This window comes from Terrapene carolina, unplaced genomic scaffold (assembly GCF_002925995.2).
Source record: "Terrapene carolina triunguis isolate 2854851 unplaced genomic scaffold, T_m_triunguis-2.0 Scaffold51, whole genome shotgun sequence".
Classification (NCBI taxonomy): domain Eukaryota; kingdom Metazoa; phylum Chordata; order Testudines; family Emydidae; genus Terrapene; species Terrapene triunguis.
Genome location: NW_020664402.1, coordinates 1461960 through 1530687, shown reverse-complemented (window position 1 = coordinate 1530687; position 68728 = coordinate 1461960). Strand labels below are relative to the sequence as shown.

At 55.3% G+C, this 68728-nt stretch overlaps 4 protein-coding genes across 4 annotated transcripts; 2 read left to right on the top strand and 2 right to left on the bottom strand.

The window, feature by feature from the left end:
* The first annotated feature begins 12900 nt into the window (after nt 1-12900).
* On the top strand, nt 12901-31787 carry LOC113407669 (histone H2A.V). Its single transcript, XM_026656970.2, has 5 exons — nt 12901-13122; nt 26061-26138; nt 27231-27344; nt 29924-30053; nt 31455-31787. The coding sequence occupies exons 1-5, from the start codon at nt 13120-13122 to the stop codon at nt 31514-31516; spliced, it is 387 nt and encodes a 128-aa protein (XP_026512755.1). The 5' UTR covers nt 12901-13119; the 3' UTR covers nt 31517-31787.
* Nucleotides 31788-35778: 3991 nt separating this feature from the next.
* On the bottom strand, nt 35779-36693 carry LOC113407686 (heparan sulfate glucosamine 3-O-sulfotransferase 1-like). The gene has a single exon (XM_026657072.1). The coding sequence runs from the start codon at nt 36691-36693 to the stop codon at nt 35779-35781; it is 915 nt and encodes a 304-aa protein (XP_026512857.1).
* An 8349-nt stretch (nt 36694-45042) lies between these two features.
* On the bottom strand, nt 45043-52891 carry LOC112123763 (DNA-directed DNA/RNA polymerase mu). The gene is made up of 11 exons (XM_026656969.1): nt 52710-52891; nt 51797-51977; nt 50763-50852; nt 50356-50526; nt 49858-49929; nt 48568-48688; nt 47990-48122; nt 47594-47696; nt 47101-47334; nt 46586-46669; nt 45043-45129 (listed from the first exon to the last, which is right to left on the bottom strand). The coding sequence occupies exons 1-11, from the start codon at nt 52889-52891 to the stop codon at nt 45043-45045; spliced, it is 1458 nt and encodes a 485-aa protein (XP_026512754.1).
* Nucleotides 52892-53547: 656 nt separating this feature from the next.
* LOC113407652 (N-acetylglucosamine-6-sulfatase-like) lies at nt 53548-67319 on the top strand. The gene is made up of 13 exons (XM_026656869.1): nt 53548-53719; nt 59416-59475; nt 60077-60280; nt 61442-61507; nt 62094-62192; nt 63187-63351; nt 63731-63813; nt 64342-64460; nt 64752-64855; nt 65184-65285; nt 65684-65794; nt 66362-66469; nt 66813-67319. Exons 1-13 carry the CDS (start codon nt 53570-53572, stop codon nt 66954-66956), a joined length of 1515 nt encoding a protein of 504 aa, XP_026512654.1. The 5' UTR covers nt 53548-53569; the 3' UTR covers nt 66957-67319.
* The last annotated feature ends 1409 nt before the right edge of the window (nt 67320-68728 follow it).

The following is a 68728-nucleotide window of genomic DNA, read 5'->3' as shown; positions in this document are numbered from 1 at the left end:
CTCTTCTCTTCTGCAGACTAAACAATCCCAGTTCCCTCAGCCTCTCCACTTAAGTCATGTGCCCCAGCCCCCTGATCATTTTCGTTGCCCTCCGCTGGACTCTCTCCAATTTGTCCACATCCTTCTTGTGGTGTGGGGCCCAAAACTGGATGCAATACTCCAGGTGTGTCCTCACCAGTGCCAAATAGAGGGGAATGATCACGTCCCTCGATCTGCTGGCAATGCTCCTACTAATGCAGCCCAATATGCCGTTAGCCTTCTTGGCAACAAGGGCACACTGCTGACTCATATGCAGCTTCTCGTCCACTTTTCTGCAGAACTGCCGCTTAGCCAGTTGGTCCCCAGCCTGTAGCAGTGCATGGGATTCTTCCGTCCTAAGTGCAGGACTCTGCACTTGTCCTTGTTGAACCTCATAAGATTTCTTTTGGCCCAATCCTCCAATTTGTTTAGGTCACTCTAGACCCTATTCCTACCCTCCAGCATATCTACCTCTCCCCCCAGTTTAGTGTCATCCGTGAACTTGCTGAGAGTGTAATCCATCCCATCATCCAGATCATTAATGAAGATGTTGAACAAAACTGGCCCCAGGACCAACCCCTGGGGCACTCCGCTTGATACCAGCTGCCAACTAGACAGCCTCAATCTGAAATTTTTGAAACATTTCAACAAAACTGTTCAGCCATTTCAGAGAACAAGATTAAAGAAGAATACATTGTTTTGTCCACGTTAAAAAAAATCATCTTACAGCTGTTTTTGTTGAGAAGCTCCAGCACCTTCATGTTTTGTAGCAAGGACTTTGAAATTTGGCAAAGAGGGCACCCTGGTGTTAAGGTGTGTCTTTTGCTGTTCCTATAAAACAAACCAACAAAAAATGTCCAAATTTGGCCAAGTTATAAGCCTCTAAAAAAATCTCAGTTCACACAAGCTCAGTAAAGATGTGTTAGAATCTAGCAACCCCATGAAGTTGTGAGGCCTCCTCCTGGCCCTGGCCAAAATCACCATCTATAATACCAGGAGGAGGATGCTGGATGGGGGGATGCTCTGCAACTGTGGGGCCTATTTCCAGTCCTCCCTGGTCTCATGCCTCTGGGCAGAGTTCCTCTGGGCAATGGCCGCTGGCTCCCTAAACAACTTTGAGGAGCAGTGGGCACTGTCCGGGGTTCTCTGCTTGGTGTCTCCCTCTGGATCCCTAGTTTTGAACCTGTGACCTTCACTCCTGACCTTGTTTTTCATTAGTTGTCCCCTGTCTTCATTTGGTTCCCGGGTCCAGTGGTCCCTCCTGCTAGGCTGGGGGAAGAAAAAAACAAACAAACCTAAATTCTCTGAATATTTTGTCTGTACTGGGTGTGCTCCAGCCTAGGGCTGCAGGAATTCAGGACCTTCCCTGCAACTGCTCCTTCCAGCAACTGTGGGCCATTGTAGAGCTAGGAACCAAAACTTAGAGCAGGGAGACTGTCTATCCTATGCTCTCCGTGCCCCTCCTATTGGTGTCCAGACAGCCAGAAGAAAGAGCAGCAGCCTTGGGACAAGAACCAAACTGGGAGAGGGCAAGAGAGGGAACAGATTGGGACAATAAGCCTTGCGGGGGTGGGAAGAGACTGGCGCTGGTGTGGAGCAGGGACTGAGACTAGCTAGGCAAGGAAACTAGGACTGGGAGCCAGGAATGGGTGAAGGCTGAGATTGGATGGACAGAGGACAAGAGGGGCTGGGTGAGGAAGGGGTCTGGGATGAGAAAGCAGGAACCAAGAACAAGGTGTGGAAACAGGACCAGGAACCAGGCCAGGCGGCAGGAACTTGCTCTCTGGGGTCTGGTCAGCACAGCAGGCCTAGCAACTAGGTGCTTAGATAAAGGGTGTGGTAGGAACAGGAAGCTTTATGCTGGGCTGGCCAGTCAAGAGTCTGTTGCTAGTCCAATAATCCCACTTCAGTTTCCTGGTCTGGCCTTGCTGTATGGTGGCATAGCGGTTAAGGTTCTTATGCAGCAACCTCCAGGCCTGGGTTTGAGACCTACAGCAATTGACATAGGGCAGGTGCAAAAGAGATCAGGCATGGGGGAAGGAACAGAATGTCAGGGTTGGAAGGGACCTCAGGAGGTCATCTAGTCCAACCCCCTGCTCTAAGGGGGACCAATCCCCAGACAGAGTTTTGCCCCAGATCCCTAAATGGTCCCCTTAAGGATTGAACTCACAACCTTGGGTTTAGCAGGCCAATACTCAAACCACTGAGCTATCCCTCCCCCACAAAAGGTCTGTTCCCCCCCTGGAGAAACTCCCTTGTAGAACCCATGAGTCTGAACATTCCTCTGCTGTTAGCAAATACCTGGGAAACTCACAGGCAAGGTGTGTGTCTTGCTCCCTTTAATCAGTGGCTCCTCCACAGAGGGGATGACAACTCACACTACAGCTGTCAGTTATTCCCTTGCTTCAAGTGGCAGAGGTCTGTGCTGTGGATCTAAAGGCTCCAACCCTGCTGATGATCCATGGGGGTCTCAGTTTGGTTTTTGTGCTGGTATTTGCAGCAACACAGGGACTTAGCCACTAAAAACTGGGTTAAAAGGCCGTTTAGGTTACAAACTCAAGCATTCAAAAACTAGGAGATGCCAGAATTAAGGTTGCCAGTGCAACTTCATTCAGCTCCCTTGTGTATATGCTTTAGGGGTGTCTTTAATCACCTGACCACCCACTACTTTTTCCAGAGGACCCCTGCCTCGTACTCTGCACAGGATGGATTGTGTTCCAGCAATGAATCGAGGCTGTGTAGTGAAGAGGCTGTTATCTCTAGGACCCCTGCCTCGTTTGTTGCAGGAGGTGGAAATTGTGTACCTATATATGAGCCTGGGAGGTGGTGGGAACTAAGCTCACTGAGCGGAAGGGGCCAATGGACCCCAGACAACAAATGAAAACACAGGGATGGCAGTGAGGGTCATAGGGTAAAAATAAGGCAACTGGAAGAGGACATTGAGGTGGGAAGTGTGTAGTAAATGAGGCAGGGGGTTGCAAGAAGAGAAAGTATGGTCTCATGCTACCCTAGAGAACTGGCTTCTATCCCTGCCTCTGCCACAGCATTCCTACGTGATGCTGGGCAAATCATATAAACCAGACTTTTCACATATGGTCCCTAATTGTATACCTAATTTCTAGGCACCCAACTTGAGACCCTGGGGTCTGATTAGCAGAAGTGTTGAGCATTCACACTACAACTGGAGTCTCTGGGAGTTGTCCTCTGAGCATATAAAGTGCTATAAAAAGCTAAATATTCTGAAAACTCCGGCATCTAAAATTAGGCACCCTAAATCAGTGGATACTTGTGACCTCTATCACTCTCTGCCTCCGTTCTCCGTGTGTAAAATGGGGATAATACCACCCCTCACCTCACGGGGCATTGTACAAACGAATGAATTAATGTTTGTAAAGCCCTCAGATATTATAGTGACAAGCACCACAGAAATGCCCAGGAGGAAATTAATAATTCTGTGTTCAGAGCAGGGTGTGAATTGTCTGCAGCAAATAAGGCCAATGGAAACATATTGAACAAAACAAAATATGATCTAGCTGCTCATTCAGTGAGCACCGTCTGTCCTGTGCACTGACTAAAGCGAGGGTCTATGAAAGAACAAGTATTTGATCATATAATTAAAGACTGTATCAGAATGCATATGCAGGGTGCATGGGGGGGAGGCAAATGAAGGTTGCACGGGCAACCTTAGCTCTGGCACTTCCTAATTTTTGACTTTACACACACAAACTAACGATAGGTTATAATTAGACAGTACATTATTGGGGATGGGACTTAGCAAACAGCAGAATGGGGAAGACATAACTTAATGAGTAATGACAACAAAGAGTGAGGGAGGCAACCTTGTCATATAATCCCATTCATACATTTATCAAGCTCCCTCTTAAAATTAGTTAGGTTGCTGGCCCCCATTACTTTTATTGGGAGGCTGTATCGGAACTTCCCTCCTCTGCTGATTAGAAACCTTCTTCTCATTTCCAACCTGAATGTATTCATGGGCAGAGGAGGTTGCAATAATTTGCCAGGTGTAAATATTCAGGAAGGAGTAGAGTTCTTCAGTGTGATGCAGTCAAGAAACATAAACCTTAGGCTGAACTATCAGGAAACTTTCCTATCATTGGCTGTGGAATAATTGCTCCGTAGGGATGTGGTGGTCTAAAACAAGCCTGGATAAAACACTAAAAGTATTGGGACTGATGCTGCATTTGCAGGGTAACGGACTAGATGATTTAACAGACCTTTCCCAGTCCTAACTTCCATGATTATTTGCGATTTGTCTGGATCGAATCTACCTCTCCATTCCTGACCCAGTTTATCTGTCACTTTTAAGACTGCAGTGCTGCCAAAAATACTGACACTTTTGTGACAGGCCTGAGAGCCTGAGAATGCCACTCTTTCACACAAAAAGGCCCTGTAGGGGTATGTCTACACTACGAAATTAGGTCGAATTTATAGAAGCCGGTTTTATAGATATCGGTTTTATACAGTCGATTGTGTGTGTCCCCACATAAAATGCTCTAAGTGCATGTAGCTGGCGGACCGCGTCCACAGTACCGAGGCTCGTGTCGACTTCCGGAGCGTTGCACTGTGGGTAGCTATCCCACAGTTCCCGCAGTCTCCGCCGCCCATTGGAATTCTGGGTTGAGATCCCAATGCCTGATGATGCAAAACAGTGTCGCGGGGGATTCTGGGTACATGCCGTCAGGCCCCTCCCCCTCCATCAGAGCAACGGCAGACAATCGATTCGCGCCTTTTTACCTGGGTTACCTGTGCAGACAACATACCATGGCAAGCATGGAGCCCGCTCAGCTCAGCTCACCGTCACCATATGTCATCTGGGTGCCGGCAGACATGGTACTGCATTGCTACACGGCAGCAGCTAATTGCCTTTTGGCAGTAGATGGTGCAGTATGACTGGTAGCCTTCATCAGCTATCTGGGTGCTGGCAGACGTGGGGCTGCATTGCTACACAGCAGCAGCCCCTTGCCTTTTGGCAGTAGATGGTGTATTATGACTGGTATCCGTTGTTGTCGTACTCCAGTTCAATCAGAGGCACCTGGGCAGACATGCTTTGTCTCCTGGAGACTCAGTCCTGCCGGCAGTCCTATTGAACCGTCTTGACGATGATGGCTAGCAGTCATAGTACAGTATCTTCTGCCAAGCACCCAGAAGATGCCAAGGGCTATCAGTCATGCTGCACCGTCTGCTGCCAGCTTAAGATGTAAAAAATAGATGTATTCATTTGCTTCCCCCTCCCTCTGTGAAATCAACGGCCTGCTAAACCCAGGGTTTTGAGTTCAATCTTTGGGGGGGCCATTCTGTGTGACAGTTGTTTGTGTTTCTCCCTGATGCACAGCCACCTTTGTTGATTTTAATTCCCTGTACCTGTACGCCATGTCGTCAGTCGCCCCCCCCCCCCCGTCATTTTCACGCCTTTTTTCAGACCAGACGCCATAGCACTGGGATCATGGAGCCCGCTCAGATCACCGCGGCAATTATGAGCACTATGAACACCACACGCATTGTCCTGGAGTATATGCAGAGCCAGGACATGCCAAAGCAAAACCAGGACCAGCCGATGAGGCGATTGCAGCGCGGCGACGAGAGTGATGAGGAAATTGACATGGACACAGCCCTCACACAAGGTACGGGCCCCAGCAATGTGCAAATCATGGTGTTACTGGGGCAGGTTCATGCCGTGGAACACCGATTCTGGGCCCGGGAAACAACCACAGACTGGTGGGACCGCATCGTGTTGCAGGTCTGAGACGATTCCCAGTGGCTGCGAAACTTTCGCATGCGTAAGGGCACTTTCATGGAACTTTGTGACTTGCTTTCCCCTGCCCTGAAGCGCCAGAATACCAGGATGAGAGCAGCCCTCACAGTTGAGAAGCGAGTGGCGACAGCCCTGTGGAAGCTTGCAACGCCAGACAGCTACCGGTCAGTCGGGAATCAATTTGGAGTGGGCAGATCTACTGTGGGGGCTGCTGTGATCCAAGTTGCCAGGTCAATCAAAGACCTGGTGATATCAAGGGTAGTGACTCTGGGAAACGTGCAGGCCATAGTGGATGGCTTTGCTGCAATGGGATTCCCAAACTGTGGTGGGGCGATAGACGGAACCCATATCCCTATCTTGGCACCGGAGCACCAAGCCACCGAGTACATAAACCGCAAGGGGTACTTTTCAATGCTGCTGCAAGCCCTGGTGGATCACAAGGGACGTTTCACCAACATCAACGTGGGATGGCCGGGAAAGGTACATGATGCTCGCGTCTTCAGGCACTCTGGTCTGTTTCGAAAGCTGGAGGAAGGGACTTTCTTCCCAAACCAGAAAATAACCGTTGGGGATGTTGAAATGCCTATCGTGATCCTTGGGGACCCAGTCTACCCCTTAATGCCATGGCTCATGAAGTCGTACACAGGAAGCCTGGACAGTAGTCAGGACCTGTTCAACTACAGGCTGAGCAAGTGCCGAATGGTGGTGGAATGTGCATTTGGACGTTTAAAAGCGCGCTGGTGCAGCTTACTGACTCGCTCAGACCTCAGCGAAAAGAATATCCCCATTGTTATTGCTGCTTGCTGTGCGCTCCACAATATCTGTGAGAGTAAGGGGGAGACATTTATGGCAGGGTGGGAGGTTGAGGCAAATCGCCTGGCCGCTGATTACGCGCAGCCAGACACCAGGGCAGTTAGAAGAGCACAGCAGGGCGCGGTGCACATCAGAGAAGCTTTGAAAACCAGTTTTGTGACTGACCAGGCTACGGTGTGAAACTTCTGTTTGTTTCTCCTCGATGAACCCTCCGCCCCCCCCCCCCACCCGGTTCACTCTACTTCCCTGTAAACCAACCACCCCACCCTCCCCTCCCCCCTTCGAGCACCACTTGCAGAGGCAATAAAGTCATTGTTACTTCACATTCATGCATTCTTTATTAATTCATCACACAACTAGGGGGATAATTGCCAAGGTAGCCCAGGATGGGTGGGGGAGGAGGGAAGGAAAAGGACACACTGCAGTTTAAAACTTTAAAACTTTAACACTTATTGAAGGCCAGCCTTCCGATGCTCGGGCAAACATCTGGGGTGGAGTGACTGGGTGGCCGGAGGCCCCCCCACCGTGTTCTTGGGCGTCTGGGTGAGGAGGCAATGGGACTTGGGGAGGAGGGCTGTTGGTTACACAGGGGCTGTAGCGGCGATCTCTGCTCCTGCTGCCTTTCCTGCAGCTCAACCATACGCTGGAGCATATCAGTTTGATGCTCCAGCAGCCGGAGCATCGACTCTTGCCTGCTGTCTGCAAGCTGACGCCACCTATCATCTTCAGCCCGCCACTTGCTCTGTTCATCCCGCGATTCAGCCTGCCACCTCTCCTCTCGTTCATATTGTGCTTTTCTGTAGTCTGACATTGACTGCCTCCATGCATTCTGCTGTGCTCTTTCAGCGTGGGAGGACATCTGGAGCTCCGTGAACATATCATCCCGAGTCCGCCATTTTCTCCTTCTAATCTTTGCTAGCCTCTGCGAAGGAGAAACATTTGCAGCTGGTGGAGGACAAGGGAGAGGTGGTTAAAAAAGACACATTTTAGAGAACAATGGGTACACTCTTTCATGTTAAATTTTGCTGTTCACATTACACAGCACATGTGCTTTCGTTACAAGGTCACATTTTTCCTCTTATATTGAGGGCCTGCTGGTTTGGTGTGAGATCACTCACGCGGTGCTAGGCAACAGAATTCGGCTTGCAGGCAGCCATGGTAAGCCACAGTCTTTTGGCTTTTTTAACCCTCATAACATGTGGGAATGGTTTCAAACAGTAGCGCCCTCATTTCCCATACCAAGGACCCGTTGGGTTGGCCATTTAAAATGGGTTTGCAATGTAAAAGGAGGGGCTGGGGTTTCCGGGTTAACATGCAGCACAAACCCAACTACCCCCCCCACACACACACACCCCCAATTCTCTGGGATGATCCCTTCACCCCTCCCCCCACACCGCGTGGCTAACAGCGGGGAACATTTCTGTTCAGCCGAGCAGGAATGGGCACCTCTGAATGCCCCCTTAATAAAATCACCCCATTTCAACCAGGTGACCGTGAATGAATCACTCTCCTGAGGATAACAAAGAGAGATAAGGAATGGATGTTGTCTGCATGCCAGCAAACACCAGGACCATACGCTGCCATGCTTTGTTATGCAATGATTCCAGACTACATGCTACTGGCCTGGCGTGGTAAAGTGTCCTACCATGGCGGACGGGATAAGGCAGCCCTCCCCAGAAACCTTTTGCAAAGGCTTTGGGAGTACATGAAGGAGAGCTTTCTGGAGATGTCCCTGGAGGATTTCCGCTCCATCCCCATACACGTTAACAGACTTTTCCAGTAGCTGTACTGGCCGCGATTGCCAGGGCAAATTAATCATTAATCATTAAACACGCTTGATTTTAAACCATGTGTAATATTTACAAAGGTACACTCACCAGAGGTTCCTTGTGTGCCCTCAGGGTCTGGGAGCACGCCTTGGATGAGTTCGGGGGTTACTGGTTCCAGGTCCAGGGTGATAAACATATCCTGGCTGTTGGGGAAACCGGTTTCTCCGCTTCCTTGCTGTGAGCTATCTTCATTGTCTTCATCATCATCTTCCGCGTACCCCGAACCCGCTTCCCTGTTGCGTGTTTCTCCATTGACGGAGTCAAAGCACACGGTTGGGGTAGTGGTGGCTGCACCCCCTAGAATGGCATGCAGCTCCGCGTAGAAGCGGCATGTTTGTGGCTCTGCCCCAGACCTTCTGTTTGCCTCTCTGGCTTTGTGGTAGGCTTGCCTTAGCTCCTTAATTTTCACGTGGCACTGCTGTGCGTCCCTGTTATGGCCTCTGTCCTTCATGGCCTTTGAGACTTTTTCTAATATTTTGCCATTTCGTTTACTGCTACGGAGTTCAGCTAGCACTGATTCGTCTCCCCATATGGCGAGCAGATCCCGTACCTCCCGTTCTGTCCATGCTGGAGCTCTTTTGCGATCCTGGGACTCCATCATGGTTACCTGTGCTGATGAGCTCTGCATGATCACCTGTGCTCTCCACGCTGGGCAAACAGGAAATGAAATTCAAAAGTTCGCGGGGCTTTTCCTGTCTACCTGGTCAGTGCATCTGAGTTGAGAGTGCTGTCCAGAGCGGTTACGATGAAGCACTGTGGGATAGCTCCCGGAGGCCAATAACGTCGAATTCCGTCCACACTACCCCAAATCTGACCCGCAAAGGCCGATTTTAGCGCTAATCCCCTCGTCGGAGGTGGAGTAAAGAAACCGGTTTAAAGGGCCCTTTAAGTCGAAAGAAAGGGCTTCGTTGTGTGGACGTGTCCAGGCTTAATTTGATTTAACCCTGCTAAAGTCGACCTAAACTCGTAGTGTAGACCAGGCCTAAGAGAGGCAAAATGGGAAGTTAGGCCCTGGCGTCAGTTGTGTGGGGTTTTTGTTTGCAACTGACTAGAGCTTTTTTAAAAAAAAAATACTATCTTTCCGCACATTCTAGTGTATTTCAGTGGCTGGACTGATCTGATACCACATGGGAATCCTGGCCAACATCCACAAGGGTGGGGAAAGTACACACTTGAACGCTTACTTACTGAGGTGCCAGCTAGAAAGGTGTTCTCATATAAAAGGTTCTCATCAACAGAAGTTAAAAACAAATTCTTCCCTCCGCCAAGCCCCAGTTACAAAGGGGGTGGCTGTAATTAGCTCCAGTCGATATAAATTAGGTGTGGCCTGTTAGCACAAGTGCAATTCTAAACTTTGCCCAGCCAAGGTGCTGTGTTGGCAACTTTCCTAGACCCTGCAGGACAGAGGTGGGGGAACCAGAACCACACCTACCTGCCGCCAGCCACCGTCATCGCTAGTACCGAAGGCGTGGCCCTAGTGCTACGAGCCCCAACATGCAGCACTCCTTTTTGAGCAGTGTGGTTTGGCTCATGGAGTTTTAGCATTTGCCATATACCACGTCTACCTCCATGATACCCGATAGCCACATAGAATTACATGCAGTTATCATCTTAACACTAATAATAGTTAATGCCTAAAGATCCCAGTCAGTGACCAATGTTCCATTGAGCTAGTCATGTAGAGATACTAATTCCCTGCCCCAATGAGTTACAAGCTAAGTTGCAATAGAACATAGCAGGTAGACAAAGAAAACAAAGTGGCGGGGAGAGTTTGATGGGCAAAGTAATGGTACAACAACCTTACCTCAGCACAGCTAAACAGTCATGATGATTCAACACCTCTAGCTGTTGTCAGCTGGGTACATTGTGGGCATCATGGCAGAAGTGAATTTACTAGATGACCTTTGGTTCTATCTTCCCCAGATCGGAGGAGAGGGTGCACAGCGCAGATAGGAATTTATTATTGTGGGGAAAGCCCTGCCTTACATTTTGTTCTGAAAGGGGTGAGATTTGCAGTCATGCTGATTTCTTGTAATAGAGAAGTTGGGCCATTTGCTGAGAAAGTCCCATCACCTGTTCTCACAAAGGTCACCCTTGGCATTAACAGCTCCGGGTGTTACAAGCTTGCCAAGGACCAGACTGTGCAGACTACGTGTTCCAGGGCAGATCACTTTGCAGTAGGACTTTAGCCTTTGTGGGTCGCACTTGTGTATCCAAGTTAGGTGGGACTTCGTAACAGACCCCTATGAGTCAGGCAAATTGGAACATTGCACACTCGGACCTATAATCTCTTTGCAGAGCTTTGTCTACACTAGCACTTTTGTTGTAAGACTTTTGTTGGTCAGGGGTATGAAAAAAACACTGCATGAGGCTGAAGCCTCTTTATTGGTGGTTCATGAGTGGCTGGGAGATCATTCATGTAACTCAGTTGGGTGTGGCCCTGCCTGTGGATGGTAAGTGCAGTGCCTATCAGAGGTTGTAGCTTGACATCAGCATCACAGTGTGAGGGACAGCCCAGGCTGGTGGGTTTGGAGGGCACAGCAGTCTCCCAGTCCAGGTTTCACCCCGGGGACCCCCAGCACAGAGGGGTTCAGGGAAGAGGCACATAGTGGTAAGCCTTCCAATTTAAGGTGACCAGGTGTCCGATTTTCAACCGGAACACCCGGTCGAAAAGGAACCCTGGCAGCTCCGGGCAGCACCACCAACCAGGCAGTTAAACGTCTGGTCGGCAGTGGTGAGGAGCTAAGGCAGACTAGTCCAGCTCCTAGGTGGGGGGTCACAGGGCTCCGCGTGCTGCCCCTGCCCCAAACACTGGCTCCACACTCCCATTGGCTGTGGCCGCCCCGCCTAGGAGCTGGACCTGCTGACCACTTCCAGGGTGCAGTGCAGAGCCAGGACAGGCGGGGAGCCTGCCTTAGCCCTGCTGTGTCATTGACTGGGAGCCGCCAGAGGTAAGCCCGTGCCCCAACCCCGAGCCCCCTCCTGCACCCCAACCCCCTGCCCCAGCCCAGAGCCCCCTCCCACACGCTGAACCCCTCATTTCTGGCCCCACCCAGAGCCCACACTCTCAGTTAGAGCCCTCACCCGCTCCTGCATCCCTGCCCCAGCCCAGTGAAAGTGAGTGAGGGTGTGGGAGAAGTGAGCGGAGGGCATGGCCTCGGGGAAAGGGCGGACCTAAGGTGTTCGGTTTTGTGCAGTTAGAAAGTTGGCAATCCTATTTCATTTATGTGTGTGACGGAGGGACACATATTGGGCAGACCTACCTTTGTGTGAGTTTGGGCACCCTCCATCAAGAGTGGGTCATATTAGGGGAGAGGATACATACTAGAAGATGGGAGCCCCCTTCTGGGTGAGGGTGGCACATCTAATAAAAAGAAACTTGGAGGCAGTGTGATCCAGTGAGTAGAGCAGAGCAACAAACTAGATACCAGGAGATCCGTGTTCTACTCCCGACTTGACCATTGACCTTGGACAAGTCCCCTCTCCTCCCACACAGTCTTATTTATTTATTGTCAGATCCCTAGGTCAGAAACTGTCTCTTCCCATGTTTGTACAGCACCTGGCATAGTGGGGGCCTGATTCCAGCTGAGGCCTCTAGATGATGTTACCATAATGTAAATAATAATAGTAAACAGAAATGTGCAAATGTCATTGTATTGCTCTGCCCCCACCCTTCGAATGGCATTTGTCTTTCCCGAGAAGCTCAGTGAGGGCATGGACTAGGTGTGTCTTCTTCAGACATGTACAGTGCCCAGCACTATGGACCCAGCACCTGAGAGAGGCCTCTGTGTGCTCAGGTAATGCAACTATGTAATAATTGTGTCGGGGTGGGGCACCTACCTGTGTAGGTGGGAAGGCATCTTGGGGGCCCCCGCATACATGAGGTGATAGGTGTGGGGCCTCTATATGGGGGTGGGTAGGGCACATATCAGGGGGTGGGGCCTCTGTATGGGGGAGGAAGGTCACACCCATTGAGGCTGCAAGTTCCCCACCATGTAGACTATGGGGCAGCTGCGGGTGTATATGGGGGATGGGTGTACGCCCCACTGAATGGGGGAGGGGTGTAGATGGGGGCTTGGGAGTTGCCCCATCCCGTTGCAGCGGAGGAAGGAGATGGGGGCTCAGTCCCCGTTGCGGGAGGGAGGGGTGTATATGGGGGGTGCACTGTTGCTCCCCTACGTGGGCAGCCGGAGAGACGACTCCGCCCGGAACCGCCGTCTCCATTTTTTCTGAGCGCAAACAAACAAGTGGGGGGAAGGGGAGAGAATGGGCGGGAAACTTTCTGTTCTTTCCATTGGCAGTGAGAGCAATCATTCGTGTAGCCCCGCCTTCCGAGGACGGTTTTGCTGCTACTATTGGCCACTGGCCACGTCACTCTCCCATTCCTTCCTCCCACGCCGAGCCCCCTCGGCCTCACTTCCCTCGCCCCTGCGTGCCGTGTGCAAAGGAAAAACAGCCGTTAAACGGGCCGCGGGGCGGGGCCAGCCAGCCGAGGAGGCAAGAAGCGATGGCGGGATTGGTCGGGGCGGGAGGTTCAAACTAGCATGGGGCGGCCTGATTGGCTTGGAGCGGCCGCGGCAGGCCAGGCTCCCTCCTCGCGCTCAGGCGGTTTATTGTCTCGCGGCTCCTGAGGCGGCTCTAGCGCGGCGGAATCGGGACCGGACCTCGCACGGCAGCGGCGAAACCATGGTGAGGGGCGGGAGGGACGGGGCCGGCGGCCGACCCGGCCGGCCTCCTGTTGGCGGGAAGCGCCGGGTGCCTGCGGCCTCTTCCAAAGCGGCAGCGCTGAGAGAGGGCACCTGGCTCCCGGGGGTCCCTCAGGCGGGGGGCGCCCCTGCCCTAGCTCCCGGGGCGGGGTGGCGCGGGGCCCCCTGCCCGCAGTGGGGAGCGGGGCCGCCGAGCTGCCTGGGGCCGCGATCGCGCCGGGCGCCTCGGGACTCCTAAGCGGGCGAGTGGGGCCCGCGTCCCGCGGAAGCGTCTCTAAAGCAGCTGGGCCGGGCGCTGCCTGCGGCGAGCGGGTGAAAGTCCGGCCGGCGGGGTGCGAGCGCGCTCCTGGCGCCGGCCCGGGACGGCGGGTTAGTGACTCCCCAGGCAGCGGCCCGGTCCTCGGCTGTCAGACCGCGCGCCGGGCTGCGCTACCCTCGGTGACCGTCCGTGCCTCCCATCCAGCCCTGCAGCCGTCACTCGCGTTTCCGCGGCGGGGGGCCGGACTCGGAGGTGCCGGTCCTAAGTTCGCCAGTGCCCGCTGTGACCGCTCGGTTTCCCCGCTGGCGAAGTGGTAGCTGCCCCCCTCCGTGCTCCAAGGGGGTGTAAGAAGTAATCTGAAGATTTTCAAAACTGCACGTGATACGCAGGGAATTGAAGGTAGAAAAGAACCTTCGGCCAAGCTTAGTTTTGTCTCATCCTCTCCCTTGAGAGTGTAGCGATGTCTGCGCTCTTCGAAAGCTGGGGCTGCAAAGTGTAGGTAAACGCGCATTAATAATTGCACATCTGGAAGCCGGATCAGAGAGGGAGTCAACTCAAGAGGGAGACTGCATTAAAAAGTTTACTTGAGTCTCATATACATGTTATGCTTTTTCAAAAAGTTTGCTTTCTACCACAGAAGGCTGTGGTAGTAAATAGTTTGGTTGTAAATAGTCTTAAGGTAACTTCTTTGAAACTTTTTCTGGGTTGAGGTTCTTGGAGGTGTCTTCTGCAGTTAAGAATTGTCTTCCTTTACAGGAGTAGGTAATGCTAGAAAAGTCAGTTATTTTTGTCTAAGGTAGTAAAACCCGTGGGTCAGGGACCATGTTTCCACTTAATGGATAGCGCAAGCAGGATGTCATTGCTCAAAGTTATTAGACCACAGTATTCAAGTTTAATCTCTAGACATGAGTTAAGATCTACTCTGTACTCCACTGAGGCTCTTCTCACTGTCAAATTACAGTTCAGTGAGGGCTCTTAAAGACAGCTGTAACCCCATTAAGCAGTACAGAATCTGGAGGAATGAGTACAGGATGGTGAGGGAAGGCTCTTCTGTTGAGAACTTGTGACCTTGAATTTCAAACTCACAGAAACTACATCCATAAAATGGGGATAGTATTTCCAGCTTCACAGGAGTATTAACATTAATGCTTATACGGGGTTTTGCACACTTATGGCAGGAATACCCAAACTTTGAACAAGATCACATTGGAAATTTGCAGAAGCTCGAGAACTGCACCTAGATTGTATAGATGTATTTAAATTTAAAAAATGCACATAGCCATATTTGCTTCTGTCTTGAGAACTGAATTCATTTTTTAATTCATTGCAGATTTAATCATCAATCAAAATAGTCACAAGGAGCTCTCTACAGGCTGAATTTTATGGGCATTTTCCCTTTTGTACATATGGTCTTTCCTGACCCAAAGCAAAGGGATGTAATTGTAAGGGTTAAAGTAGGAGTGCTTTGCAAGATTTAAGAAATTATCCTTGAATAACTGTCTATGATAAGCTCATCTACTTCTTGGCAACTGATTAACAAATTGTATTATTAAATGCTGTCTCAAATTAAGTGAAGCACTGCTACTATATCATAAATAAGCAATATTATAAACACAACATCAGGTTAAATGTAGCAGCATATTCTAGGAATATCTTCTAGTAGCATAATCATGATGGTAAATAGAATACAGGGATTTACCTGACTTAAATGCTTCTTTCCTTGGGTGGCCAATGATCTCTGGGAACCAGTGAATCTTTCCAGAAGTTCTGATATTTATTTGCCTAGTCCTTTATCGTGGACTTAATCCATATCATCAATAGGGTAAGAGAGCCCCATAGTGTCACAAGACACAAATATTTATTGCACATCAAACTTCACCCATGGCAGTACCTAAATAACAAAAGGAAGTTTAGCATGGTGGTTAGAAAAGACTGAACATCTAGATCTATTGCTTAAGAAAACAACACTTAGTACTGAGACTCTTCCACTTCTTCAAAATGTATAAAAGCAGAAATAAAACACTCAAATGACTCACTCTGAGACTTAAAGTAGTTATCATAAGATTAGGGCTAAAGTTTGATTGCTTCCCCCCCCCCCCCCTTAAATGCTAGAATATGGCTGTGCAGGTAAAATGTGGAATCTACTAAGACAACACATAATAGTTGAAAATTCTTTTAAACCAAACTTTCTTGAGCTGAAAGGGGCGGTGGGGGGGAGGAAGGAGAGAAAGAGAGGTGACACAACACCATACTGTTCTGTCTCTGCTGGAACATCAGCTTCAGTCAGCAAACATTTCTAGAGTTGTGCTGAACAGTGATCCTGCACAGGAGATGTTTAATTTAAACAATAAAACATATTACAACTATTAAGATTGCAAGAAAAATGTAAATTTCTAAATCCAAAAGAGTCTTTTCGCTCTCCTGAATAGGAAAATATCATTAGTCCTCTTGAATTCCACCATCTAAGGGTACGTCTACACTTACCTCCGGGTCCGACTGCAGACAATCGATGTTCTGGGATTGATTTATCGCGTCTTGTCTAGACACGATGGATCGATCCCGGATCGATCCCGGAAGTGCTCGCCGTCGACGCTGGTACTCCAGCTCGGCGAGAGGAGTACGCGGCATCAACGGGGGAGCCTGCCTGCAGCGTCTGGACCCGCGGTAAGTTCGGACTAAGGTACTTCGAATTCAGCTACGTTATTAACGTAGCTGAATTTGCGTACCTTAGTCTGAAGTGGGGGGGTAGTGTGGACCAGGCCTAAGTACTTTAAATTAGTCTAATGGTAGTAATAGTCACTTATGCTTAGTACCCAGGTTACTTTCCAAGTCATTGCTCCTGGGCTGTGGGTATGGTAACAGCAAGCTTGGCTTGCAACCTATACTAAAGGAAAATGCCAGTATAAAGAACTGTTTTAATTACAAAGTGTAAATTACTAAGGTAGGCCAAGTCCTGCTCAAGCATTTGCTTACCTGTGGCATATAGTGAGATTTCCCTTGAGAGAAATGTTGCTTCTGTAGAAATTACTTTTTTAAAATCTAAAGTCTCACTATGATCGTGAAGAAAACTTGGACCAATGTTGTAGTTACCTTGATTCTGCAGGCAACCTTGAGTGATGGAGGTGTGACTTAACTGCCTAAGATTCAAATCCTCGTGAACAACCTCAGCAACCATGTGGTGTACTCATCCTGATAGAACAGCTCTATAGTTATTATATAATATCTGCCACTAAATATAGAGGTGGAACTATCAGCTATGCTCCTGAATCCTTGCTGTGCATTGGCACTCAGAGACCCAGCAGAGCAGAGACAGTTTGCTTGCCCCTTGGTTGGGCTCCTTAAATGCAGCTTCACTGATGAAGCAAGAGACTTTTTAGACAAATTATTGTTGTTCTGCTCAGAAACTGCAAGACCTGAGTGGAAGTACTATATCTGAAACCTTGCTATATTCTATCTTAGTCTTATTCCTCAAAGCTATTGTACGTCTTGAACTTCTGCAAAGTTTCAACCCTCTCTGGCCAACCCATGTCCATTCCAAATCGTGTGTGCCATTTGAGCACCTATGGTGAGTAGGATAAATCTTGTAGCTAAAGGAGCCGACTGAAAGAATCCCTCTGGATGCTACCAGAGAGGGAAGGCTTATGGGACTTAACATAGTGGTCATGCAAAGTGTAGCCCAAGATAGATGGGTGATGGAGTCTTATTTGTGCCCTAAACCAGTGGTCTCCAAAGTGGGGTGCACAAGAGGATCCTTTGGGGTGCATGACAGTTTGGGCAGCTTTTTTTGTGTGCTCAGCAGTTCGGGCAGGAGTCCGAGCGCTTTTTTTTTTTTGCGCACTTGGGGTGGCAATGGTAGAGCGTTTTTTTTTTTTTTTTTTTTACACTGATGGGGTGCACGATCAAAAAGTTTGGAGACCACTGCCCTAAACAATGTCAGATGGCAGGGGATGTATTCAGGATGACATAGTGGATTTTTTTGACAAGTTGGTTTCACCTGTCAAATATAGTACTGTAGCAAAGTGAGACTCACCGGTGCAGCACCTCCTGCTGGTTATCTCGAGAATTAGCTCTCCAACATACAGAGCACCTCCTACTGGCTAGTGTCTCGCATGCCGCTGGCCCTCCATGTCCCTCCTGGACCCCCGTGCCCTTTACCTTGGGGTGCTGCCCCAGCAGTACCCCACCACAGTCTAGGTCTCCCCTCCCAGGGGAACCCCCAACCCTCTCACCCACCTTGCCTCAGTGGCTTCTGCCAGTCATCATCTAGCCCCCCCCACTCACTGGGGCAAACTGCAGTCTGTCATGGCTACTCATCATTGGCAAGGAGGTTGGACCCTCTGCCTATCTCTGGGCTGCACCTCCCAGCCCAAATACCTGCATAGGCCTTTACCAAGGCCTCAGCCCAGGGAGTTGCCAGGCTGGAGCTCCCCAGCTCCTCTGGCCTTTCCCCAGCCCTGCTCCACTCCAGGTACCCTTTTCTCCCCAACAGCTAGGTCCTTCCCTTTCCACAGCTAGAGAGAGACTGACCCAGCTTATCCCTGAGCCCTTATAACAGGGCCAGGTGTGGCCTGGTTGGGGCTGCTTCCTCAGTCAGCCTAGCCTTTTCTCTCAGGAGCAGGGTAACTGCCCCGCTATAAGCTCACACTAATGAGCAGACAAGAACCCGCCATCTTGACAATTTTATGAAAACTAGGGGAGAGGTTGAGCTTCTCTACTAGAAAGCAGCAGAAATTGGTTTCAAAAGATTAAGAAGTCTTGCAACAAACTTTGAAATTTTGATTTCTAATGGTAAAGCTGACTCAGTACTACTTGATATTGAACCAAAAACAGCCCCCTTCACAGGCATGTAAATGCCAAATCTGTGACAGGTAAACTGTTTTGAAAATGTTGTAATTTGGATAGCTAATTTAGACAATTTATAATCAGTGGCCTTTTTCTTTAAGGGATAGAACTGACTGTTTTGGAACAAAGCCTCATTTAGTCATTCTTTGCCAGAAGAATGTTTAGTGGTCAGGATTAGAGAGCAGTGACCCTCTGAAAACCTTACTGATTTTTATATACATTTGTCCTCTTCTATAGTAAAGTAGGTCAGGACTATACTACACACTTGCTGGCACAGCTATGTTGGTCAGGGGTATGAAGAGTTGTGATCTCTCACTGATATAGTGTGCTGGCAAAATTGCGCCTTTGCTGGTATAATTTTTTTGCTCTTGTGGGTGGGGCCTGGAATAAGTTGTAGAGGCAAAAGCAGTCTTTTCAGTATAAGCTGAAGGAGCACTCAAGGAAGACAAGGCCGTTGCGGAGAAGCTAAATAAATTCTTTGCACCAGTCTTCACAACAGAGGATGTTCTGGAGATTCCCACATCTGAGCCATTCTTTTTAGGTGACAGTTCTGAGGAAATGTCCCAGACTGAGCTGTCAGTAGAAGTAGTTTTGGAAGAAATTGATAAATTAAACAATAATATGTCACCAGGATTAGATGGTATTCACCCTAAGAGTTCTGAAAGATCTTGATATAAAATTGCAGGACTACTACTTTGTGTTGTGCAACCTATCGCTTAAATCAGCCTCTGTAGCAGGAGACTGGAGGATAGCTGCTGTAATGCGGATTTTTCTTTTTTAAAGAGGCTCCAGAGGTGGTCCTGACAATTACAGGCCGGTAAGCCTAACTTCAGTACCAGGCTAATTGGCTGAAACTGTATTAAAGAACGGAATGATCAGACACATAGATGAACATGGTATGTTGGGGAAGAGTCAACATGGTTTTTGTCTAGGGAAATCATACCTCACTAATCGGTTACAATTGTTTGAGGCTGTCAGCAAATATATGGATGTGAGTGATCCAGCAGATATAGTGTACTTGGACTTTCAGAAAGCCTTTGACAAGGTTTCTCACCAAAGGCTCTTAAACAAAGTAAGCAGTCATGGGCTAAGAGGGAAGGTCCTCTCATGGATCTGGTTAAAACAAAGGATAGGAATAAATAGTCTGTTTTCACAGTGGAGAGGTAAATAGCAGGGTCCCCCCAAGATCTGTACTGGGACAAATGCTGTTCGGCTTATTCATACATTATCTGAAAAAAGGGGTTGGAAAAGCTTGCAGATGATACAAAATCACTCAAGATAGTTAAGTCCAAAGCTGACTGCAGAGACTTACAAAAGGATCTCACAAAACTGGGCGACTGGGAAACAAAATGGCAATGACATTTTTATGTTGATAAATGCAAAATGATGTACATTGGAAAACATCCCGACTGTACATACAAAGTGATGGGGTCTAAATTAGCTGTTACCATTCAAGAAAGGGATCTTGGACTCATCGTGGATAGTTCTCTGAAAACACCTGCTCAGTGTGCAGTGGCAGTCAAAAAAGCTAACAATATTAGCAACCATTAGGAAAGGGATAGGAAAATATTATAATGCCACCATATAAATCCATGGTCCATTCATACTTGAATACTGTGTGCATATTTGGGCCCCCATCTCAAAAAAGTTGTATTAGAATTGGAAAAGGTACAGAGAAGGTCAACAAAAATGATTAGGGATATGGAACAGCATCCATATGAGGAGAGTTAAGAAAAACTGGGACCTTTCAGCTTAGAAAATAAATAACTAAGGGGGGAGGGGATACAATAGAGGTCTATAAAATCATGAATGGTGTGGAGAAAGTGAATAGGGAAGTGTTATTTACCCCTTCACATAACACAGGAACCAGGTGTCACCCAATGAAATTAATAGGCAACAGGTTTACAACAAACATAAGGAAGTACTTCACACAATGCACAACTTGTGGAACTCTTTGCCAGAGAATGTTTTGAAGACCCAAATATAACTTGGGTTCAAAAAAGAATTAGATAAGTTCAAGGAGGGTAGGTCCATCAGTGACTATTAGCCAAGATAGGACGCAACCCCATGCTCTGTGTCTCTAAACCCGTGATGGCCAGAAGCTGGGAGTGGATGACAGGATGGATTACTCGATAATTGTCCTCTGAAGCACTGGCACTGAGCACTATCGGAAGACTGGATACCGGGCTTGATGGACCATTGGTCTGACCCAGAATAGTCATTCTTATGTTCTTAAGCAGCATACATGTTAGGAGTGCTTTGGTGGTATAGCTATATCACCAAAGCACTGGTAGCATAGACCTGGCCTAACATACAATGCATGTGTGTGGCAACAATGGCTCAAATGAGTTTCCAAAAACAGCTTCTCTTCTTAAGCTTTTCAGTCTTTAAACTAGCTTAACTGGAGTAACACTGTAACATCTGGAGCAGGTACAGTATTTAAATGTTAAACTACCAAATTACTATACACAGGTGTGAAGACTTTGCACTTGCTTAAACAGTGGTGCTTTTCACATGTTAATCACTAAAATAGTATGCATGTTTAATGTAAGCCATTGTTGTGTTGATGATGTTTTGTCTCCAAGAGATCTCTGCTTGAGCAGGATACAATTCTTTAAAGGGTAGAGACAGATTAGCCCACTAGTTAGGACACTAGCTTAGGTCTCTAGAGACCATGGTTCAGTTCCCAGCTCTACCAGAGACTTCCTGTGTGACCTCTGACAGTCACTTAGTCTCTCTGTGCCATCATTCCCAATCTGTAAAATGGGGAGAATAGTACTTTGCTACCTCATAAATACATTAACAATTGTGAGGTCACAGAGATAATTGGGCCATAGAAGTACCCAAGATATCTAGATAACATCAGGTTAAAAAATAAAAAAAAATAAAACCACCACATTTGTCTGAGTTTTGTGCTCTAGTCACTTTTACTATTTTCCTTTTTCCTTGTTTATGTAGGGTTTTTTGTCTTTCCTGATGCTGTGTGTGTAAAAAAAAAATATATTTTTAAGTATCAAAAATTAGTGGCGGGGACTTCTAACAATTTTTTAAATAGGCTAGATTTCAAGTTGGTAATGACCCTTTAATATAGACATTAGCTTTTTAATCTTTAAGCTCTATCTTGGTCAGGGAGCTCTCTTTCCCTCTGTGGATGTGGAATGTTTAATGGAAAATGTCATCCAATTTTTTAACTCCATCTGTATTCCTTAGTCCTCTTTGAGAAGTAGCCTAATCAGAACCTTCAAGCCGTACTGTGAAGTGGAGGGTGCTCTGACCTGGGTGCCACTTTCAGATAGCTACTATTACACCCAGTACAATAATATGTTTCATAATGTCCCTGTTCTCTTCTTTAATTCATTGTGAAGCTGTTTCCCCACTGTGGTAATATGGTACAGTGCCAGTGGAAATTCTGGGCCAGCTGCAATCTTCCCAATTTTAGTGGAACTTAATATTTCTGAATGGTTTAGTTTTTTGGCTGGTTGGTCCTTAGCAATTCCTAGTCAGGAAACATTCTATCCAGTCCTATCTTCAGTTATTAACTGACTCCGCAATTACTTCCATTGTCACTTGAGTCCGTGGAAGTCTTAATTTAGTTTTCTTTAGGAGTTTGTGGGAAAACTCGTAAATCCCCTCCTTGTTCATTTCTTAATAGCCCCAAAATGTTGTGCAGCTCACAGAAAAGTAGAGTTCAGATTTTTTATATGTAATGACAAATGTAATGTGTATGTATATGAAGAGATGAAATCAAAGGGAAATTACACTAATTATGGGGCAGTGGTATTCATTGCATGGTAAAGTTTCAGGGGTGTTTCTATTAAAAGCCTGGTTTAGGGGGATTCCCCAGTTTCCCTAACCCTAACTTTACTACGTTAGGGTGGCAAAGGGTAATCCTTGAAATCAGTAGTCCCAAATAGCAAATTCAGTCGTACCTTTCCTATAAATCTCTCTGAAAGAACTTTCTGTTCTGTTACTCATTTTTCTGATAGTAGCAATTGGGACTCGAGGATTAATACATCAATATACAAAGTCATCTGAGTGATTTTTTTTTCCCCCCTTCCCCCACCTTGAGTAGATAAAGCTGATGTAGTCTTCTAAACTGCCACTGTGCAAATAGTTTATTATGCACAAACCCTGCCCTGCATTTTTTAAATGTTTCCACCTTCTGAAAAATAATGGAACTGTTGGGTGGCAACAGGAAATAAAAACTTATCAAGCATTTTATAAGGAAATAAAAGTAGGAGGACTAGTCTTAAAGGGACACAACTTAAAAATCATACTTCTGTTTGAAATCTTTTTACCTACTAATGTTACAAGTAGTATTGGAGATTGTAGCTGAAAAACAGGGGGAGAGGACACGCAAGGGAAAGAGACCCTTTTTCCATCTATTTACTTGTATGCATTTGACAACACTTTGTGAAGACTGTGAACAGTAGGGGAAATTATGATTTTTATTTTTATTAATGTAAATTGGTAAGGAAAGTTGGGGCAGATATAGGGTTCAGATACTTACAGCTTGCTTAGATTTCTGGTTAGTGATGTCTCATTGAAATAAATTGCTAAACTGCCCAAATATATTAAAGGGAAGGAAATGTTGCACCCTGTACCTCATAATTGGGTCTGGGAGAGGTGGGACTATGTCAAGACAGTAGTTTTCCCTGGCAGGTAATAAGTACTATTGTATTTTGTAATTCAGTGTTGGGAGCAAAAAAAGTGGCTGAAATTTTAGACAGTTATCAGGCAGTCTGCCAGGCATGTGCAAGTTGATGGGATGACACTTTACACTAATAGGCCAGTCTGTTTTTGGGAGGATTACACTAAATTTGAGGATTTACATTGTTTAACGCCTTCATTTATCTTAGCTGCTGTTGAAAGCTAAAGATGGTTAGGTAATGGGTTTCCTTAGTGTGGAGGTTGATATTTTTCTTTAAGTGGAAACAATGTTCCTGTTTTGAAAACTGGCTTAATTGAGAAGTAGGGAAATACGTGAATTGAAAGCTGCATGTTCATTGCTTTCCAAAAGATCCAGGAGTATCAAAACTACTCTTTCAACACAATAATACATTATCTTTATCAGTTGATCTCAAAGCACTTTATAAAAGAGGTAAACATCATTATCTCCATTTTACAGATGGCGAAACTCAGGCATAGAGGTGAAGTGACTTGCCCATAGTCACCCACTAGGCTAGTGGCAGAGCAGAAATAGAACCTTGTCTCCTGTCTGGAGTCCCAGTCCAGTTCTCTATCCAGTAGGCGGCACTGCATCCTCACTACAAGTGAATCTAGTTCACAGCATTAGCAGAAGAAAGCATTATTTTAATGGGGTTGGATGACTTTGCTAAAAAGAACAAGGAGTCCGGTGGCATCTTAAAGACTAACAGATTTATTTGGGCATAAGCTTTTGTGGGTAAAAAACCTCACTTCAGATGCATGGAGTGAAAATTATAGATGCAGGCATTATATAGTGACACATGAAGAGAAGGGAGTTACCTCACAAGTGGAGAACCAGTGTTGACAGGGCCAAAGCTTAACATCTGGCCATATGTGGTGTGTGCAGGGGTGGGAGATGCACTTTCTCTCAAATGGGTATTCATCACTGAACAGGTGTTTCTAGTGCAGGGGTTCTCAAACTGGGGGTCAGGACCCCTCAGGGGGTCGTTAGGTTATTATGTGCGGGGTCGCGAGCTGTCATCCTCCACCCCAAACCCCGCTTTGCCTCCAGCATTTATAATGGTGTTAAATATATTTAAAAGTGTTTTTAATTTATAAGGGGGATTGCACTCAGAGGCTCCCTATGTGAAAGGGGTCACCAGTACAAAAGTTTGAGAATCACTGTTCTAGTAGGATCCTGCAGGTATCCATTCTTGGCCCTATGCTATTAACGTTTTTTATTAATGACATGGAAGAAAACATAAAATCATCATCCCTGATAAAGCTTTCAGATTACACAGTTTGGGAGAGTGGTAAACAATGAAGATACCAAGCGATCTAGATAATTCTGTAAGATGGGCACAAGCAAACAATGGGCGTTTTAATATCTAAATGTAAATGTATACATCTAGGAACAAAAGATACAGGCCATACTTATAAGTAGGGGGACTCTACCATAGGAAGTAGTATCTGTGAAAAAGATTTAGGGTTTGTGGTGAATAATCCGCTTCCTGTGCTGTGACCAAAAGGGCTAATCCAGGGAATCTCAAGTAGGAGTAGAGAGGTTATACTGCTGGTATACTTTATTCAGCTTTGATGTGCACAATTCAAGGAGATAAATTGGAGAGCGGTCAGAGAAGAGCCATGAGAATGATTAAAGGATTAGAAAACATGCTTCATAGTGATACTCAAGGAGCTCAATCTACTTAGCTTACAAAGAGAAGGTTAAGGTGTGACATGATTAGTCTGTAAGTATCTACATGGGGAAACAAATATTTGATGACAGGCTCTTCAGTGTAGCAGAGAACGGTCTAACATGATCCCATGGCTGGAAGTTGAAGCTAGACAAATACAGATTGGAAATAAGGCGTAAATTTTTAACTGAGAGCAATTAATCATTGGAACAACTTATCAAGGGTCGTGATGGATTGTCCATCACAGACTATTTTAAAATCAAGATACAGAAGCTCCCCGACTTACGCAAGCATTCCGTTCCGGAATGCCTTGCATAAGTCGGGAACGTATCTCTGACAATTACTGGTGGTGTGGGGGGGGAGCTTACGGAACTTTTTCCATAAGTCCGGATTTCCATAAGTCGGGTTTGCGTAACCCATGGAGCGTCTCTATGCTCTAGGAATTTTGAGGAAGTTCTACGACCTGTTAATAGGAGCTCAGACTAAATGATCACAGTGGTCCCTTGTGGCCTTGGAATCTATGAATTTTCACCCTCCCCCCCCAGCTTCTACACCTTAGGTAATTTATCAACATAATTGCATGGTGAGCCTTGCAGTTTGGTATAACAAAAATCGGCGGGGGTGGGGTTAGTGTCTAGATTTCTTGGGATTGTCAGATAAATTTACCTATTCAGCCGAATAAAATAGTTCAGGTAAGAATATCCATTAGGTGATCAGCTAATTCATGAAAATTCATTGTGGAAAATTACAACTGAAATAGAATAGAATTGAAATAGAATTGCTTAAGATTCTGGTCTGCTAACAAACTGTTATATCAGCACAAGTACTGACTTTTGAAATAGCATGGCTGTGTTCTCAAATTTTTCTGGCTCTAGCATGAAGCAGTCATGAGATCTTAAGAAAACTGGCGAGAAAGGAATATATGTATGGGGTGGGTTTGGTTACAGCGTCTTATGTAAACATTTTTAAGCAGCTGCAGACCTGAAAAGTTAGGTGCAACTAAATAGTCAAGCCTTCATGCTCATGTATTTTTAATATAGAGAACTCTTGATGCTTGAGGAAAGTTTGCAGTGAAGCATATTTGGGAGTTTCTCTCGAGACATTGCATATCCAACTGTTGTATACAAAAGTGACTTGTTTTAAAGAATCCTAGAATATCCGGGTTGGAAGGAACCTCAGGAGGTCATCTAGTCCAACCCCCTGCTCAAAGCAGGACCAATCCCTAGACAGATTTTTGTCCCAGATCCCTAAATGGCCCCCTCAAGGATTGAACTCTCAACCCTGGGTTTAGCAGGCCAATGCTCAAACCACTGAGAGATGTTCTTTACTCGTTTTTGGGATAAATTTTCCAAGTTTAAGCAGAAGAGGTAAGACTCCTGGATTCTTAAGTGTGGTGGTGGAGGTAAGGTGAAGCAGTGCAGATTTTTCTTCTCTGCATGGGCTTGCTTTCTTAATTCTTAATATTGTTCTCTTATTCAGGCTGGTGGCAAGGCTGGAAAGGACAGTGGAAAGGCCAAGGCGAAGGCAGTTTCTCGCTCACAAAGAGCAGGACTGCAGGTAAAGTGGTGCTAAATCATGTATTGCTTTAGTGTTTACAATTTGAATGCAATAATTAATCTTGTTAAGTAAAACTTTCATTTTTGTGGAGCAGGTTCAAGGGAGGGGAGGTGGAAGGAAAATGGAAATGTACTTCTAGCTTTATTGTGAAATTTTGCATGACTACTTATAACTACAAAATCAAATGCTAAGGTTTCTTCTGGCTCCTATAGACATGCTTTTTCCTGCTACTCTGACCCTCTAACGTGAATTAAATTTTACAATTCCTATTACTTTGAATTTTTTGGTATTTATCACAATTTGTAACTAAATGCAATGATTGATTGGACTTCTTTAAAAGCTTTGAATGTGTTATTTGCCCCCAAATAGTACTTGTGTCAATTCTTGTCTATCGTATTAATGTTTGTTACTTACCAGCCTTTCAGGGTTGTGGGGATTAACTTGGATACTTCCAGAGTGCTTTGGAAACACAGCACTATATATAAGTCCAAACAGTCTGCTGTGCCCATTCAATAAGTTCCTATGCCCGCATATGACCGTTTAAAGTCCACTCCCACCATGTGACCAAAAACTTAGTTGTAAAATGTAACTTTCTGTATTGGAACTTCCTTGGTTGTAGAGTGAATTCAGGCAGTTCTGGTAGTAGTCAATGAACACTCTCCTGTTGCATGGTTTATGTAAATTATTCTGCTGATTTGACAGTACACAGTGTAATCTCTTTAGTAGTACAGATCTGTTTCTTAAAAAGTTTGTGTTTTTTTACAACACAAACCCTGTATGTGATTTGACACTTGACTGACTAGTATGTAAAGGCCGTGTAACTTAATCCTGACTTTAAACTAACATACTTTTCAGAGGTGTCCCTGTTGAGGAAAATTTAGAGATGTAAAACTCGCCAGCCCCATTGAAAATAAGCTCGCCATTTATTTGTATTCACTGTGGGGGTTAATCCAGTATTCTACTTCAGTAAGTTTTTACTCCATTTACATTTCTTACACCAGATTATTATAGACATTAATCAACATTAGGCAAGAATTTAGTGCTTCAGCATAGACTTTGATCTCAAGTGCCTAACAAATGTTTCTACTTCAGTTCCCAGTGGGTCGTATCCACAGACACTTGAAGACTCGCACTACGAGTCATGGGCGAGTTGGTGCTACGGCTGCAGTGTACAGTGCTGCAATTCTTGAGTATCTCACTGCTGAGGTAGGTTTTCAAGTAACCACTGTCAAAACCACATTGTACGTAACAGAATAGAGAGATAGGTAAGTGGATATATTTCTGTTTGTCTATAGTCCTCCTTATTTCGCATGCTCGTGTTTCCAAACCTATGGAGAACAAACGTCCAGTCAGCTGGGCAGAAAGATCGGAGAAGTGTCTGCAATTAAATTTGCCTGATATTACAAGAAACTAAATATATTCTTGGTAGCTCTGAATAGCTACCCAAATAAATATGTTGAAGACAAGTGGGATGTAAGTATTGGAAGCTGCTGACACCGAACTGCAGCATTGTTTGGATACCGAAAGAAAGATGTTTGTAATTCCGTTTGTTGCAAATGTGATATGAATGATTATCCCAGCTTTTGTTTTGCAGAGCACATAGTGATTAGACCAGGGGTCTCAAACACACGGCCCGCGGGGCTATTTCCTGCGGCCCGCCAAGCGGCCTGCGCCCGTCCCCCCCTCCAGGCCAGGGGTGACTACAGCCGCAGAATTGCCCCCCTCGAGCCCTGCGCCGCTCCCTGAAGTGGCTGGCATCAGGTCCCTGCGGCCAGGGGGGGTGTTGCCCTGGCTTCCAGGCACCCCCCCACCCCCCAGCTCCCATTGGCCGGGAACGGGGAACCGTGGCCAATGGGAGCTTCGGGGGAGGTACCTGGAGGCGCGGCAAGCAGCGTGCGGAGCCCTGCGTCTCCCCCTCCCCCAGGGGCCGCAGGGACATGGTTCCAGCTTCTTCCCGGAGTGGGGCCGGGGCTGGCAGCCTGCCCTGGTGTGTGCCGCTGCCACCCCGGAGCCCTCCTGCACCCTGCCCCCCAACTCCCTGCCTTGAACCCCCTGCTGCACCCCAACCCCCTGCCCTGAGCCCCCACCACACCCCTCATGCACCCTCTGGGGGCAGGGAGGGGGGTGGAGTTGGGGTGGGGACTTCAGGGAAGGGGTTGGAATGGGGGCAGGGACGGGGTGGGAAGAGGCGGGGCCTCATGGAAGGGGTGGAGTGGAGGCAGGGGCGGGGGGGCGGGGGGGGGGTCAGTGATGTGGCCCTTGGGCCAATGAACTAGCCCTCATGTGGCCCTCGTGGTCATTTGAGTTTGAGACCCCTGGTTTAGACCTTCATTGCATTCAGTTTTCCTCTCTGTTAAACTTTAACTTGATTTATCCTAATAAATTAAACAAATAGCAGCAAGTAGTTTCTCTCTAAAATATTCTTCCAAATGTATGTGGTAGAAACCAAGCAGCATGGCAATATTAAAATCTAAATGACAATAGTTGGTTTTTTTTTCCCTCCAGTTGGTTAAGCTGGGTGATAGATGCAAAGAGTTGATTAAACTATTGGAAAATCTGTTTAGGCTCACAAACTTCAGCTTCTTATTTTGTAAAAACCTAATAAACTTCATTTCAACACACAGGATTTTTGAACTTGCATCCCCCTGTTTGTGCAGCTTTGTGATGCTGTATAAGAGCTCAAAAGTGAAACTGATTAAGCAGATCAGTCTGATTCTCCATAAGCTATGTCAACTGCAAAAAATACACTGGATAACTGGTTAAAAGACAAGTGGACCTTTACATCTATAACTAATGGATGAAGGCCACTTATATTAAAGGCAAGCCATCCTAGGTATACCTTGTTTGTCCAGAATAGACTTTTGATTGTAACTAAACAGTGAGTGGGTGCCATGAACAAAGAATGTAGGCCATATTTGCAAGATGGGGGACTCTATCCTGGGAAGAAGTGACGCTGGAAAAAGATTTGGGGGTCACGGTGGACTTGAATATGAGCTCCCAGTGTAACGCTGTGGCCAAAAGGGCTAAAACAATCCATAAACGAGGGAATCTCAAGTAGGAGTAGAGGTTCTTTTACCTCTATACTTGGCACTGGTGCTACTGCAGCTGGAATACTGTGTCCAGGAGTATGTTGATAAATAAGAGAGGGTTCAGATAAGACCTATGAGAATGATTGAAGGATTAGAAAACATGCTTTATAGTGACACACTTGAGCTCAAACTATTTAGTTTAACAAAGAAGGTTAAGGGTTGAATTGATTGCAGCCTGTAAGTACCTACATGGGAAACAAATATTTCATAATGGGCTCCTCAGTCTAGCAGACAACACAGTCCAATGGCTGGAAGTTGAAGCTAGACAAATTCAGACTGGAAATAAGGTGTAAAATTTTAAGTAATCACATTGGTCCCTTTTGGCCTTGGAATCAATGAATGGTTAGAGGAAGGAAGGTCCAGTGGCTACGGTGCTAGCTTAGGTCTTGGGAGACCTGGATTCGATTCCCTGCTCTACCACAAACTCCCTTTGTGACCGTGGTCAAATTGGTTAGTGTCTCTGTGCCTCATTTTCCCATCTGTAAAATGAGGACAGTAGCACTGCCTTACTGCACAGGAGTGTTATGAAGATAAATACATTAGATATTGAGGCACTTGCATACTGCAGTAATGCGCATCATGTAAGTACCTAATTGAGAGTTGTTCATGATTTCATGTTCCAGCTGACACCACATTTTGCTTTCTGTAAACTTTAACAGGTCTAACTCTTACTAAAATAGCCTCCTAATTTGTCAGGTGCTGGAGTTGGCAGGTAATGCCTCCAAGGATCTCAAAGTAAAGCGTATCACTCCTCGTCACTTGCAACTTGCTATTCGTGGGGATGAAGAGTTGGATTCCCTTATTAAAGCTACCATTGCTGGTGGAGGTATGTATAGCTGGGCTTCATAACTGACTGGGTTGATACAAAAGTGCACAGCCAGTTGCAAGGAAGGTGACAGACAATAAGTTAACGTCACTTTAATTTCTTCTGTCACACTACTTCACATAGATCAATAATGGCAGACATTCTGGCCAGATTTGTATCGGTTTCCATCTAAAACATCATAGCAATTGAAATTTGGCAGCCTCAGAGAAAGAGGACTGGATGGGCCACTGAATTACTCTTCTCCTTGTAGTGCATATTCTATGGATAATCCACTCAGCACCTTCCATGAGCATTAAACTTAAAGTAACTGTAAATTGAGGGAAATCTGGATTTGTTTCACTTTTATTAAAGATCCTAGGATTGCAGCTTCTCTGTCCACCCTCCCTCTTTATAACCCTTACTTCTTTACTGCAACTTTCCTTACAGATAGAACTGGGCTGTATGAGGTAGTTTAGGTAGGAAGAAGACTAAGCTTCACAGAAGTGCTCTTCATATATCGTGTAATAACGATGTTGAGTTTGTTGTAATTCTATACTGTAAAAAATAGCCTGCAGTAATTTGAGAGACTTAAATGAATGGTCCTACTTAACTCTTCTGTTGCTGCATCCATGCCTTTGTGCTTTCCTTTGTGGATGTTCTGTTGAGATACATGGAATATTGGGATATGCCAGATGGCATGCAGGGTACATGTAGCTACGTGCTGCAGTGAAAAGCAGGCTGCGTCCACTCTGCACCATGTAACTACCCACAGCAGTAAAAGGCTCTGCTTGGGGGGCTGCCAGAGCCTTTCCTTGCTACTTGAACTTTTCACTGCGATGGGGAAAGGCTCTGGCAGCAGGACAGTATGCTGCAGAAGAATAGCAGTGTAGATGTGGGAGGCACTACTTGGGCATGTAGAGAGCTGTGTTGGGTACGTACTCTCGGGTTCTGGCATATCTGTATTCCACTTGCCTAAGCAGTGCCTCCCTATCTACACTGCCATTATGCCTGTGCTAGCTGAGCGTGCAGTGTCTGTGCTCTACAGCCTGCTCTACCTGCAGACATCGCCATAATCAACTTTAGGAGTAAGTATAGGGCAACTTAATTATGTCTGTTTTATGTACCCTTACAACTTCCATTTTAGCTTTACAGCTTAGAAATGGGCTGTTGGATCAACAAACCTATGATTGAAATGATAAGATGGGATCCATTGGGGTGGGATGAAATTACAGCTGGAGAATGTGCATTATTATCGGGGAATTCTAGGATAGTCAAAGAACAAGAAGAGGTGAAAACTTAGAGAACAGAACACTGAAAGCTTTCTAGCTATTCAGGCAATGAACAAACCTTTGAACTAACAGAACTTACTCTGTTGACAAATGTCGTGTGCACCACTATTCTAATCCATTGTTCTCTCTGCAGGTGTAATCCCTCACATCCATAAGTCTCTGATTGGAAAGAAGGGACAGCAGAAAACTGCATAGAGAGGAGTTTTAACCAACCCTCTTCCTCCCTGTCATTGTACTGTAACTGGGACAGAAGAAATATGGGGATATGTGGAATTTTTTAAGAAATAGTTAAATGGAAGAGCATAGACAATTGACTGTAGACATGAGAAAACATTTGTATGTTCTTTAGATTCAAAGTTTGACAAAAAGTATCTTGTCATGTGGCAGCAATTCGTGTGTTGATTGGCTAGGTTTCTCCCGTGTGTTTTATACAAAAATGGAACTGATAAAACCATTTTTTACAAAATTTGCTCTCATGTGGTGTTCAGGTGCAAAAATCATGTAGTAGAGACTTCACATCTTCTCTGTGAAGCTGGCTCCCTCAAACTCCACTGGACTAGGTATACAGGCAAAAGCTCTTTCCCTCTTTAGATCAGCCACGTCCATGACTACTTCACTTGGATGGTTTGTAATATAACCTGTTGAATGGCATGGGCAATCTTGGTAGCAAATGAGTAAACTTTTAATGGTGCAAAAAAAATTGAATTGGCCTATAGTATAGGAATCTATTTAAAGGTAAATGCTATCACTGTTAAAGTAATGACAAAATTGATTTGCTACTTACAATTTAACTTACTAAATGTTGCTGGAAAATCATTCTCTCACTTATCTGCCAAGATCTGAATTCAGGGTTCCAGTTGCATTGCAAGAGCTGAGGACACCACAGGTATCTAAAGGAAGAAACTATTTGACTTGTGTTTCTGATAGCAGCTCTGCTATCACTGCTGCTGACAGGTCAATGGAGGGGCTGACCACAACGGTTAGAATGCATTTTCCATTGTTAAGTATACCTGTTGTCACTAGTAAGGATCACAGATACATTTTCTATTCATTTAAAATGTGCAGTATGTGTGTGGATTAACACACTGCCCTAGAGACTTGTGATAACTCTTTTTACAAAAACGTACTTATTTTCTTAGCCACGAAGAACAGCTCATCGTGGTAGTGGGGATTGTGCCCTGACCCACAAGTGATTTCAGCTGTCAGAATAGAAAGAATAGAATGGCAGCATCGCAAGTTACTTTCCAGTGTGCTGTGGATAAATCAAATGGGTGTCTGCATCAGTTCCCTTCCAAGCCTTAAAGCCGTTCCCGAGTAAAATCTTCTTCAGTTTGGAATTTGGGTACCCAAAGTTAAACAAATGTAGATTTAGAAATTGAAACACAATGCCTTGATTTTTCACAGGTGTTATCTAGAGCTCCCATTTGCTTTAGCCAAAAGTTCAGGTTGATCAGACCTTATTCAGAAGGGGTGAGAGGTGGGAGAGAATGTGGCCAGATTCTCTCCTCCCCTTCCCCTCCCCCCCCCCCCCCCCCCCCCCCCCCCAAAAAAAAAAGAAAAGGTGTTGATCACCTGTAGTTCTCATGCAAGGCAATGGGAGTGAGATGTGCTCAGCACCTTTGAAATAAGTGACATAGTTCAAGTGCTCAACTCTTGGTGCTCAACTTGTTTCAAGCTAGGTCTTCTGAGCATCATTTAAGACACTTCACCTGCAATCATTAGTTCTGGTAAGAGTACTGTAGTTCAGGAGACGCTTGCTGTTAACAAAAGCTTCTGGTTAGGGAGACTGTTTTAAGATGCTGTTCAAACAGCAAGTACGATCTTTCCTTAAAACACTTTCTGAGCAAATGCTGAGGTGAAAATGGGGCTGAAATCTATTGCTTCTGCCTACTGCTTCAGAGATTAAATGAGCAAATTTTTTTGACAGTGTAAACTGTCATTTAACCAGTTTCTGATTTCCATCCCCTTATGGCTGCTTGAAAGCATCTGATTCTGTCTTTCAGATTTTTTTTTTTTAATAGCACAAGTCCAACCTGGTGGATGTTGTTAATGTTGGCACAATTCTGAGTCCATCACTTTTTGTAACAACAGCAAAAATATTACGGATCTGTGCATTCATAAATAAGTCTCAATTCAGATAGAGGTTTTATTTTATTTTTTTTACCCACCAACTTATCTACCAGTCATTCCCCATGAGTTTCACTTATGAGAACTATCACTGCACCAAACACTGTCAGATCTGAGGAGAGACTTTTTTGTGTTTGAATATGAAAGCAGCAAGGACTGTGGCAAAATAGCTTGGTGTGGTGAAATGTGCAGACTAGCGTATCTTGTAATGCTGATCAGACTGGTTTAAATATTTTCAGCCTGCTCTAGAATTGGCCTTTTTTCAAAGCTTTGAATCTGAAGAACTCTAAAGGTCCTTTGTCTGCCATGCTTGTATAAACAGTAAATGCTACATACCAGTACTTAGAGGAGGGGAGGGAACTATCTATATGGTTTGGCTTTCTAAACCTCTGAAACAGTGCTGCTGAGATCAGAACAGTGAAAATGGGGCTCTTGCATCAAACAGCTAAACTGTGAAAGTATTTGGCACTGGTGTTGCTTCTGGAATACTGTGTCCAGCTCCGGTGTCCACAATTAACAAAAGGTGCTGAAAAATTGGAGAGGGTTGAGAAGAGAGACATGAGAACCGTTAAAGTGTTGGAAAACATGCCTTATAGTGAGGGACTCCAGGAGACTGAGCTATGTAACTCTTCAAAGAGAAGGTTAAGGAGTGACTTGAACATAATCTAAAATATGTACATAGGGAACAGAGACTTGATAGAGGGCTCTTTATGGCTGCCTCCAAGGGGCCCATCCTCTTAGCCCTCAGTGTGTGGAGCTCTTACAGGTTCCTGGGGAAGGTGCTCAGCATGGTAATGTCCATTCAGGTCAGACCTGGAAATTGACATTGGAAGTGGTCAATCTGGGAATAACCATCTCCATTCTCATGTCCGGTCTGGCAGTTACATAACAGGATGTTTGGGGCAGTGGGCAGGGTGGTAAATCAATCCTCACACTCCTGCCAGTGGCATGTATTGGATCTAATCCCATCAGTGGAAGAATTTTAACTACATTTTCCATTCAAATATATATATTTTTAGAGGGAAATTTTTCTTATTTCAAAGCTTTGGGTGGAGGGGAAGAACTTTCCTCTTGTATCTATTACAGAGCAAAGACCTAAATTGGAATTTGACCCTGGGATTTTTGCTCAGGACTCAATTCTGTGCCTCATTACCATGCACTGAGTGAACTGGTTGGGGGAACAAACCACCCCAACAATGTAGACACCATTTCCCTAGTGTTTGTTGTACCCAATTAAAAAAATCTCAGCAAATGTAATCCATGTTCAGCTGGCAGCAGCCATCCTCAGTGCCAGCACTGCCACTGCCTCCGCTCAGCTGGATCTCCCTAACATGTGCTGAAGACCCATGGCAAAGTTTTTGTCAGACAAAGAGTTAGAGCACTGACATTCAGTGGGATACAAGAACGAAAAGACAGTCACCTTTGTTACCCCGTGGGAGGGGACCCCAGGAGCTGAACTAAGGTACAGGCTGGGTGTGAGGTTGTGTGCATAGCCATGTGACCCCCCCCCCCATGGGCTGTTCTGGGGCTTCTCTGTGTGCTCCTACCTAGTGCTATAGCTGAGGGAGTTCATCCCTATTTCCTTGGCTGCAAGGCCCAGGCAGTTGGGGCTTTGATGGCTCAAACCCCATGCAGGACAGGGGGCTGGCACTGTTAACACTCATGCTAGGTGTGCTGGCAGGGGCATACTTCAGTACTAGAGTTATGAGGCTGTGTTCTGAGTTTATGTAACAGGGTGGGGGTGTGTGAAATGTGTCTACCCCTGGGCTCTGAGTGACTCCAGCACCAGAACCACACCCCACTGCCATTTCTAATGATGCAACTGGGCTACAGTGGTAGCAGGTACCTGTAGTTCCCAGAGCCAGACACTAGAGGGCAATAACCACCTTGCACTAAGCTGCTGTTACACCTGTGCAGGCAAAGTTGCAAGGCCTGGGTGTTCTGCCTGAGGGAGGAGCTGGCTGTTCCACAGGCACCAACCTGCAATGGCCATGGGTGACCAGGGGGCAGCAGAGATGGAGCAGCTGGGCTAGGTGTTGGCTGGGCTTCCGGCCCAGTGCGGGGGGGGGGCAGCCACCCACTCCTGCCCTGTTTGGTTTCTCCCACCCCGTTTCCCATCTACCCTCACGTGTCCAGGCGATACAGCCCCAGCAGGAGCCCCCTCACAGCCTGCTCTGAGCACCTAAGTCCTCTGAGCTGGGGGGGGCAGGGAGAGCTACCCAGCCTGTTGTGGTACCAACTCCTCCCCCCCCCATTTCACAGCCTCTGCCCCAGGGGGGGCTCTGTCCCTGCAGGGCTCGGCACGCTGGGGGGGTCTGGCCCTGCCCAGCTCAGCACCAGTTGAACGTGCGCCCCACCAGGCTGAAGAAGTGCTCGTTGTGGGCGCTGAAGTAGGTGCAGAGCTGCTCCAGCAGCTGCTCGGCGATGGGCGGGTGGGGCCGCCCCTTGGACTCGTCCAGGCAGCGCTGGCGGGCCCCGGCCCGCAGGCAGTAGAAGCCCTTGGTCTGGTTGAAGTAGAAGTTGTTGGGGCCCAGGCTGGGTACCAGGCCCAGGAACTGCTCCACGCGGCGCAGCTCGGGCAGGGGCTCGCGGATCAGGCCGCCCCCATCCACCACGTGGATGTGGGCCGAGGGGAAGACGGCCAGCCAGCGGGCCAGTTGCAGGGCATAGAGGCTGCGCTGGATAGCCTTGAAGCGGGTGTTGAGGCCCTGGTCCCCCCGCAGCAGGAGCCGCTCCAGGGGTGGGTAGGGCTTGCGCCGTGCCCGGCGGTTGTGCAGGATCTGCGTGTAGTCTGACACCAGCCGCTCCACCGGGTCCCGCACAATGAGCAGCAGCCGCACGGCAGGGTCCATGGCGCGGATGCGCTCGGGGGCCCCCGGGGAGGAGAAGTAGCCTGGGGTCTTCTCCATGGTGAGCTGGCCGGGGCGCGAGAGGGGCATCTGCTGGCGGTACCAGCCCAGCCCCCGGCGGTAGTTCTCCTCCCGGTTGAAGAAGTGCACCTCGGCGCGGGCAGCGGCCACCTGGGGGTGCAGCGCCAGCATCTCCAACAGGGCCCGTGTGCCCCCCTTACGCACCCCAATGATGATCCCCTGAGGCAGGCGGCGCTGCAGGCCGCTGGCCTGGAACGCGGATGTGTTTCCCAGCCCCGCAGCCTCCTGGGCCCAGGGCTCCAGCATCCCCTGCGCCAGGTGGGCCCTCCAAGCCTCCACCAGCAGGAGCAGCCAGCCGGCCCACCAACAGGCCATGGCTGCCCTTGCCCGGGATAGATGGGCACAAGTAGACTGGGCCCGTGGTAGGAGCTGGGGGTCTGCTGCGTAGACTAAAGGCTGCTCAGCTCACACCCAACCCCCTTCCATGACCAGGGTTAACTCCAGGGGCTCCCCTCTCTTGCCCCCAGTGGGGTCCCACCCTGATCCTGGCTGGCAGAGCCCCTTCCCTGGCACCGTCTCTGCTCAGAGGGGCAGCGGAGCACTACGGCCCCAGTCGGCTTCCTGCCGCAGCTCTCTCTTGGGCCCCTCGTTCGAGTATCCGGCTCCTCAATGCCTGGCGCAGCCACCGCAGCCCGGGGCTGATGGCCACCTGCGGGAGGAAGGGGAGAAACGGGGCGTCAGCTGGAGCAGCTCGGACCAGTGGGGCCAGTGCGATGGGGCGGGCTCCCTCTCTCATGGTCCCCAGGTGCCCATCCTGGGCGGGGGAGTGAGAAGGAGCTGAGCTGCGGGATTTCCGTTCCGCTACTGGGCCCGGCTCCCCAGCCCCTCCTGATCAGCTGGGCTGGGGCCCAGGCCAGAGCCCCAAACCCAGCTGCTCCTCGCCCCATGAAGGACACTGTGGGCCAATGTCTGCCCTCTAGTGGCCACTGCTGGCATTGCAGTGCCAATCATTCATGGGAGGGGGGGGGCTGTGAAGGAAGGGCCCCACTCCTGAGCTCAGGGGACTTTCACTCCAGCCCTGGAAAGTTGCTGCTGTGCAGACGGGTTCCCAGGCTCCGGAAACCACCTGCTGTTTGCTCTGGGATTCGGCAGCCCTCACCCCCAGGTTGTTTCCCCATCCCTGGCTGGAAGGCACAGGCCTTGGGCCCTTGTCCACAGGCAGGGCAGGTAGGAGATGTCACAAACTGTGACTGCATGGGGGGGGCTGGGCTGCACTGGCTGAGCAGAGGCAGGGGTGGGCAGACACGGACACAGACGTGTGGGTATGAAGAATTGCACCCTCCTGTTCCCGGCCCAGGGAGCAGCAGAGACCAGTCCCGCTGGGTTCTGGACAAGCTGAGCCCAGAGCTAGGAGATTAGGTGGCACAGGCCTCAAGGGACCTGGGTTCTGTTCTCACCTCTGCCACTGACTCACACTGCAACCCCGGGCAGGTCCCGTTCCCTCTCTGCCTCCCTTTCCCCACCCCAGCGGAGGGACTAACCTCAGGGCAGCGGGCTGGCAGTGGGGGCAGAGCTTTGAGCCGCATCGCTGCTGTCCCGGTGCAGGAGGGCACCAGCCTGCCGGCTGAGCAAGGGGAGAGCCTTGATCCCATGGACAATCTTCCCTGGGTCGGGACCCCACTGGGATCTCCCCCAGGGGCTTCGGAAAACATGTCCCAGCGCCCAGCCCCGGCACAAAAACAATGGCACAGGAGTCTGGTCGCACTTTAACGACTAACCGATTTCTTTGGGTATCAGCTTTTGTGGGCTAAAACCCACTTCATCAGCTGCATGGAGTGAAAATTACAGGTGCAGGCACAGACATACTGACACATGGAGAGGAGGGAGAACCAGTGTTGACAAGGCCAATGCAGCCAGGGTGGATGTGGGCCACTCCCAGTAATTGAGGAGGCATCAATACCAGGAGAGGAAATTTAACACCATCACTACAAAAGCAATTTCCCCCAGGTGCCCAGCCAGCCCCGCCCCACAGGAGCTGCTGCTGCGGGCCACGAGGGATCCCCGGCGACGCACTTCCCCCACCCGCCTGACGCCCTAACCGAGCCCCGGGGAGCCCGGCTGGCGTCACCGAGCGTCGAGCCCCGTGTCCCAGCCCCCCGGGGGGGGCAGCTGTGTCGCCATGGACACCGCGCGGGGGAGCGGGGGCTGCTGAGACCCAGCAAACTCCGCTCCCCAGGCCGAGGGGAAACCGAGGCTGGCGGTGCCGCTCTCAGCGCCCTGTGCTGCGGGGGAGGCCCCCAGCTGCCGGCCGGGAGGGGGGCGCGTTCCCCGGCTCGGGGAGCCTGGCTGGGCCGGGGGTCAGAGGGGGCAGCGGGTACCGCGCCGGGAACCCTGCTGGGAACAGCCCAGTCCCTGTCACAGCCGGGCCCTGACAGACCGACCCGGCATCCGCCGCGGGCACAGACCGAGCCACTGTGATCGCCCCGGCTCGGGGAGGGGAATGGGGGTGGGGGGAGAAGCTGGGAGCCAGGACTCCTCGGTTCCATCCCGGCTCTGGGAGGGGAGTGGTGGTTAGAGGGGGGGCTGGGAGCCAGGACTCCTGGGTTCTCTCCCCGGCTCTGCAGTTAAGGAACTGCGCGGCCTTGGCTGGGGCTCCCCCTCTCAGCTCCCCCTGGGGCTAGTGACGCCCGCCCGGGAGGGGCTGGGGCAGGGCTGGGGGCTGGGCCTGCCCGTCTCTCGGGGGGACGCTGTTTGGCTCGGTGACGTGTCTTGCTCTAATGAGGCGGGCCCCGCGGGACGATCCCCACTTCCTGGCGGATGCTAATTAGGGGGAAGGGGGGGGGGCAGCGCAGACTGTCACTGCGGTCGCGGAGGGCTTTTAAAGGGACAAACGCCTCACTATGGGGATGGGGGAGATTGAGCCCCAGCCCGCCGGGCCCCACGTAGCTGCAGCGCCCCAGGGACCCAGCCAGGGGCCCAACTGCCCGCCGAGGAGGGGGGAGGGGGCACCAGGGCTCAATTTGTGCCCTGGCGTGTCTGGGCCGAGCCTGGCACCCCGGGCCTGGCAGTTCCTAGCCCGGGCACCCCAGGCCCGGCTCGAGCCCCAGCGCCTCTTTCCTGGGGGGGCACCCAGTGCCAATGACCCCGACTGGCGTCATACCAGGGACCCAGCCCGGGACAGCCCCGTACCAAGGACCCGGCCCCCATCTGCCTCCCCCCCCCAGATGGCATCTGGACCGGAGCCTGCCCTCCCCCTCGTTCCTGCTCCGGGCCCCCCAGCCTGGCGCCGCTCTCCCGAGTACCCCCCGTGGGGGGTGAGCAGGGGGCGAGGTGCCAGCCAGGGACCCGGCAGGTCTCTCACCTGGGGGGGCGGAGTTCCCGGCCGGGCTGGGAGCCAGGGGCAGAAATCCCCCATGGCGCTGGTGAAACAACACGGCCCCGGCGTGTGCTGGGAGTGGGGTCGGGTCTATGGGTCTAGGCCCCTCGTTGGTTTAAAGAGACGCGGCGATCGGCCCCAGCAGCACCAGCCCCCCACTACCCGGACCCCCCCCCCTCCTCTGAGCCCGCCCGGCGAGGCGAGGGTTAAAAGCACCCGCCCAGGCACGGGGCGATCCCGGCCACAGGGAGGGGTCAAGGGACGGGGGGGAGGTGACCTAACACCGCCTGCCCCGGTCAGCCTGAGCCAGACCCCCCCGGAGCAAGTGCAAATGGGTTACAGCCCCCCCCATATCCGTCCCTCCCTGCCCCACGGCCCCCCCAGTTCCCGAGCGGGTTGTCACACGGGGGCTCCCCCCGGGATGTCCCGGCGCTGTCCTGGGGACACGCCACCTGCGAACACGTGTTCGGGTCCAGCCGCCCGGGTCGCTCATACTGCGGCGCCCCCGCTTCCAGCTGCCCCTGCCTCAGTTTCCCCAGCTGCCCTAGGTATCTTTCGCTCAGTCCGAGGAGGATCCCAGCCCAGGGGAGGCGGCAGCTTGGAACTGGACGGGGGGTTCCCCTCTGAGCCGGGGCGGGATCCGGCCGGCCGGGGGCTGCAACTCACGAGCTGGTCCGGGCGCGAAGAGACACCGCCGAGCCACCCCCGGGAGGGACCCGCCGCTAGGACCCCGTCCCGTCCGCGGGGCGGCTCCTGCAGCCCGGGAGTCCGCGCTGCTCTGGGGTGCCGGGGCCAGCGTCTTTGTAACCCGCCAGCCCCGCCCCAGAACCGCCCCGCCCCCGCCTCCGCCCCCCATGCTGCATCGGGAGCCGAGCGCGGCGGGGCGGGGGAGGGTTACCGACCCAGCCCCACCCCCGGAGCTCCCCCTTTTCCCAGCCCAGGGTACCCTCGCCTAGCATGGGCCATGCCCAGCCCCGCCCTTGCCACACACAGAGCCCCATGTCCCCGACTACCCATCATGTGCCCCCTCGCCAGCAGGAATAGCTGCTTACCTGCGTACCCCAAAGCACACAGCAAGTCAGAGCTAGGGATAGAACCCAGGTGTCCTGGCTCCCAGCCCCCCCCAACCACTAGCACCCACTCCTCTTCCGGTGCTGGGGATGGAACCCAGGCATCCCGGCTCCCAGTTCTGTGCTGTAACCACCAGACTTTAATGCAGGGATGCAAAGTGCAGGCCAAGGGTCAGAGGGTGCCAGGCCCAGTGCCCAGGTGTGGTCCATCCTCTGGTGAGTGTGTGGGGCGGGGAGGGAGCTGAGTTCACCCTTGGCCCCTCTCCTGAGCCTCAGGGGCCCTAGACGTGCCCCCCCACCCATGAAGAGTGGCCTGAGCATTGCACATGGGCCCAAACACACACCCCCCGCCAGCCCATCCTACCCGCCTGCCAAAGCGGGACACTTTCCCTTTAAATGTGCCAGCTCTTTCCCCCCTCCCCCATGGGTGTGTGTGACACAATTACACAGATTCAGTAGCTCAGGTTCACCCAGAGTTCACAACCCACTGACCTCCCCCTCGCCCTCCCCGGGGGCAGCCGGCGCTAAATAATTAAGGGAGGCTTCAAAAATTTGTGTCAGGCTGAGAGAATCTCTGCAGTGCCCCGCCCTTCATTCCCTCTCCCGCTTTCCCCCCCCCCTCTGCCGTCTGGCCCCCCCCCCCCCCCCCCCCCCCCCCTTCCCCCCCCCCCCCCCCCCGAGTTCCAGCTCAGCCCCTTGGCCTGGTGCAGTAGCGGCTCTGAATGAGGTGCTCCCCCCACCCCTCCCAGTGCTGGGCACTGCCCCGAGAAGCTCACCCAGCCAGCTCAGCTCTCCTGACGCCCGCCCTGGACCCATAAGCCTTCTGCCCCCAAGCCCACCTTCTGCCCCACCTGCCCCTTTCCCTGTTGCTCTCCTCAAGCAGGCCTCGGGCCCAGCTCTCCTGCAGCAGCGCCCACTATCAGCCCCTCACACGTCCGCCCTGCCCTGCACCCATGGGTCCATTTCCTGGGAGCAGCCGCGACGGGAACCCCAGCCCCCTGCATGGATACACTCCGAGAGCACGGCCCCCTCCATGTTGGCAGCTGCCCTGACAAGCGGGTAGAGAATTGTCCACAGCCCCTGAAGCCCCCCAGAAACTGTCATCCATTGGACCTGTTTTCACTCCCCCCGGCGCCATCCAGTGCTGAATGTGGGCAGCAGGGAGCTGTCGGTCCCCCCGGGGCACAGGCAGGCAGGGGACAGCAGGCACAGCCCCCCACCTGCTGAGCTCTGTCCCATCTCCCCATCCCAGCACTGCCCTCTTGCTCGTGCGAGTTGGGAAGCAGCCAGTCGGAGCCCAGCCCAGCTGCAGGAGACCCCCGGGGGGCAGGCGGGCCGGGTGGGATGTCAGGCTCCAGGCCTGCTCGTGGCTCTTTGCCCCCCTCTAGGGCCAGAACCGCCAGCGCTTCCCAGCCGCTCAGTTATGCGGAGAGCTTGGGCTGAATGCCCCCAGAGCCATCCAGGGGCCTTACTCCGGGGGTTACTGACCCCAGGGCCAAGGCAGTGCAAGCTGGTTTGTCTGCCCCCCCCGCAGCTCTGATCCCCAGTGTCCCCACAGCCCCTCCCGCAGGGGTCATGCCGGGAGGGGACAGGAGCTGGGCTTGGCGACAGACCAGGGCCACGCCAGGGGCCTGTTTGGAGCAGGATGTGACCAAGGCCTGCCAAGCTGCAGCTAGTGGCATCTCCCCTCTGGGGGGCAGGGACAGGCCCGCAACAGTGCCAAGGGGCATCCGCCATCGGCACTGACAACCCCCTGCCCAGCTGGCACCTCTCCACTGGCCGGCATGTGCAAAGGAGCCTGAGTTCTAGGGCTGCCCCACAGCCAACGAGCTGCTAGGAGCCCAGGCACCCCCGAGGTGGGGCTCTCACAGAAGGTGCTCCCCACCCAGTGCCCACCCCCATAGGCTTGCCTAGGAGCACGCCTCAGCCCTGCGACCTGTTCCCACACCCACGGGAGCATGGTCCTGTGCCGAGTGCAGACACGGCCTGGGAACCCTCCCAGCCTGGCCCAGCTACCAGCTGATTATTTATACAAAGCGGAACGGTGCCAGCAGGAGCAGCTGAGCTCCCCAGCACCGCAGAGCCCACGGCCCGGGAATCGGGCACTCATGGGGCACGTGGGATCAAGTCCTTGCCCCTGATCGGGGCCACGAACCCAGCTGACGTCCCAGGAGATGCCCTGGCTGCAACATGGCGCATCGCTCGCTCTGGCTGAGAACTCTGGGCAGAGACGGGCACCGCCCTCAGCCTGGCAGCTGCCTGGAGGCCCTGACCAGCAAGAGCTAAAAACCTCTGAGGGGCAGGGCCTAGGTCCCCCGTCCCCCTGCGTTTCACTCCTGGCTGGCAGAGGCAGCTGGTTTTCTGGCCCACGTGCCAGCTCTCCCCACACATGGGGGGCTGCCTGGGCACACAGCTCAGGGGTCCCCTGGGTGCCAGCACTTCTAGGGGTTAGGCACAGCACTGCCTGAGTCTGGGTGTGAGTGCCCAGCCCAGCTGCCAGCCCTTGCCTAAGGACTTGGGGCCCACGCCCATAAATAGCAGGATCCTGGGGGGGGCGGGGTTCCATTCATTCAGCCTATGGGGCAGGAAGGGGGCTGAGGCTGCCCATGGAGGGGGGGGGGCTGGGTGTACAGGGTACCAGCCCCTCCAAGAACTGGGTTCCTGAGCCCCCTCCCCCACCTAGGAAACTCCCAGATGTGGCCCTGCTCTGACAATCCCTGACTGAGCGGGGAAGGCCGGCCTGGCACAGCCGGGGTGGGCCCGGCACGGACAGGAGTGAGCCAGGTGCCCCCCCCCCATTGCTGATCGCCCCCGCTGCACAAATTGCCTTCCCCAGCAAGCCCAGCCCCCACCCTGCAATTACCCCCAGGCCCCGCTACGTACCAGCTGCCCTCGGATTGCGCCCGACCTGGCAGCCGCAGCTCGCTGCCGCTCTGCTGAGCTCCTGCTGCTGCCTGGGCCCTGTACCCCGCTAATGGAAACGTCCCAGGAGCCGGCTGGGACCCTCCAACCTCGTCAGTCATGCAGGCGAGCAGCTTCCAGGCCGGCTGGCAGGTGATGCTTTTCACACTTCGTTATCTGCCATTTCTGCCACAGAGGGGGGCAGAGAGGCAGCCAGCCGCTTACCCAGCCACATGGGGCTGAGCACCTCCCCCACCTCAGCAGTGTCAGGCAGGGAAACTGAGGCATGGATGGATAGCGCTGATCGCCTGGCTCACTCCCCTGCACAGCTGGGAGCTGAGGCCCAGTGGCCCATGGGCCTATCAGAGGCCCCCAGGGGGCGCAGGGCAGTGGAGGGACGTGCAATCCCACCCCTGGACCCCACTCCCCCCAGGGGTGGGGACAGAAGCCCCCCTCCGCACGCCCAGCCTATACCATCTCCCAGGGCTGGAACCCAGGAGTCCTGACTCCCACCCGGCTCCTCACACCCTGAAGACATGGGTGGGGACTGTGTGGTTGCGCCCTCACCCCCAGCGGGGTGAAGGCCCCAGGGACCCGCCAACACCCCCCGCCCCCCGCAGAGTGGCGCTGGCAAGAGGCGCTGAACCCTGGCTCACCCCAGCGGAGACCCTGGGGGGCAGACACAGCCCCCCAGGAGAAAGGCTTGTGTGTGATGGAAGGGCAGTTTGTGGTGAGGTCATGGCGGGAACCACCATGAAATATTCATAGCCCCACTGCATGCCTGGCACGGAGCCCAGACAGCTGGGCCCCGGCAGGAGACACCGAGATGCCAGCGTAGCTTCCCGGGCCTTGGCACGCAACATGGCACACCCCGCCTGTCCGACTCCTCAGCAAGGGGGCCTGGGCACCCCCATAGCACCACTGCGGGTCCTCGTCCTGCACCGTGGGAGCCAGCTGTGTGCTGTGCCCCGGCTGTACGCACCCCCTGGACTCAACCCCCCATCCCCCCAGACTGCCCCCTGGACTCCCCTCTCACCCGGGCACCCAGCCGCCTGGCCCTACCCTCACCCCCAGGGGACCCCATCCCTCTGCTGCTGCCACGGAGGGAGACAGAGCCCTGCTGGCGGGGGTGGGTGGGGGGCAGATAGGAACCACAACCTGCAGAGCTGCTGGCGCCCTCCTCCCCCAAACCAAGCAACCAGCCAGCCAGGAGAGCGGGGAACGCGGGGCCGGGGGTTTATTGATCAGCCCTTGGGTCACTCAGGGAACACACGAGTCAGCCAGCACGGGTGGCAGTAGGGGCGTTTCCGGGGCTGGAGAGGGGATTCCTGTGCAGTGAAGGGTCTCTGGGGGGGGCACGTACCCCAGGCCCCGGGCTCAGGCGTTTCTCTGCGTGGGTGGCACGTACTCCAGGCCCAGGTGCTGGAAGATTTCTTCTTCGGATGCAGCAGGTAGAAAGAGGTTCTGGAAGGAAAGAAACCAGTGCCCGAGCTGAGAGCAGCTCCCCGGGGCGATCCCAGCTCGCAGGGCAGGCGGGGGGGTTCTTTACGCAGCAGCTGGAGCTGGGCTAATGCAGACCCTGCTACCGCACTGCTCAGCCCCCCACACCAATGTCCCACCCCGGAACCACCATGTGCCGCCGGCTCCCGGTGCCTCATTGCCGCTGGGGCTGTGCCAGGGGAGTTCAGCACTGTGCAGGGAAAGCCACTCTGATTGGCTGCCTTCCCCACTGCCCCACCTCCTGGGGAAGGGCAGCCAATCAGGATGGTTACAGGAGGCAGGCAGAGCTCTGCCCCACCACCCTTTGCGAGCTATAGGAGTATTTTGGCAGGGGGAGGGGAACAGCTGGCATCATTCTGCGGGGGAGGGGAAGAAGGAGGGGGCAGAAAGACCAGCAGCTTTGGGTGGCTCCACCCCCTCTTCCCTCTGTGACCAATGGGTCATAGAATCATAGAATATCAGGGTTGGAAGGGACCTCAAGAGGTCATCTAGTCCAACCCCCTGCTCAAAGCAGGACCAATTCCCAACTAAATCATCCCAGTCAGGGCTTTGTCAAGCCGGGCCTTAAAAACCTCCAAGGAAGGAGACTCCACCACCTCCCTAAGTAACGCATTCCAGTGCTTCCAGTCATTCTGACCCTGCCCCCGCTTCCCCCCGGGAAGGGCGAGGACCCTGGTGCTGCAGAGGTGCAACAAGGGGTGAGGGGGGCAGAGTTAATGAATGGGAACGTCGGGGGTGGGGAGCAGCTGGAAGCTCCAGGTGCCATCCAGCACCAGCAAGAGCCCCTGGGGGGGGCCAGAATCTGTCTCTGTCCCGGCGAGCACCGGCCATGACCACTGTCACCCCCCTCGTGCTGCAAGCTACGCAGGACCGGCCACATGACTCTCCCCCTCCACATGCTGGAGGGTCCCCAACCATCAGAGGATCCACCAAACCACATGCACCCCGCGCTTTCCTGGGGCCAGTGCTTCCCGCGCTGTCAGCTCAGCCGCGCTGGGGCTACCCCGGGCGTACCGGAGGTGCTGCCCCCTTGGACCGGGTGAGAGGGACCGTGGGTTTCGCTGCTCCCCGAGGCCTAGGACCCTCCATCCAGACCTGTCGATCGCTGGGCTGCCCATGCCTGGGGAGTCGGTTCATGCCAGGCCCGGCAGGGAGTGGGCATCTGGGAGAGGGCAGTGCCAGGGCATGCAGGGGTTGTAGATAGGGCCCAGCACCTTGGTGCCCCTCGGGAGGGGTAGCGGGGGCCTGGGGATCCCTCCTGCAGAGCAAAGGGTGCAACCACCTGCCTTGGGGTGGGCTCCTATGGGGGCCGGGTCTCTGCAGGCACGTCACCACCAGGGGCAGGATCAAACCCCAGACCAGGCTTCCCCGGACCCCCGTCCATTCAGCCCCACGTCCCCACCCACGCGCAGCGCCGTACCAGCCTGGTGTCGTACAGGGTGTGGCTGTTCAGGACCATCTTCCTCTCGTGGCCGGCGAAGCGCCGGAGCTCACGCTCGAAGTGCTGGGGAGAAGGGCGCAGAGCCTGGAGTTAGCACCGGTCGCTCCAGCAGGCCGAGGGACTCAGAGTCCGAGTTCAGGGCCCCAAGGGTTCAGACCCAGCTGGGAAGCGCTGACCCAGGTTCAGATCTCCGCTCCCCTGCACGTGGGGCGTCTGGACTCAGGGGGCGTTTGGCCCATTGGAAAGAGCTGCTTGGATCCGGATTCAGAGCTCAGCACAGGTGGGGCAGGGATCTAAACCCGCCCCCAGGACCCTGCCATAGGGTGGGACGGGCTCAAATCTAACCCTCCCCCCCCCCGGAGCGGGGCTAGGATCTAGAACCCAAAGCCTTCCCTGTAGGGGCTGGCTCATCTCTGGCACCTGCCATGCCTGGATCTGGAGGTCCGGCCCTCGCCCATGTCTCTCAGCTCCCCCTGCCCTGGCCAGTCACCTACCCGGGAGCCGGTCCAGCCGAGCAGAGCAAACGGGAACTGACCGACTGGAGCCACGACCAGGTCCACCCTGACGGCCTTCCAGCCTCGGGCAGCACCCGGGCGCCCCTGCACCTCCAGGCGGAATATGGAGAAGCACCTCTCAAATCGGTCCAGGACGTCCCTGCCCCCGGGCGGCTCGGGGCCCTCGTGGAGCGCGAAGCTGTTCTCCTGGCTGTGCTGATAGAGTATCAAACCCTGGTGGGGAGAGAGACAGACAGCACCTCAGCCGCGTGGGGCACATGGGGTATTTCCAGGGCCGCCCACCCCACCCGCCTAGTGCCGACCCCGAACCACCAGCCCCCACTCTTCCCTCCCAGGGCCAGGGAGAGTACCCAGGCATCCTGGCTCCCAGCCTCCCCTCCTCTAACCACCAGCCCCCACTCCCCTCCCAGAGCTGGGATCTCTCCCGCCCCCCCTCCCCCATCTGAACCCCCACATCCTGCCCCTCCCCCACCTGGCTGTCCAGCCAGCTGACGACGCGGCTCAGCAGCCCCGCCTCTCTGCCGGCCTCGGGATGCGTGAGGAGCAGGTCGACGTCGTGGCCGCGTGGCTTCCCCCTGCGGAGGAGAACCGGAAGGTCGCTCAGCGGCACGTAGAGCCCAGCCCAGCAGCAGCCAGGTCAGCTCCAGCGGGGGCCCCCGTACGTCCCAGGGCCGGCAGGGATCTCCCGTGCCCAGGGGGTTTAAGAGGTGGGGGCCTGTCTTTTTTGGGGCTGGGATCCCCCACACACACAGGCTGTGCATGCTGGGGAGAGCATGGCCGCGCACACGCGCATGCTCCCAGGGAGACCTGACATTGGTTCTTTCTTTGCCGTTGCCACTTGGGAGGCAGCAGGCCCCCAGCCCGTTACCGTCTGAACCCGCCGGCCAGCGTCACCGAGGCTCCGGGCAGAAACCGCTGCACAGCCTCCTGCACCATCCGGCCGATGGACTCCGCCTCGCCACGCTCCACCGGGGTGTTGAGGTCCTCATAGTGCTGCAGCCCTGCAGGAGAACCGCCGGGGCCGTCGCTCAGGATTCCAGGGCACGAGGTACCGGCCGGGAGACGGGTGCGAGGTTCCCTTCCCTTAGGTCTGCCCCAAGCCCCGCTGCATGGGCTGCTCCGGCGCTGGCTGTGAGGCTGCCGGGGTCAGTGCCTCGCGTCAGGAGCTAACGGCCACCACGGAAAGCTACTGGGGGCCCCAAATACTGAACTAGCCGCACCCCAGGTCCAGCCCGGCTCATGTCTCCCTGCCCCAGGGGACTCGTCCCTCCCAGGTCTGCAGAGTCCAGGCCAGGGCGCAGAGGGCCCGTGGGACAATGGCGGGCAGTGCAGGCCAGGAACAAGCCTGAGGGATCCACAGCGTGTGTCCGTGTCCAGCAGCCTATGGGCAGAGCCCCCGTTCGATATGTCCCAGCCCGTCCTGGTGCTTCTCCCGCAGTTCCTCACCTGCCTGCTGCTGCCTGGTCAGTTTGGTGTTCCGCTCCTGCAGATCCACGAGCGTCCGGATCCCCTCCTGGTACCACCGGCTGGCCGTCCTCACCCCAACCCCGAAGATCTTGGTGAAGAGCTGAGGAGACAGGAGCCAGACGGTTCCAGGTAGTGCTGGCTGTGCGTGAACCAGTGCAATGTCACCCCCTAGTGGCTGCACTCGCAGCCAGGATAAAGCAGCTACTACCAGTGGCAGCCGTAGGAGCGCTCCGTTAGCTCAGGAAACCGAGTCAGAGGAGCTGGGAGACCTGGGAGCTAGTGCCAGCTCCCCAGCAGTGTTTCATGTATCTAGTAATTGCTCAGGTGTGTGTCCTGGGCCCTATACTGCTAACGGGGATCCCCCTTCAGCTCAGCTGGCATCTCTACCATATAATTAACCTGTCAAACACCTTATAGCTCCAGCCTGTACCGGGAAGGTCCCTCACCGAGAGGCTGAAATAGACATGCCATGGGGTCTAGTCATGGCTGACCCACAGGAGGGAACCCGTCTAAGCCTTTTCAACACCATGGCCAGGGCCCATAAATCCACTGGAGCCAGCAGGAGGTTAAAGCAGCCACCAGAGGGCAGCAGGGAGCAGCCGCCGAATCCCCAGCTCAGTGACCACCACATCTGAAGCCAGGCACAGCGTGTGCCCAGCCCAGTGTGTGCCCCACGCCAGCCCCCAGCTCAATCCCCTGCACTCGGAGCTCAGGATCGAAGGGGAACCTGAGCCCCAGCTGCCCCGGGCTGGGGCCTCCAGAGATCACCTAGCCCAGCCCCCGCTGGACCAGCCAGGGTTCCCGGGGGCAGAGGCGTGTGAGCTCAGGGGGAACCTGCGCGGGACGACGGGGTGAGCAGCGCTGGCAGAGCGGCGCCAACAGGGTGGAACGAAGCTCCACACAGGTGGATGAGGCAGCTCGGGGCTGGGAAGGGCGACGCAGCCTAGAGAGAGTGATAGAGATGCCAGGAGAGGGTTCCAGGGGGCAAGCAACGCGATGGAGCCAGGAGACTCCGACTCCAGCATCAATCTGAGGGCTGCCGAGTCCGAGCCCATCCCCAGCTCCAGCCCCGCGGCACAGGCTGGCACCACGCCCCACTGGGTCAGAACCCACCCTCCCTGCCCCACCCACCGAGCACGAGCAGCATGGGGCGTCAGACACTCATTCCCAGCAGCAGGGGGCAGCAGCCAGGCCCCCGTGCCAGGCCCCCAGGCCACCCCCCAACAGCACCCGGTCCCACATCCCATGAGACCCGCCAGGCTCTGGTACCTTCATAGTCCGGTACCTCTCCGACAGCTTCACTCTCTCCACCTCCACTGAGACGCCATCTTCCAGCACATCCTGCCCGAGAGAGAGAGACAGCCCTGAGCCCAGCGCCTGCCCCCTCCCATGGGGCCTGAGCCGTGCCCTCAGCCCAGCCCCTCACTGCAGGACATGACACCCTGGTGCCAAATCCGACCTGGGACAGCAGGGGGCTGCAGGTCGGGGGTGAGGGGCACTGGCAGAGCTGGGGGGGGAGCTGGGATGGCAGGGGGCTGCGGGTCGGGGTTGAGGGGCACTGGCAGAACTGGGGAGGAGGGGCTGGGATGGCAGGGGGTTGCGGGTCCGGGCTGAGGGGCACTGTCAGAGCTGGGGGGAGCAGGGATGGCAGGGGAGCTGCAGGATCTCTCTGGCTCTCTCAGGTTCAGTACCCCCAGATCAGGCCACCCCCCAGGCCTGGCTCCCGGGGGGGCCTTGTGGAGCTAGTCTGTGTGTGGGGGGGGTTACCTGGATGACCCGCCGGGAGTGCTCCCCAATGCCAGGCAGAGGCCCCAGCTCCTCCAGGGCGCTGAGCTGGCCGGGCAGGGCCTTCAGCACCGAGGCTGCCCTGGTGAACGCCAGGCTGCGCCCCTCGCTGCCGCTGAAACCTGCCTCCTCCGCCAGGGTCTCCAGTGCCTCCTGAGACAGAGCAGAATCACCCCCCGTTGGGCACCGGGAACTGGAGCTCAGCCCCTGGGCAGCCAGGGGAACCCCAAGTGCCTCTGAGCGCCCCCAGGACTAATCCCCTCCCCCAGCTTCAACTCCCGCCTCCCCTGCCCGTACTGCCCCAGCTCCCACCCTCAGAACGTGCCCCCTCAACCGCCCAGGAGTCCTGGGGTCCCAGCCCCTCCCCGGCCCCGGGGGGCAGCCTGTACCGTCAGCGGCTGGTTGCTGTGGAGAAGCGGGGTCCGGCGTTGGCAGGCATACGGTGCCATCTGCTGCCCGAGCGGAGCCAGCGCAGTCACCTGGGGAGGGGAGTGGGGGGGGGGGTCAGTGCCAGGAACCCAGGAGACCCTCACCCTGCCCAACCCCCAGCATTTCCCATCTCCCCTTCCTGCTCAGGGGCCAGGAGCGCCTCATAACCAGCCCCCGCCCTGCTCCCCGCAGTGCCCCCTGCTGGGCTACTCTTGTCTGTGCCCTCACTATGGGATCCCCCTACCCCAGTGGTTCCCAAACTTTAACAACCCGCAAACCCCTTTAACTAAAATGTCAAGTCTTGCGAACCCCCTCCTAAAAATGAAATGTCCAGGTATTTTCTCCTTTACCTGAGTATAAATTATAAAAGCCGTGATCTTGGAAATATAAAATTTGTTTTTATGACATGCTTATTACACACTATTATTAATTATTATTTATCATTACAGTATTTTTATTACATTATGAAAATGGCAACATTCTTCCAAGATCTCACTTTCATAGCTTGTATCACTTTGAATAAGCCTGTTATAAGACAAGGCTCCTATGTTTCATCAAGGAGTATCAGATGTGAAAGAGCATGAAGATATTTAAGAAGCCAACTCAAAGAGTTCCTCCTATACAAGCATTCAGGTCTTGAGCAGTCCAGGCAACCAACGCACGTTACAACAAAGCTTAAACTTGTTCTTCATAATAATTTTAAAAACAATATTAGCTGCCTATTTAATTTTAAAAACAGCAGAAAATATCCACCTCCCTTTCCATTTCTTATAAGGAGTCTTGAAGCTTAAATCTCCTCAGTGTAATAGATGTGCTTGCTTTGATCTGCTTAGTTCTTAGAAGTCCAGGTCCCTAGGGACAGCTCTGTCCGCCATTAGGGAATTTTTCCCTGAGAACCCCCTGTAACATTTTGTGAACCCCCAGGGGTTCACGAACCCCAGTTTGGGAACCACTGCCCTACCCCATTCCCTGGCTCCCCCCCGGCCCAGCTCACCCTGAGGCGGTGCCGGGACTCGATCTCCACGGGCCGCCCGGCCCCCATGCTCTCCGTGAACCAGCTGATGTCCAGCAGGGCGGGGTCCCCCCCGGCACCGCACTCCTCCTGCTGCTGCTCCAGCCACCGGGCCACCTCATTCCCCGAGTTCTGCTCCGACACCACGTGGGTCACTGCGGCGCTGGGGAGCCGCCACCGGGCGGGGGAGAAAGGGAGGAGAGGGGACGTCAGGCTGGGACCCCAGGAGGGAATCAGGGGAGCAACATGAATCTGGGGGGCTCAGGCTAGGACAGAGCATGGCTCTCCCCTCCACTTACCCCAGCCCTGGGCTCCCCACAGCTCTGCTGGTGCCCCTCACTCCCGACCCACAGCCCCTGCTGTCCCAGCCCTGGGATCTCATGGGGAGGGAAGAGACCCAGTAGGTTTTTCCAAACACCTCTCAGTACCAGCTAAGGGGGATCCAACCCACCTGGACCCACCAGTGCCTTGCCCAGACTCAGTTGGATCCATTAGGTGCCAGATCTGGTATCCCAACCAGGTCACATCCCCCTCCCGTGTCACCCCACACAGCCCAGGGGAGGCACTGGCCAAGCCTGGCGCCATCAGGGTTCACCTCCCCTCTTGGCCCCAGGAACCCTGGGTTGGGAGAGGGGGGGTGATGGGTGACACCGACGAGTGAGTGGGGGAAGGGGCGTAGCCGGGTCCACCCGGCCCGTATGGGCTTTACCAGGCTTTGGAGTCACAGGTGCCTTGTCCTGCCCAGGCTGGCCAGCTGCTCTCCCTGGGCTACAGAGGGCTGCAAGGGGTCAACGAGGTGAGGCTGGGGGGAGTGGGGGGGGGGCTGGCAACAGCTCTGGGGTCTATGGGCGTTGCCCCATCTCCCCCTCGGCCCAGGGCGGCTGATCCCTCTCACCTGTAGGCCCTGTCCACGCGGAAGCCCTTGGCCCGGGCCAGCTGGGTGAGGAAGGCCCGGCGGCTGGCCCCCATCCGCTTCTCCACCAGGCACAGCACCACGGCGGGGAAGCGCCCAGCGTCCGGGGGCCCGGCCGGTGGGGACGGGGCCCTTCGCCTCCTCTTCAGGGGCACCAGGGCCATGGTCAGCGGGACGCCGGGCAGGCCAGGCAGCTGGGGGGACACGGGTGGGGGTCAGTGACAGGGTCCCCCACACAGCAGGGCCCCCTGGAAGCTCAGCAGTGTCAGGGAGTGGGGGCAGTGGCAGGCCGGGGCTGTGGGGAACAGGCAGGTTATGGGGCTGGGGGGAGGTTATAAGGGGAGCTCTGGGGGAGGGGGAGGGGGATTGCATGGAGGTTTAGGGGGGGCTGGAGCAGGGGCTGGGAGCAATGGGGGACTCTATGGGGGGAGGGGTCCTGTGAGCCCCCCCGGCCAAACTTCCCCAACTCATAAGCGCCGCGTTAGCTTGAGGGGGAAGCGCCCCCGCCCCACGTGAGTCAGGGCCGGGCGCAGCCGCGCCCCTTATGCAAATATAGCCACGCCCACGCTCCCGGGGGTGCCGGGTGCGAGCCCGGGCCGCTGCTTCCCCTGCGCCCCTCCCCCGTCAGGGGCGGGGCCTGGGCGGGGCTTGCCAGGGGGCGGGGCCGGGGCCGGGCATGTGGTGATTTGTGCAATTGCAACTCTCATATGACCGGCAAAGTTGCGCTTCCTGAAAGTGCGCTGGGGGCTGGGCAGGGGGCAGAGGGCTCGGGGGCAGGGGCTGGGCAGTGGGCTCGAGGTAGGGGGCCCGGAGCCGTGCAGCCAGCGGGGCGCAGCCCAGCCATGGGGCACCCGGCGAGCTGGGCTGCCCTGCTGGTGCTGAGCACCGCCTGGCAGCTGGTGCTGGGGGGCGCAGCAGGAGGGGGCCGGCGGAGCCCGCACAACATCGTGCTGATCCTGACCGATGACCAGGACACGGAGATCGGGGGCATGGTAAGTGCCCGGGGCCACCAGCCCCTCCCCGGCCACAGGGCTCGGGCACCGTTACCAGGGCTGCGCTGCCAGAGCCACCCATGTGCGCCCCATGTCACGGGCCCTGTAACATGGTCACACATGCCACGGTCCCATCCATGCTGCCAGACCCACCCGTGTGCTCCCCGTGTCACGGCCCCTGTCGCACTGCTCACCCAGCCATGGCATGGTCCCATAGTCGCCCCCCTTTGCAAAGGATCAGTGGCTTCTGGGCCCCTGTGAGAGCTGGTGGGACCCCTCTTATGAGCTAAGACTGGGGGTGCAGCTAACACGGTTCTATCCACGCTGCTAGATAGAGCCACATTCCCCCCACGTCACAGGCCCAGGGGGCACCGATCGGGGCCCAGCCCCTCTGCATGGCCACGCCATGGGTTAGGCGTGTCATGGGCCCTTGGGGACACAGTAAACACACAATGCTACTGCCTGGCCCCCCGCCCGGCCACGCCGCCCACCCCCGCCGCAGTGGGACTGCCTGGCCCGCCGCCCGGCCACGCCGCCCACCCCCGCCGCAGTGGGACTGCCTGGCCCGCCGCCCGGCCACGCCGCCCACCCCCGCCGCAATGGGACTGCCTGGCCCGCCGCCTGGCCACGCCGCCCACCCCCGCCTCAGTGGGACTGCCTGGCCCGCCGCCTGGCCACGCCTACTACCCCCACCGCAGTGGGACTGACCCAGATAGTGCCAAACTTCCCCTAGCCAGGGCACTGTCCTGGAGCCAGGAGAGCTGGGTTCTAATCCTGCCTCTGCCAGTGGCTTTGGGCAAGTTACTTCACCGCCCCGGCTCGGTTTCCCCTCTCACCTGTTCAGACTGTGAGCTCTTCAGGGTGGGGCTGTCTCCCAGAGTGGGGCTGTGTCCGTCCTAATCCCAGTCAGGGCGCTGGTCGGTCCCAGCCTGGCGGTTGTTTCGAGTTGCTGGTGTGTGACAGGAGCTGGGGTCTTTGGCGCGTTCTGTGCAGCTGCACAGGGTTTACTTAACGCGTGGTTAACCCCGAAGCAGCTGACGGTTCAAACTTGGAGCTGGCAGCTCTGCCGACCCCGGGGAGAGGGGGCAGGGGGCCGCCCCTGTTTGGAAGAAAAGTGGGGTCTGAATCGCTCTCCAAAGCGCGGTGCTCCGCGTGGGTGCGTGGTGGGGTCTGTCTGCCCCGGGAAGGCACGGAAATCCTGCAGCTGGGCAGGGTTGATGACAACATCATTGGCATGCTTGGGAGCTTCGGCATGATGGAGGGAGGGGGCTGTCCGACCGTCATGGTGGGAAGGGCGGGTCTCATGGTTAACCTCACAGCCCCCCTAGAGACCTGGTGTTTGATCCCAGCCCAGCCACTGAGCAATCCTGGGCAAGTCACTTCCCCGCCATGTGCCTCAGTTTCCCCTTGGCAGGCAGCTGATGGTCGCTAATCCATGATCGAATGTCTGTGAGCAGTTCAGGGCTAGCAGTGCAGAGCCACTCCAGGGTTCACTGGAGCGTCGACAGAGGCTTCTAGAATTCGCGCTCTGTGGCATTGGAGGGCGGGAAATTGCCCCCTGAGTCAAACACACCTGGAGTCCGCCCTCCCTCCCCCTTTTTGCCTAGCCATTGGCCCCCTCACCCGGACGCTGCCACCTGGGGCTCTCAAAGGTGGGTCAGTATCGTTATCCTTGTGTTACAGAGGGGAAACTGAGGCACAAAGAGGGACTTGGCCGTGGACTTGCACAGTAAGTCAGTGAAAGAGCTGTGAACCGAGGCATCCTGGCTCCCAACCCCCTGCTCTAAGCACTAGACCCCACTCCCATATGCTCGGGGGGTGTAAACGCCCTCAGTTGGTGGAACCTTTCACTCGTGACCCAGGCAGCACAACACGCGCCGCTTCCTCCTTCCACTTCTGGTTCTGCTCCTGGGCTACCAGGGCCGAGCCAGCTGAACTCCAAGGGGAAGTACCCGGTGTCCTGCCGTCTGGGATGGGAGCCTTCCCCCGGGTCCAGCTGAGCCAGAGCCCATCTGGGAGCTGCTGGGAGCGTGGTTGATCCGGGGCGCAGTGTGTCAGGTCACCTCTATGCTGGGAGATCGAACGTTAACCCTTCGGGCGCTGGCCTGCCCTCACTGCCGCTCCAGCCTGGCAGCTCCATCCCCTTAACACCGCCTACACCTCTGGAGGCCAGAGCGCGAGGGGACGTGCTGGAGGGACCGATCCTGCCCTGGGCGCTGCAGGGTGGATGTGGCAACCAGGGGCCACAGCCTCAGCTTGGAGCTGTGCTGGGTGACACCAGCTGAGGCTCTGCCCCCCGATCTCTAGTCCTAGAGGGCTGTGACGCCTGGGTTACGTAGGGGCCTGTATGCGATTCTCTCGGCTTGGCACCTTATGCACGTTGCTCCGAGGCCCCGATCCTGCACTGAGCGGCCCCATGGGGCTCGGTGCCGGAGCATGGTTGGCTAGTGGAGATCCGCTAGTGGGCGCCGGGTGCGATCCAGAGGTTCCAGGTGTGTGGGCTGGGGGGTTAGAGCAGGGGAGAGCAGCCTTGGGGGAGCAGCAGTCACCCCCCTCCTCTCTCGCTCTCAGCCCCTCTGGGTCCAGCTCCGAGCCCAGGGGCCAGGGTCTGATTCTGGTGCACTGCCCTTGGGGTGAATCACAAGTGACAGCCCGGGAATCAATGGAGCAGAGCCAGCTGGAGAGGGGAATTGCACTCCAAGGACCAGGCAGGGGACAGTGGCTGGGCCCAAGTCGGATCTCCGAGTCGGATCTGGATCCCGGTGTCAATCTGAAGTGACTCTGGATTTAGCCCAGGCCGGCCTCTGAGCCCGCCCTGCCCTCAGAGCTGCTGTTTAGTATCGCCCTCCTCACGCGCCTCCAGAGCCAGCCTTGTGCAACCCCCACCCTTCCCACTGTGCAAACGCTGGGTTGAGCAGAGGGGTCAAGAGATCAGCCCCGGCCCTCACCTCCCGACCCCAGCTCTCCCTGAGCTGGGGGTGTTCCGGCTCCACAGGGGAGCTCTCCACGGCTCTGGAACAGTCGCTGCAGGACCCCCTTGGTGTGTCAGCCCCCGCACGGTCACACTCTCACTGGGGCCAGCCCCTCAGCTTCCCCGCCTCCTGGGACCGACCCCCGGAGCCGTCAGCACCCCTGGGTCACAACACGAGCTCCCTGCAGCGAGTCGAGTCCCATGGGTTGGAACCTGAGGGAGACTTGTACCCCCAAAGGGAGCACTGCACCCCACCTTCCCTAGACTGCGGTCCCGCTCAGCCAGCGTGGTAGAAGCAGTCAGGTTTATTAGGTGTCTGGAACACGGGGTTGAAAGTCCTTGGTTAGCACAGGGAGCAGAAAGTGACAGCTTGGTCCAGCAGGGTCAGCCCAGAGCCCTCTGCCTGCCCCCTCCTTGGTGCCAGTCCAGGAGAGACGCCTGCTTCCTGCAGCCCCGCACTTAACACCCGCACCTGGCCCCTCCGCAGCCCTTTGCTCTCCAGCTGCTCCCACCCGGCTAGCTTCCTGCAGGGGGGGCGGGGGAGGGTGTCGGTCCATGCCTTAGTTGCTAGGTACCAAATGTCCAGGGAATTGGAGTGATCATTGTCCTTTTGGGCTCTCCATGGGCCTAGGCCCCAGCCAGCCAGGGGTCAGTCACGCCTGGATCTCTGCAAACAACCTTTTCCCACCACCTAGTAACCATGCAGCACATGAGGAAACTGAGGCACATACACTATCCATGCAAAATATGAAAAATTCCCACTTTGTCACAGGGAGATTCCCTTTTCCAGATCGGTCTTTCTCTGCTCTGGTCTGTCAGCCCCCCTGTGCCATGGATTTCAGTGGAGGTCAAAGCCCAGGCCCTCAGTGGTAAAGCATCTACCCTTTGAGCTAGCTGCTAATTAGCTGGTAGCAGTAGTAGGTTGTTATCCTCTGATGCAGAACAGCCCCAGTTGCACCCACCTGTCAGCCACATGTGCTTTAGTTAGACACAGGTTTTGGGGCTCAGGGTAAGGTTGTCTGGCCTGTGACCAACGGGCCCAGCCAAGTCTGGCCTTAAACTCTACAGATCATGAGGGTTCCTAAAGCACAAATGATACACACTAAGCTGCAGCGTCTCTGAAATGCAGCCAACTCTGGGGCAGAGCGTAGCAGACAGAGACGCCAAGGGAAAGCCTGAGCATTCCAAAATGCCTGGGGGTGTCTCAGAGCTCTCAGGTTTAAGGTCTTTCCCCTTTAATGATTCCACATTTATCGCTAATCCTAATTGCCATGTTCTATTGAGAGTTGTTCTTTATACAGCACAATGCGGCGGGGGGAGGGTGATGCTAGGTTCTTAAACAACTGACAGTCAAAGTGACACTTTCCAGAGCAAAGGGTAACTCCAGAGGAATCACTCCAGTGAATCAGACCAGGGTCCATCTGGCCTAACTCCAAGGAGCCTCTTGTAGAGTAAATTCCTTCCTGACCACGCTGGGAGGGGTTGCCAGGGCTTTGGGGGACAGGATAAAAATTCAAAATGATCTGGACAAACTGGAGAAATGGTGCGAAGTAATTAGGATGAAATTCAATAAGGACAAATGCGAAGTACTCCAGTTAAGAAGGAACAATCAGTTGCACACACACAAAATGGGAAATGACTGCCTAGGAAGGAGTACTGCGGAAAGGGATCTGGGGGTCATAGTGGATCACAAGCTAAATATGAGTCAACAGTGTAACGCTGCTGCAAAAAAAGCAAACATCATTCTGGGCTGGATTAGCAGGAATGTTGTAAGCAAGACACGAGAAGTAATTCTTCCCTCTACTCCACGCTGATTAGGCCTCAACTGGAGTAGTGTGTCCAGTTCTGGGTGCCACATTTCAGGAAAGATGTGGACAAATTAGAGAAAGTCCAGAGAAGAGCAACAAAAATTATTAAAGGTCTAGAAAACATGACCTATGAGGGAAGATTGACAAAATTGGGTTTGTTTAGTCTGGAGGAGACTGAGGGGGGAGATGATAACAGTTTTCAAGTACATAAAAGGTTGTTACAAGGAGGAGGGAGAAAAATTGTTCTTAACCTCTGTGGACAGGACAAGAAGCAATGGACTTAAATTGCAGCCAGGGAGGTTTAGGTTGGACATTAGGAAAAACTTCCGAACTGTGAGGGTGGTTAAACCCTGGAATAAATTGCCCTGGGAGGTTGAGGAATCTCCATCAGTGGGGATTTTTAAGAGCAGGTTGGACAAACACCTGTCAGGGATGGTCTAGTCTAGATAATACTCAGTCCTGCCATGAGTGCCGGGGAGCAGACTAGATACCTCTTGAGGTCCCTTCCAGTTCTGTGATTCTATGACCCCTGGCAGTTAGTGGCTGGCACATGTCCTGAAGCATGCGGGTTTGTAAAGATGTGTTCTGTCTAACGAAGTCATCAGTGTCGTTCAGACAAAGAGAATGGCTAATTCTTTTTTTTTTTTTAATCCAGCTACAGTTTGAGGCCTGTATGATATCCAGTAGCAGTGAGTCCCATAGGTTATTTCATAGATTCATGAACTGTGCTGCTATTATGGAAGAGGGGGATGGGAGCATCTGATTCCCCTTCTCTAGTCTTTCCACTATTTTATATGCCTCTCTCACCTCTGTATGGACTGGTCCGTATGTTCCCTGTCTCCCTGAAGGGGCGGGCGTTGTTCTGTCCCTGCCACGTTGGGTTCGCGGCTGGTGACTGGTTATGTGTCTCCTTACAGACTCCAATGAAGAAGACGCAAGCCCTGATCGGCCAAGCGGGTGTCTCCTTCCCCAATGCGGTGAGTGCCACGGCGCTGTGGGGACTGGCCTGGGACACGCGCGCCGGAGACTGGGCAAACTGGCCCCCTCGTGGGCCACGCTGCATGTGCCACGGCCGGGCCACACATGGCTCTTCCTCTGCTCTCCTGTCCGTGCGGGGCAGGGGGACTGGCCGGGGACAGAGCCAGAGAGCTGCCCCAGAAGCTGAGACCGCAGGAAGGGAGAGCCCAGACAGCGCTGGGGGGGCAGACGGGCTCCCTGGCACTGGAGGTCAGAGCCACTGGGGGGCTCTGAGAGGGGTGTCCCCTGTGGCTGCATGGCTGGGGGTGCCTCATGGCCCGATTACCGGGACCCCACTCACTCCCCCCACCCCCGTTTTTCAAGGCCCAGGAGTGTCCTGGCTGCCTGACCAGAGCCCACTGCTCTGCCTGCACCCGGGTGGGGCCTGCCAACCCTCAGCCAAGTGTCCAGGACAACAGTCTTTGCCCAACACTGCCTGGCACTGATGCCAGGAAGGGGAGCGGGGGACAGGCCGCCCCTCCTGGGCCGGGGGATGCACCTGAAGACCCGGGGTAGGGGGAGCCACTGGGGGCCAGGGCTGAACGTTCGTCTCTTGCCCAGTTCACAGTCACGCCCCTGTGCTGCCCCAGCCGCAGCAGCCTCCTGAGCGGGCGCTACCCCCACAACCACCTGGTGAGGAACAACTCCCTGGAGGGCAACTGCAGCAGCCCGGCCTGGCAGAAGAACCAGGAGCCACTGGCCTTCCCCAGCTACCTGCAGAGGCAGGGCTACCAGACCTTCTACGCTGGCAAATACCTCAACCAGGTAACGGGGCACCCCCTGCTGGTGCCGAGAGACCTCGCTGAGTGACACAGGGCAGGCCATGGCCAGAGTGCTATGCCTGGGCAGGGAGTGGGGCTAGTGGGCAGAGCAGGGGGGCTGGGAGCCAGGACGCCTGGGTTCTATCCCCAGCTCTGCTAGGGGAGTGGAGTCTAGTGGTTAGAGCAGGGGGGCTGGAAGACCCTAGACTGAGCCTGCTTGAGATGGAGAGTCCTTGGGGTGGGGGGAGTTTGCCGCCTGCCACCTCTGTTACCGGGGCCCCTTACGGGTGGGGCTGGCTCGGCAGGGGCTGTGGCTGGCCATGCCCTGGGGAACACCTCCCCACTGCAGCCCGGGTGGCTGGCAGGGGATCCCAGGGCCCAGCTCCAGGGGAGGGCAGGGGCCACTTTCCAGTTTGAACGGCCTGGGACTTGCAGCCGCTGAGCCAATGGGATTTTTGCCACTGATTTCAGGATCTGGCCCAGTACCAACAGGATGTGCTATTTGGGGCAGAGGGAGCAGCCAGAAGCTCCCCGGCACCTCCCATCGTCCAGCCGCAGTGTAGGGCCCCAGTCGGCCCCCGCGAGAGCCAGCCAGGGGCTTTTGAGCGGACAGTCCAAGGGGACTGGGGGGCCGGTGGAGGCCGAACTGAGAGAGCTGTGCAGCAAGAGGGATGAGCCCAGGGCTGGGCGCTGGATCAGGGCTGCCTCCCAAGGGTTCTTTAGTGGGTGGGAGCCAGGACTACTGGGTTCCATGCCAGGCTAATGTTTAGAGCAGGGGGCGTCAGGATGCCTGGGTTCTACTCCCAGCTCTGCTGCTGACCGCATGTGTAAGATCTCACATAGCACGGGCCTCTCTGCCTCAGTTTCCCCCGTGAAACATGAGGCTAGTGACCCAGCCCTGCCTCATGAGCCGAGCCATGAGGGTAAATGGATCCACCTTTGGGAGGCCGAGGGACGCTGTGTGGATGGGGCCATAGAGGTGTCTGGGTGGACTCTCTGGGCATTGAACCAGCAGGCCGATGGCCCCGGGCTGTGCTTGGCTGCTGGGGCTTCTCCATTGCTGCTGGGGGGGGGGGGGGGGGGTGTGCAGAGACAGGAGCTTGCTTGGTTTCCTTTGTCCTCTGAGCAGTGAGCGTGTGTAACCGGGGCCTCTCCCCCTTTGCAGTACGGACAGCCCGCGGCCGGGGGCGTCCAGCATGTGCCCCTGGGCTGGAGCTACTGGAACGGCCTGGTGAGTGTCAGCTCTGCCCCTGGCAGCCTTCGGGCTGCGGCTCGCGGCTTGCTCTGACCTGGGGAGGCCTGGGAATTGCTGGGCCTTGCGGGGACCCTGGCCAGGGCTCCTGTTCCGAGTCTGGGGAGGTGGATGGTGGCCCCAGGTCGCTGTAAACCCCAGTTGACCGTGTCCGTAACCTCGGGATTGGGGGGACCCAGGACTGAGCCCAAGCTGCGGAGGCTTAGCCCAGATCTGTTCTCTGCCCCGAAGAGCTCCCAGCCTGCGTGACAAGGTGTGGGCGGAACCCGGGGGGTGGGGGGCGGAGGGTGATGAGAGAAGGAGCAAGTGCCTCTCTGGTGTCTCCCCCCCCCGCCCAGGATTCTCCTTCCTGTCCCGCTGCGGCGTCCCTGTGCTCACTGTCAGACCAGCTGCCATGCGTCACCCCAGAAGTGGCCGCACTATGGTTGCATGGGGGGGTGAGCTAGTCTCCCCGCCCCAGGGTGCATGGGCGGGTGGGGCGCAGCAAGGCGAGGGCCACTGGGTGGTGAAGGAGTGGGGGCTGCAGGTAGGCTGGGTGCGGCTGACCCCTTGGGGTGCCCTGCAGGTAGGGAATTCCCGCTATTATAACTACACCCTGTCGGCGAACGGGCGAGAGGAGCGGCACGGGCAGCGCTACCAGGACGACTACCTCACGGATCTCATTGTGAGTCTCTGCCCGGCGCCCGCTGGGCAGCCTGGCCAAGCTGCCACGCTGACCTCGGCAGGGGCTCGGAGCTGGGGCTGGTCGGGGGCCTGTCATTCCCACCCAGGATTTCTGCTTCAAACGGGGGCTCCTCGGCTGGGCGTGGGGCTGACCGGGGGATAACCGAGTCGCCAAGGTGAGGGGGCATGAAAACGGCACGGGGATCCTGGCTGAGGGAGTGGAGAAGGGCTGCGAGGAGCCGATCTTAGCAGGGGAGCCCAGAGAGCTGGGCTTGTTGAGCCTAACACGGCGCCGGGGGCTGTGAACGCCTTGGGGGCGACCGCCAGCGTGGGGCATGGGCACAGGGCCACACGGGGTAAACGGGCTGGAGGTGAGAAGGGTGCAGCTGCCCCAGGGAGGCGCTAGATCAGTGCATGAAGGGGCGGACCGGACGGAGCTGCCCATATTACCCATCCTTCTCGGACTACATCTCCCATGATGCACCGTGCCTATGCAACAGTCTCCATGTCCACCTCCCCTCGCCAAGAGAGGAGGCCGTGGTGCATCATGGGAGATGTAGTCCAACCGGGGAGCCCAGCCCATGGGGAGGACGGGTGCCTGAACTGCAACTCCCAGGAGGCACGGCGGTGGCATCGCCCGTGGGCAATATTCCCCATTTCAGCTTTTTGACAAAACTTGACATTTCCTAGGAACGCCCCCTCCCCCGCACTCCTCCCACCACCCTTCCCCACCCCTGCCCTTCCCAGCCCTGCCCCACCCCACCCGCCTCTCATGGCTGCCCAGTAGGGGTGGGGGAGGCCTCCGCAGAACCCCATTGATCCCTGGCTGGAGCGGGTGCTGAGGGGTGACACAAGCCTCCCCACACAGCTCCACCCCGCCCCCACTGGCCCACAGCTCTCCACCTCCATCCCCTCCCTGGGTGGGTCCGTCTGTCCAGCCCCCAGGGTGCCGTCCTCCCTCCCCGACAGCGAGGTCTCTGCCCTTCTGCCTGCAGACCAACCGGAGCCTGGAGTTCCTGCAGAAGTGGTCCCACCCACCCTTCCTGATGGTGCTAGCCCCGCCCGCCTCCCACTCCCCTTGGACCGCAGCGCCAGGCTACGCCACAGCCTACAACACCACCAAGGCACCCCGCAACGGCAGTTTCAACGTCCATGGCAAGGTGAGTGGGGACGAGGCGCCCGCCACGCCGTGCCAGCCTCCCACAGCCCTGCCCATCCCACGCTGGGCCGGGGTGGGGGTGGGTCTCTCCTCTGGCGTGGCCGATGCCCCATCGGGCAAACGCCTGCTGTCACGGGGGGCCATGGGCTAGTGGTGTGATCACGGGGCTGGGCACCAGGAGCCCACGCTCTGTTCTCCAGCCCTGCCCCCAGCACCGCGGCCATGCAGTCCCCTGCGCTGTGATGGCCCCTCGGGGCAGATGAGGTTATGGGGGGAAGGGGGGCTGAGCTGGCCCTGCGGGGACTTGAGCCTCATTCCCAGGCTGTGCCCCGGGCTGGGGAGTCAGAGATGCTTCCCCCATAACCCTCCCTTCCTTGCAGGACAAGCACTGGCTGGTGAGACAGGCCAGGAGTCCCATGGCCAACACGTCCATCGAGTTCCTGGACAAGGCCTACAGGGAGAGGTGAGGGGGCTGCACCCCGCGGGGGGTCAAAGGGAGCCCAGTGCAGCACAGGTCAGAGCCGGAGGCAGCTGAGCTGGCTGGGAGGGGGCAGGGTGGGGAGACTCATTGGGGGAGGGGACTGGGAGGTTATAGAGGGCCTGGGTGAGGGTTAGGAGATGGCCCAGGTTTCTGCCCAGGGATGGGTGACCCCGCCTGGCTTGTGGGGCGGGGGGTGAGGATTTATGGAAGAGACTGCATTAGTCTGATCTGGGACGGGCTGGGGGGTACCAGCCGGGGCGGGGGTCCTAGGGGTCTGGGCTGGGATGGGCAGGGCTGGGATATCTGGCGGGAGGACACGGGTCTGGTCTGGTCAGAGATTGGTGGCTCTAAGGGCAGAGGGACCCATGGTGGTGGTTTTGACCCGGGGGGGCAGTGCTGGCTGGTGGCCGGAAGGGGAGGGATCCTGGCCTGGGGTGCAGCAGCCCGTGTGGGAACAGGTCCCTGGCTGGGGGCTGGGGGCTGGGGCCGTTAACCCCCGTGTGCCTGCAGGTGGCAGACTCTGCTCTCGGTGGACGACCTGGTGGAGAGGGTGGTGGGCCGACTAAAGGCCCTGGACCTGCTGGCCAGCACCTACGTCTTCTACACCTCGGACAATGGCTACCATGCAGGTGAGCCCCCGGCCACCCCTCTGCAGGGTAGCGCCGCACCCGGGCTCCCTCCAGCGCGGCCTGGCCTTGGACCCAGGCTGGGGGCCCTGGAGCCGGGCCTGTGGGCTCAGCACGGAGGGGCTCCGGTTTTAGGGGTCGCTGGTTCCATCCCCAGAGCCCAGTGTCACACCAGTGCCAGGGCAGCTGAGACCTTGGTCCTAGTGGGTTGGGTCCCCCCGCGGGGTCCCTGCAGGCAGTGGGGGAGGGGGCTGCCTGGGTGGGGGCTGGCGCTGACCCCTGCCCTCCCTGCAGGCCAGTTCTCGCTGCCCATCGATAAACGCCAGCTGTACGAGTTCGACATCCGGGTGCCGCTGCTGGTGCGGGGGCCGGGCATCAAAGCGAACCAGACCCGACTGGTAGGTGCCCCCCCTCCCGGTGGGCAATGCTGCCACCGAGGCTCATGGGAAATCTGGGTTCCTGTGCCCCTTGGGGGTCCTTTATGTGCCCAGGGAGTGGCAGAGTCCCCTCCCTGTCCCCACGGCCCTGACCTCAGGAACCAGGACGCCTGGGTCCTGTCGGCCCTGCTCTGGGTTAGCCCCTGCTAGTCAAGGCCAGCCGGAGCTGGGCTGGGTGGGAGCTGGGTGGGCGGGCATGCTGGAGCCAGAGCAGGGACCAGGCCAGGACCCGCCCTCCCCCCACCAGCCCCAGGACTCATGGTGATTTGTGCCCCTCTCCCCTGCCTAGGAGCCGATACTCAATATTGACCTGGGGCCCACGTTCCTGGACATCGCCGGCCTCAACGTCTCGCAGACCGCCATGGACGGGCAGTCCTTCCTGCCGCTGCTGGTGACACTGCCCAGGGCGCCGGGCGGGTGGGGGGCAGGGGCAAACCTGTGGGGGGAGCTCCCGGCGACCCCAGCCCAGGCCTCTCCCAGCAGAGGGCGCTGTGGGGAACGGGGAAGCTGCTGGCTTGGGGGGGAGCTCCCGGCAACACCCGCAGGGGGCGCTGTGGGGAGCGGGGCTGGAGCACTGGCTGGGGGGGAGCTCCTGGCGACCCCAGCCCCGGCCTCTTCCAGCAGGGGGCGCTTTGGGGAGCGGGGCTGGAGCACTGTCTGGGGGGGAGCTTCCGGTGACCCCAGCTCTGGCCTCTCCCAGCAGGGGGCGCTGTGGGGAGCAGGGCAGCCTCTGGCTGGGTGGGGCTCCGTGCAGGGGGGCTGGTCTAACCACCGTGTGCTTGGCCCCAGGTGACGCCGGCGCAGCCCAGCACGTGGCGGGCGGATTTCCTGGTGCAGTACACAGGGGAGGGGCACCCGGACAGGGACCCAGCCTGCCCAGCCCTGGGCCCAGGGGTATCGGTGAGTCTGTGCAGGCCAAGCCCATTGCTGCCAGGGCCCGCGGGGGAGCAGTCAGGGCCAGGCCTCCCCTCCCCCGGCCTGTGGTGCCATGCAAAGCAGCTGATTTCCCCACAATGTCATTTACAACACCCCCCCCCCGCCGCACTCTCTCGCCCGTTGGCACCCTGCCTGGCCCTGCACAGAACCCCAGCGCCCAGGGTGCCCCCTCAGGCACCTTCCCTCCCCCCTCCGGCTCCCATCACCCCTCCCTCCTCCTTCTCCAGGGCTCGCTAGTCCCTTGTGCCGAGAGCTGGCTCCCAGCCCCTAATACATGGACTGGGGGCCCCGCTGGCTGCGGGACACTGGGGGGAGGGCTTGCACCCCGCAAGGATGGCCTGTCACAGCTCAGCCCAGCTGGCTGGGGGGGCTGGGCCCCCCGCTGTGGAGTGGTGGTCAGAAGGCCGGGGGATGGGATATCAGTGGCAGGCGGGTCTGTGGTGAAGGAGGTGTCGGGGACGCGGGGGGACTGGGGCGGTCAGCGGGGGCGGGAGAGGCTGTAACGCGCTGACGGTGATCCCCGGCCCCCAGCAATGCTTCCCCGACTGCGTGTGCGAAGACGCCTTCAACAACACCTACGCCTGCGTCCGAGCCCTGCACCCCCACAGCCTGCAGTACTGCGAGTTCGCTGACCGCCAGGTGAGCCGGGCGCCCAGCGCTGCAGCCAGCCCTGTGCCCCCGGCCACAGCCCCCTAGGCTGCATGGGCCTGGGCCTGTCCCCCGGGGCGGGGAGCCGGGCAGGGCTGGTTCTGCCCCCTGGCGAGGTGAGGGGGGAGCCGGGCAGGGCTGGGCCTGTCCCCTGTTGGGGGAGCCGGGCAGGGCTGGGCCTATCCCGGGGCTGGCGGGGGATCTGGGGCTCCGAGGGTGTCCTGGTTCCTGCCCCCAGGGAGGCCGTTGGCTCGTTGAGCCCCCTGGTTTGCCAGGTGTTCTAGGCGGGCCTGGTGGGGTGGGGGCTCCCCACTGACCAGTGCGGCTCCTGCAGGCCTTCGTGGAGCTGTACAACCTGACCGCCGACCCCCACCAGCTCCACAACGTGGCCCGGAGCGTGGACCCCACCCTGCTGGAGGCTTTGAACCAGCGGCTGATCAAGCTCCAGGCCTGCGAGGGGCCTAGCTGCCGGGGCTAGGGGCGCCCGCCCCCAGCTGTGCCAGGAACCCGCCCACGGGTGCCAACAACTCAGCACACGTCAAACACCCGGGGCTGGATGGGCCCTGCCCCCCAACCTTGGCCCCTTCAAAGGCTGCCCGGAGCCCAGCGCAGGATGCCAGGGGGCCCCGGGGCTGGATAAAGGGGCTCCCCCGGCCTGAGCCTGGACAGGGGGTCTCAGCAGCCACCTCCCATTTGCTGCCCCCCATAGGGCAGGAGTATTTGCCCCAGACTCAGGCTCTGCCCTCAGGGATATTTCTGTCCTCACCCCTTTGTAGCTGTGCCTGCTCCACCCAACATCCTGGCCCCTCCCCTGCCTCTGGTGCCCCCCTCTCCGCCCCTCCCCTGCTGATTCTCCCCCCTCCCCCCCGGAAGCTGCTGGCGTCTCTGATCTTCCCCCCGCCCTATGACATGAAGGTGAAATAAACTCTGATTAGTAGAAGGGGCTTGGCTGTTTGTTTGTGGGTTCCTCCCTGGGGGCTCGGCCCCTGGGGGAGGGGGCTCGGCCCTGCCACCCCAGCTTGGCAGCTGGCAAGACATCAGATCCCCCGTGAGCCTCATCAGGGAGTAGGAACCAGCCTCCCTAGCTCCCGCGCAGACCCCTCCAGCACCTTTTCCCTCTTCCTCCCCCATTGCCCCAGGCCAGATCCTGGGGCTCGGGAGGGGGCAGGAGGAAAGGGACTCGTGGGGGGGGGGGGCAGATTCTGCTCCTTCCTGTCTCGTTCCCCCCTCCCATTGCTTATGCAAATCCCCAGCACAATGCGGGTTTGTGCCCTTTGGGCCATTTGCATCGGTGCTGCTGCTGGGCTGGCAGGGCTGGTCTGCGTCTCCCAGCATGGTGAGTCCAGGGAGCCCTGGGGGATTTGGGGGTCAGAGAGCAGGGCCTGCAGGGGGCAGCTCCATGCAGGGATGGCTTAGGGGTGTGAGCACCTTCGGGATCCCTGACCCCCCAGCTCGGCTGGTGCCCCCCACTCCCGACTCACAGCCCCTGCTAGCCTGGCCCTGGGGTCTCCCCTCACTTCTGGTGCCCCTCACTCCTGACCTGCAGCCCCCTGTTACCTTAAACCCTGGTCCTGGGCCCCCCCACAGCTCTACCAGTGCCCCCCACTCCTGACCCACAGCCCCTGCTAGCCCGGCCCTGGGCTCCCCCCTCACTCCTGGTGCCCCTCACTCCCAACCCGCAGCCCCCTGCTACCCAGCCCTGGGCCCCCCACAACTCTGCCGGTGCCCCTCACTCCCGACCCGCAGCCCCTGCTAGCCCAGCCCTGGGGCTCTCCTGGGAAAGCTCCCAGCTGTTGTTACATTTTTGCTTCCTCATAGTGATAAACATCAGCTTGAGCCTCCTGCAGCCGCGGCCTCACCCCCAGGCTGACCCGTCCCACCTAGGGGGCGGGGGAGACGGCTGGCTACTAGATCCAGCAGGGGATGCCGTAGCAGGTGGTGGGTGCCATGGGGAGTAGGGCAGAGGGAGTGGGGGGCGCCATGGGGAGTGGGGGTGCCATGGGGAGGGAAGAGGGGGATGGTGGGGGCTGGTTCAGGGATAGGCTCCCCACTGCCCCCCTCCTGCCCTGACCCCACTCTGGCTTCCTTGCAGAACATCTTCGGGAGGAGCCGCAGCCTGTGAGTAGCAGCCCCAGTTGATCCGGGCGAGGGGCAGCCCAGGGAGCACCAGCCCTTTGCCCCCTCTGGGCTCATCCCTGTCCCTGCCGGGGGATCAGTCCCTGGAGGCCGGACGGGCACGTGGGGGGCTGG

What these genes read in the sequence shown, in the direction of transcription:
- LOC113407669 (XM_026656970.2), top strand. An exon ending in TTGAGTATCTCACTGCTGAG is followed by an intron (nt 27,345 to 29,923) that starts GTAGGTTTTCAA and finishes CTAATTTGTCAG; the next exon opens with GTGCTGGAGTTGGCAGGTAA. An exon ending in AGCTACCATTGCTGGTGGAG is followed by an intron (nt 30,054 to 31,454) that starts GTATGTATAGCT and finishes TTCTCTCTGCAG; the next exon opens with GTGTAATCCCTCACATCCAT.
- LOC113407652 (XM_026656869.1), top strand. Translation starts at nt 53,570, where the DNA reads ATGGGGCACCCGGCGAGCTGGGCTGCCCTGCTGGTGCTGAGCACCGCC. An exon ending in GGACAATGGCTACCATGCAG is followed by an intron (nt 64,461 to 64,751) that starts GTGAGCCCCCGG and finishes CCCTCCCTGCAG; the next exon opens with GCCAGTTCTCGCTGCCCATC. An exon ending in AAGCGAACCAGACCCGACTG is followed by an intron (nt 64,856 to 65,183) that starts GTAGGTGCCCCC and finishes TCCCCTGCCTAG; the next exon opens with GAGCCGATACTCAATATTGA.
- LOC113407686 (XM_026657072.1), bottom strand. Translation starts at nt 36,693, where the DNA reads ATGGCCTGTTGGTGGGCCGGCTGGCTGCTCCTGCTGGTGGAGGCTTGG.
- LOC112123763 (XM_026656969.1), bottom strand. Translation starts at nt 52,891, where the DNA reads ATGGCCCTGGTGCCCCTGAAGAGGAGGCGAAGGGCCCCGTCCCCACCG. An exon ending in CGCGTGGACAGGGCCTACAG is followed by an intron (nt 51,978 to 52,709) that starts GTGAGAGGGATC and finishes GCGGCTCCCCAG; the next exon opens with CGCCGCAGTGACCCACGTGG. An exon ending in TCGGCTGGACCGGCTCCCGG is followed by an intron (nt 46,670 to 47,100) that starts GTAGGTGACTGG and finishes CCTTCTCCCCAG; the next exon opens with CACTTCGAGCGTGAGCTCCG.